Genomic DNA, 72,089 nt, shown 5'->3' with positions numbered 1-72,089 from the left:
AAAAAACAATAATTGATCAATAAAATGCTCAGAGGTCTTTCAGTCTTTTGTCTGCCACTGCAGTTACCACTCACTGTGGCTCAGTTGTTCCAAGAATGGTTGACACGCGAAGGACGGAGACCACACTTTCCTTTTCTGCTCCATCTCCTGGGGCTCTGAAAGGAACACATTGGCAGTCAGAGACAGCCTGGCTAATTCGGTCTTATTTGTTGCTCTGTTTACCCTTAAACAACGCGTTTGCATTCATGGCGGCGCTATCGTTCCACTGCAGCTTACTGAGGAAGGGATATGAATATTTGAACATTCGTGACAGGAAGCTCTGTCCATTTGAAATGACATTTCACTTTTATTGATTCAAAAGTAATTGTATTTCCTCACTGAATTAACCTAGCCTAGCTGTCTATCACCCGACAACAGTGTTAACCACGCAACACTGAAAACAAAGTGGAACAAAGGAACGGTTAGCTCTAATTAAAAACTGTCCACGTAATGTTTTTCAGTCTTCATTTTAAGTCCAGTTTTCTAGTAGTTGAGAATTGTTCCTGAAGATATAATACGTTTTGGTTGTTGTTGGCATTCATTCATCACCTATGTCTTTCTCTGGAGTGTACATGGATGTTTCCTGGCACAGGGGGCTGCCAAGGGGCACCTCCTGCTCGCCGTCACCGCTGCCAGAGGAACAGGAAACCACTGGATCCCCTCCACACATTTCCAGGCTGCAGTCTCCATCAGCATCATCTGAACAACAGACAAGGAACACCGTGCAGTCAGAATATATTAAACCATGTTCTCGTGTTTTTTTCTAGCATGACTGTGTGAACATAATTGTGTTGTCAATAAAGATGATTTAAAAACTGATTTTGCCTCATGGTCATTTTGTATGTATGAGCTATTCCGTATTATATAAAGCTGAGTCAAGCGTTTGCCCTAGATTCAATGATCTAACTTTACCTGACCAATGCTTTAACACAGCGTTGTATATCAAATCGAATTGCGAGAGCTGGACTTTTCCCTTCATTACATCGAAAATGTAAAGAGGAAGTGGTTCCAAGACTATGTATGACAACTTCCATTGCCCTAAAATGTTTTTCATTAGTTAAAAACTTTAAGAAAAATCCTACTTTACTTCTAAGTGCATTTCTTTTCTTAGCAGCATGGTGTAGAGATAAAGTAGTTTACACAGTTGAGATGATTAAAAGAATAGTTTTGGCATTTTGGAATACACGGTTATTCACTCTCTTGCCGAGAGTTAGGTGAGAAGATCGATACCATCTGTTTGTTAAATATGAAGCTACAGCAAGCAGCAGATTAGCATATTTTAGCATCAGCACTGGAAGCTGAGGGAAACAGCTGGACTAGGTCTGCCCAAAGTCCCCCCCAAAAAATAGCATAAAAACACCTTCACTATTAATTGTATCTTTTTTGAGTTGAACAAAAGCCAAAGTGTAACAACAAGAAGTTGTGGTTTAATGGGCGTATTTCCCGAAATGTCAAAATATTGATACAATATTTGCTCACAGATCTATTTTCAGGTTAGTATCTATTGCACTGTGAATTTGGAAATGCACACTCAGACAAATTATACTGTATAACTATACTTAAAATCATCAAACGTGTGTGTATGTATAAATGTGCAGCCTTCCTTATTTGTATATGTTTTGATAATAACAAAATAATAATAGTAAACACGGGTGTGAAGTCGTTGTGCTGCTGTGGCAGTGCATGTGTCTAGGCAATAATAATATGTGTGATTATTGTTTGCATGGTAATACAACAGTCTGCTGCACCAAGAAAAAGAATGTCCTTAGGGGTCTTATGCCTTTTGTATGATCTTTATAATTTACAGAAAGGTTTTTGTAGTGTACATACAGTGCATAATAATAACATACTGAGCAAACACATATTACAGTAACATTTGTAAATGAAACGTGGATAGCCAAATAATCTAAAATCGTTCTAATGGTATCTCTATGCCTTTTACCAATCATTTTCATATTATGAATGTATTACTCTACAGTACAAGTCGTAGTACTGTTTGTAGTTACCTGATGATGTGTCTCTATGTCGTCCTAGTTCTGGGCTGCTCAGATGTTCTTTGCAGTTGGAAGTGTCGCCCTCCAAGGCTCCAGTTACATCACTGCTCTGCTCAGGTGACGATGCTCTACTGTCACTTGCTAAATCACTTATACTGATATCGAAAAACAACTTCAGCTCCTTCAAGACCATGTCGAACTGTTTTTTCATCTCAAACTTAGGGCTGGCGTTCACGTCAGAGGCTGGACTGCCGCTCTTCGGGGGAACAGGGGAGGACATTGACTGTGGGTTAAAATCGTCCTGGAAGTACTCGGGGGAATTATAAGATGATTCACAGTTAGGCTGTTGCTCTGGCGACCCTAGAGCAATGACATCTGCTGCTGAGATAAAGGTCGGGAGGTCATTACAAATGGTAGCACTGCATGTCAATCCCTTTGCCGTGTTCTCAGTTTGACATTCAAATCTTTCCATCTCCTCCTCCTCCTCCTCCTCCTCCTCCTCCTCTTCTGGTACCTCATCATGCTCATTGCTCTCTGGCATAAAGTGGTAAAGTTGCCCAGGTAGGCTGGTGAGGAGAGGGCTGTTGCTCAGGCTAGCATCATCATCGTCGTCGTCATCATCATCTAGCGAGAGCTGGATCTTTTCGAAAGTGTCAAAACCCCCTGGCGCACGTTCGTTGAAAGTGTAGCCAGATGCCACTGGGGAGAATGTGTCGTTACAGTTTGGGGCTGTGGGGTTTTTGTCAGCGTTTTGTGAATGGGGTAATTCATGTGGACCTGGCACAACTGCATCACTTGTTGGGGGAGACGTGAAAGCCAAAGGGTCTTCTTTCTGTTCACCCATGAATGTCTCAGCCCTGTGTTGGGCATCAGAGAAACACCTGAGCTTGTTTTCGTGTTCATGTTGACTAACTAGGGTTAACCTGTGGCTGCTTTCACTCATTTTGCCCTCTGCACATTCACTGATACATTCCTCAGTCATGTCTCCGTTCTGTTGACTTTGTTGCTGATGATCATCCTCTGATTTCACTAGTGTCTCTGAATTACCATGCACATCCGTTTCTTCAACACTTGCCTCTTCTTTTCTGTCCTTTTCCTCTGTTGTCCCTTCCATTGTTGAAGCGACACTGTATAGGTGATCAGACAAGCATTCAATGTTTTTCCAATTTCCCAATTCCTCATTAATGTGTGTTAATGTACTGCCATATGTACTTATTATTTCCTCTGTCCAGTCACTGAAGCAGTCATCAGTTAACATTTCACCTAGCTCTTCTGTGTATTTTTCATGTTGTTGAGGCAGTTTTCCCTCTAAACCTGATGAGTTTTCTGACTTCACATGTTCATCGGTTCTTAATTCTTCTTCAAAACTCGTCATTCCTTCTCTTTCTTGCTTTTCAGTTTGTACGTATTCAACCTCCTGTGTCTTCAGGTGGTCAGGACTGACAGGAGTTGAGCCGGAATGATCCTGCTCTTTCAACCGATGTCTCAAAGTATCGAGGCTTTCTTGTTTTTCATCCCCTGCAGGAGGCTTTGCTGGCCTGCATGCACTGCTGCTGGGACTGGATTTCCAAAGACAGCTGCCTTCGTTGCCAGTCCTGTGTGTTTTGTTGGTAGCGATTGTACAAGCCTTTGGTTCTGTGTATGACTGCCATAAGTCATCTTTTTCATCTTCGCACTGCTGTGCTCTGCTTTGGTAATTAAACCGTCCAGTGTGTTTGGGGGCCGAAACTTCCTGTGATAGCCGGGCGTCAAAACAGAGGGAAAGAGGGGTTTCCATCTCGCTGACTTTTACTGATGGGAATAATTTTACACCTGCAGTACTCTCTGAGTTACAGGGTTTCTCCTCAGCCTTCCTGTCAGTTTCACTCCAGATTGCAGGGTCAAATATACTGAAAGGGCTAGCATCATTATCTCCTTCAGCAGGCTCTTGACTGATTCTTGGGGGCATTGGAGTCTCTGTTGTGTGATCCGCCGTTTCACTCCGAGCTTTGGCTATCATCTTGCCAGCATGCTCTCTCTCCCCACAGAGGTTGTCAGCTTCAATACTCACGCTCTCAATTGCGATATTTCTGGCTAATGCCACATCATAAGAAACAATTGATCCCTCAGCACATTCAGCAGCAGAAGGGATGGAGTTTTTGCTCATGCCATTCACATTAACTTGGCCTTTTGTTTCCCCATCACAGTCGGCAACGTTTCCATTTCCACAAATCTGCAATTCTAATATTTTTTCCTCATTTTTTACCCCTTCTGCCAAGTTTTCAGAGGGTTGCTCTTCTGGGGTTGAGTATAATGATTTACAGTCTGCATATTCATTGAAAGATATAAGTCTGTTACCCTCTTCCCCTTCCTTGCTGAAAAGGATATTCTCACTAAATCCATGCTCGTCCCTCTTCTGATTGCTCTCTTCAACTTCTGCGGATTGGCTCAGTGTATTACAGAAACCTGTGTCACGTAAAGCATCTTCATAAGAGCAATCAGACTGACATCTGATGCCCTCATCACTTGAACTGAGGGTGATTTTTTTGATTGGACTTACTCTATTTTGCACCTGTCTCCAATCTTTGTCATTTTCAGCATGAAGACTGCAACCACCAGCGGCCTCGTCTTCATGTGATTTCCCCAGCCGTTTGCAATCAGGATGACTGGATGGGTCTTTTGAAGTGTGAGACTCTGCTAATGCCCCACCTGCATCATCTGCTGGGTATGAGCTGAGTTTGTCAGTTTCAGTAACTAGAGGCTGCTCATCTCTCACCGGAGGGTTGAAGCATCTTTCAGCAGCAATCATACAGACTTTAGATGATCCTGTGTGTGCATCCTCAGTGTGTGACATTGTCAACCTAGTAATAGCGGTGACAACTAATCGGGTGTCTTCTGGTTGCTCATGAGGTTTCTCATCTTCAATATCCCCACATTCTGCTAGGCATACCTGGCCCGCACTTTCCCGCAAGGTACTTGTTGATGATGGGGAGCCAATGGTTTTCCGAAATGTGAAAAGCTCTGGGAAGTCAAACCGGATTTTGCCACTGTGGTTGTTTGTCATTGTGCAATCTGTCTTTGGTCGTTTGAGGGGGGGTGGTGAAGTAAGCTCTCCCTCAGTTTGTGGACTGACATCTTCTCGTGTGATTTCATCCATTTTCTTCTGTCTGCTAAACCTGAAATAGAAACAGCTTGAGTGTGACCACTGCATTTGAAAGCCACACTGCTCAGATCAATAAGTGTCACTCTATCGAAAGAATGCAATCAAGTCAGGAATACTTCTAATGCATAGCTTATTTTTTGGTATATAACTCTAGACAAAAAACAAGACTTAGAATACAGACTCAATCTAGTGATTAAACCTCTGCCTGTACTATCATTATAGTCCATATTTCTGTCTGTATTACCATAATAGCCCATGTGCTCTGTTGTATAAAAGCTACAGTCACTCACCATACACCAAACATGCAGTTCAAAACACAGAAGTAATCCCACAGCAAACCACAACAATTAAGCATATTCAGTAAGTGGATTTCCTATACCAGAACAGATTGTTACACAGCATGCTGTTGATTCACTGTACAACATACAGAGATGGCACGATAGCACAGTCGCTGTTCTGTTGCTTCCCTACTTTAACACCCCAATCAGGAACTGCTATGCATCAGTTTCTGACAATGCTGGCTTTGTTTCAATGCACACATAGGCTTTTATTTATTTATTTATTTTTACATCAGCAAGCACAGGTGTTAGTAATAACATTAATGACAGATCTGTTCTATTCAATTGTCCCAATAAGCAATGGCAGTGTGACAGTGAGCCAGCATGTACAATACCTGAAACCAAAGCAGCTAAATTGAATTCAGCCATCATTACTAAACTGTACTCATTGTTTCATCAATGTTACTGTGGCCAGCTACCTTTAGCTAAGGTTTGCAAAAATATATATATTTTGAACCTATAGCTAGCTAACGTCAGCTTTGTTGGTAATTGTTATATTAAATGTATAACGTTATGTAGGCTACTTTACAGCTTTGGTCAGTGAGTTAGCCAGAACAGAGTACAAATGGCTAACGTTAGCTTTTTCAAAAACGCTTGGATTTGCTCTATTAGCATTGCTAGCTAGCTAACATTAACGTTAACATTATCCATTTTTCACAACTCAAGCCAGCACCTCGCTATTTACATGTCAAACATAATGATTTTGTATTTGAAAGGTAACGTTAGCGGTTAGCTAGCTTAGTGAAATATATTCTAACAGTTTAACTGAAAAATATAGACGTTAGCACGAGCAAACCTTTCATACTCTTTAACTTAAATCTTACTTTCGGACATTGATTTTGACATTTGCTGACATGTTAAGGTAACGTTAGTAATATATTTTACTTTTTTAACCAGTTATTATTAGCTAGTTACTTCCAAGTTACTCACCTTCGAAAATTAGTTTAGCTTTAAGCCTATCACACCTAGCCAAGTTATTTGGGTTTGTTGGCTAGCTAATGGTACTTTTACTGTGTCGTGTTCTTGTTATCCTGTACGTGGCGCCAAACTAACGTTACTGCTGCTGAACGAAGCTCTCTCTCACGCTAGCCTATGGCGCTAGCTAACATGATGTAGCTAGTGTGGATTTGCGTCTCAGCTTTATTAGCTAGAGAAACCCGCAGTTTCTACTTTCTAGTGCTGGGAGGCACAGTAAGGTCAGTTAAAAAAAATAACTGAACTTTAATGTAAACATATGTCATGTAATATGAAACTTGCTTGTTTGTCATTTCCTGCTGCCTTTATTGTTTTTATTCCTCGAAGCATCACATCACGTTATATCGTTAACGTGTATTCTCAACCACACACTGGGAGCGAGAGAGACAGATACACACTGCTCTCTCTCTCTCTCTCTCTCTCTCTCTCTCTCTCTCTCTCTCTCTCTCCCAGTGTCTGTCTCCTCCTCTCAGTACATCAGAGCAGCAGTGTGTGTTTAGCAGCAGCATCCTCTGGACCCGGACCGCTTGCTTTCAGTCGAGGCTGACTTTTCTCCTGCATAAAGATAAAAACACAATAGAACACAGTAAAACGCTAATATAAGCTACTAGTGGCTCGACAGAAGAGCAGCTTCAGACCTTTGAATCGCTTCTTTGTTTTCGTCTTCGCAGGTTTTTGGACCACTCCAGACATCAGACCGGACTTCTCCTGTTGACTCCGCACTCTCGCAAGGTAGGATGGATGCTCTGTGTGATAGCCTAGTATGTTTAAGGATTAAACATTAGGTTACTCTGGCTGCCCACACACACACATATACACACACACACACACACACACAAACACACACACACACACGCGCACACACACACACACACACACACACACACACACACACACACACACACACACTAAAAGCTTTCGATCAACAAAAGTGTAAAGACGGAGACAAAATCGGCATTGGTGACAGCTGGTTTATGCAATCTTGCAGATAAATGCAGTTTGTGAATTTTTGTCGATTATAATTGTGACTTTGCGTGGGATGTCTGATGTCTGCACGACGTGGCATGATGTGTGGTGTGATTCTGGTGTAGTTTGGCACTGGTGCTGATGTTGCAAGGGTGTGTGTGTGTGTGTGCGTGCGTGCGTGTGTGTGTGTGTGTGTGCAAGAGGAAGATGGGGGTGTGGTGGTGTGTCTCCTTTAGCCCACATCATCATCCTCACAATGAGGCTACTTATTTGCAAGTCAATGCAGGCATGAGCACATCTCATCCAGAAGCCCCTATGCTTATTGTACCCCCACCTCTCCTGCACACACACACACACACACACACACACACACACACACACACACACACAGACAGACACATTTCTAGAGAATAAGGACAGCACGATTACACAGAAATTCCAGATTCCAGATTCCCTTGGATCAAACCCCTAAGCTGCATAGTTCCCATATGATGTTGCTTCCCTTGGCTGGGGCTCTGCCTGCCTCTCAAGGTCATCCCCTGTTGGCAAAAGAAGGTAAAGGGACAGTGTTATATATGAGCCTACTGCCTGGCTCAGGGGCAGGTCGGCTGGTTCTCAAAGGACTGTAAAAATGTGTCAGTCCACACCTGTCTGCTGATGTGTCACTACAGCTAAGATGTAGTCTCTGTTTGGCTCCGGTGTGGCCCCAGTGGACTAGAAGACAAAGGGTAATGACTCAGGTTTGGAGGCAGCATGGTGCTTTGCTCTGCATTGCACTGCACGCTGACCCAGAGTGTCTTGTCCCAGACTCGGTCCCTCTCATTTCTCCAGCTAAAATAAAGCACTGACATTTGCTGATTATGCACCATGCTGTGTTTTTTTTTTTTTCTGTAGATGTGAGTAACATGTGAAAACCATTAGCATGCATAGAATTAAGAGCTAACGGGGGTGAGGGGTGGGCGGGGTGTGTTCAGTGTTTTGTACTAACGAGAGTGTCATGCCTCTGAATCCGTCTCCAATCACACCCTGATATTTTTATGTAACTTTCCTTGCGTTTATCATTTTTGCTGTGACTTGTGCCTCTTTTCTTTGACTGCTACTCTTCTCCTGTCTTTATCTGTTGTACAGACAGTGAACATGTAACTGAGTGAGCTGGAGAATGTAGATGGAATTTTATGATTTTCACATATGTAGACTGCTGAGTCTGACCAGCGCTGAGAGCTTTGGTTCAGCTATCTAAACACTAGAAGACAGTTTTCATTCCATTCCTCATTTATTATTGCAGTACAAGGTTGATGGTGAACCTTGACAGGACAGATGAGAGACTCGCGAGGTTCTTACAAAGCCCTGAAAAACGACAATCACTGGAGATATTGGCCTGAGAACGGAAAGTATGGAAGCAAAAACTGACGATTCAAATAACTCAGATCTGTGAAAACAGACACAAAAGGTCTTTAATTTAAAAATGCGTAGGGTGATGATGTTTTGAAAGCACTCCACCATACCATGTTGCCACTTGCGTCACTTAAAAGGTTGTGCAGTTGCAGGTTCTATATAAAGTGAGCTGAGGGGGCGGTATAAAAGAAATGTGTTTGCCTTAATTAGTTTGCCTTTTTGTACACCTTAAATTAAACACTCAAGATCATTTTTTTCACAAGGAGTAAAAAATAATCGCATCTTATTATACAAGCTAGTTTTGATGAGACCCAGACTGAATTATTTGGAAAAATAGCTGCCATTAGGACATAAAGCTAGGCCACCAGCAACACGCTGACACAATACAGATGCTGGTTGCATGAATGAAGGAAGACTGAGTGAATGAGTAACACTTGCATTATGATGCAGTGCGAGCTATCGTGAGCACATTGTGAACATACTGTATTTGTCTTTTGTAAGTTGTAGTCAAAGTTTGGTCAGATGCATAATAATTCCCCATAGGTTCGAAGGTGTGATGTCTTCAAATGCAGCACTTGAGCTCAATTCCTAATGATTTCTGTAGTCCTGGGATGCAAAGTGCACGTGAATTAACTCAACCTGCTGTTCATACATGCTGTAGGAATACAATTTACCTTACTGTTCTATCTCACAAGCAGTCAAACGCACACACACCTACACAGTGGCATAATGGCGAAGGCTGTCACGCGTCTTGTGCTCATATCTTTCCCAGGACACATCTGTCTCGCGCTGCAGCTGCTGTCTTCAGGCTCAGCCCATCTTGTCTGACAGCATATAGTAACAGAAACCGCCGTAAACCGTTATAGCACACCGCCTTCTCACTTTCAATACACCACTGAGAGACTTTTTCCCCCGCAAGTAACGGGATGTTTCTGATAGCTAAACAAAGAAAAAGAAGAGAGGCTAGTTTCTAGCTGTCATTTGTCGGACCCTATTGTTTAATCGTCAAAATCGTCATCTTCTAATATACCAACCACATTCAAAACAAAACACATTCACATTGCAACTGCAGTTGAAGGGTCACGTGGTCAGTTATGAATGAGAAAATTGTACAACTTCCTCTCCTTGTCAGAAGCAAGTGAATGCACTTAGGATGCCCAGCGGGTGACATAAACAGAAAGCAGCTTTGGCAATGCGCTTGAAAAGCTCCAACTTAAAAGATGCAAGGTTTTTATCTGAACACTTCTGTGTGCTCACATTGCGTGTGCTGTGTCGTACCTAATTGACGGAGTATTGCCTCCTCACAAGTGTCCTCCTCCTGTAGTGTCAGTTTTGTTATCAATGCTTCCTAAGCTGGGACGTTGTTATTTTCTTGTATTTGGGAAGGCAAAAAGAGTATGGCCACGATTTGCACAAAATGTTGCCTATCCCTGAGAAATTCATCAAGGACGTGCCAGAAGAGACAATTTTCGGTGAAAGTGTGGATTCTCATCTCCACCTGTCATAAGCCATTCAACTTAATGGGATTCTTTATTCTTTTAATGAGGCAAAATTGTTTCACTGATTTCACTTTCTTTTCACCGTTATCCATTAAATAACTGTATGCCCTATTACCATACGAACAATGTAGCCTTTGTCATACCTGCAGTGATTTAAAGGCGCAGTAGGTAAGACTTATAAAACTAACTGTCTGTCATATTTGCTGAAACTGACCCTATGTTCCAGTAGAACTACATGAAGGCGGTCATTTAAAATAAATCCGGCTCCTCTGGCACCACCTACAGCCTGTAGTGTGATTTGCAAAAATCCACCGCTCCCTGTTCAGATGCACCAATCATGGCCGGGGGGGGGTTGTCTAACTGCGTGTCAATCACTGCTCATGCACACGCATTCATTCTCTCTTGTAGGGGGAGGGGCTTAGGAGAGCATTTTGGGCTTTAGCAGAAAGGGGGGGGAGGGACTGAGAAGTTGTCGATGTTCAAATTGTTTGGCTAAGTCCTGGATCTTCACAATCCTACCTACGGCACCTTTAATTTGTAATACATTCATTTCTTTGTATTGTCCCTTTAGTTCACAGGCAGTGTGGAAGCACGATTTGTCATAACTTGAATTTCAGTTTTGTAAATGATAAATCCTGAGTTCCTTCAGGGTTTCCCCCAGGGCAGTTGTTAAGCACGGTGGCAAGTGTCTTTTTTCGACGAGTGCACTAGTGGGCTCTACACGCGTTGATGTAGAGCCCACTAGTTTCTGTGATACCAAATAACGGAGGGAATCTCTAAATAGAGAATTAAAAAACAATGTCATAGGGCCGTACATTAAGTCAGTGCTAAAAGCCAACTGGAGATTTGAAAATATGACAAACGTTACATCTAATTTTCCAGCTTTCCTGTAACTGTAGTCTTAAAAAATAAATAAAATAAATAATTCCCAGTGGCTTCGGCCGGGTGGGCGGAAATTTAGGCCCGGTGGACCACCAAGCTTGCGGTACACTGGGGTGGGGGGAACCCTGTCCTTGGTGGACTTGGGTCATGCTATGGCTGGCTTAAAAGCAATTTTCAGAATTGGATTTCAGGGCAAAGTACTGCATATCTATCTTCCTTGGACAAATGGTTTCCAAATTGTGGCGCAGGGACTGTCTGAACTGCTTGGGAAGTTTCTGAGGGGTCTTCATGAAATGAGGAATTTATTTTCATTCTCAATTCACCAAGGATAACTTTTCTGATTGATGTGTCACTCTCTCCACGGTTTTTCCCTCGACACCAACAATGTAGCCATCTAAATTATACCTACAGATGCACACAGAGCTCTTCCTCACACTCCATTTCACTTCCTAAAATAATTTGACCCCTGTGTATATTGAGGTCTGTATGAAAAAAGACATACACAGAGAGAGAGAGAGAGAGAGAGAGAGAGAGAGAGAGAGAGAGATCTCCGTCATAATAAAACAATACAAACCCTATCTCTGGCCAATTCCATCCTGATAGAAGCTCAAACAAATAGGTCTGGATTTTGATGGGAAATACATTTATTTGGGTTCTTGCCAAGATTTAGATGAGAAGAGAAGATTGATTAGACTCTCACGAGAGTGCTATCGATTTTCTCATCTAACCTTCATCAAGAAAGCAAATAAGGGTATTTGCCAAAATGGTGAACTGTTCCCTCAAAGCACCATTACATTGGCATGGCATGTTTTAGCTAGTAAATGACAAATCGTCATCACTTATGAGTGTGCCAAGTAGACTTTACGTTTGATTTTGATATTCTACCTTCCATTCAACTATTGCTTTCCATTTATTTAACTACAGCATACACGTCAACTTCAGAGACTCTCTTCAGATAATCTATCACAGATAACATCTGTACTGTATTTGTATGGCCTAGTTGAACTGTAGTAATGGAATTCAGAGCAGGGAGCATTTAGGGAAACCTATCTTGATGGTGTGTTCAGGACAGTTTGACATCTAGAGTAGGCGTGGGCTATAGGACACAAAGATCATGATTTTTTTTCACGATCCATGATCTTATCCCAATTCTTTTCCCAATGTATGCTTTTAAGACTATTTTGCAAGTTACTGAACAGTACAAAGAAACAAATGTCCATATTTAAAGAAATATAGCCCTAACAAGGTAACAAAACAGCACACCAAATTCGGTTCTCAAATTAAACACTTTAAAGGTTCTTTCCACCCTCCTGTTGTTCTCGGCTCATATTTGAAACCATATTCAAAGTTTCTATATTAGAATTTTGGGTTTCTTTCAACCAAATTGTCAAAGAACAATCACGTGGATGGTTCCATTCAACGCTCTTCACAAGTAAAATAAATGATCAGTCCACTACTTTCATTGAATGTGGGTGTTTTATAATATAATACAATAATAATAATAATAATAATAATTGGTAAAAGAACATTGAAAAAATGGTCAAAAATGTCCTAAAAAGTTCAAAAACGTCAGAAAAAGAATGAGAAAAACGTCAAAAAGTGTCGAAAAAGACGACCAAAAACGTAAAAAAAAAAAAAAAAAAGGTTTTAATTTTAAATTTTGACCTAGAAAAAAAAAAAAGTTGCATGGTCGACGGGAAGACAACACAAAGGTTAATACTATCAGCGGTGGGTAACCCTAACCCTGCTATCAGTTACTTTTCCAGATATTTATCGTGATATTTTGGGAGATTTGTACTGTTTAACCCTTGTGTTGTCTTCCATTCCACCATGCGTCGTCCTCAAAAAATGAAAACCTTCCTAGGTCTCTTTTTTCGACACTTTTGGCGCTTTTGTCAATGTTTTTTGCACTTTTTGTTGTTGTTGCGTTTAATGCTTCTTTTCACTACCAAGTATAAACACCACTAACACCAACTTATTACCACTACTTTTACAATTGTTTTTGGAATTCATGGTCAATAATAATCTTGATTTATAGGAAATCATATCTAATTCTTGAGTTAAAAAAGCAGAAATTATGAATTATTTAGACTAATATTACAGGAAGGATAATCACAGAAGCGTATATGTCACCGTTCAGTGAGGATACTGTTTCGAAACATTAAAAAATGATTAAAACACCCAAAATGCAATGAAAGTAGAGATCCGATCTTTTGTTGTACTTGCGAAGCGCTTTGTATGGAATCATCTGTGTTATTTTTGGGCAATCAAAATTAGGTAGTTAAAAAGAAACCCGTGTTTCTGATATAGACATTTAGAAAATGGGTCAAATTTGACCCGAAGACAACACAAGGGATATAGCAGCCGAGCTAATCGTGTAGCAGGGGAAACACTGCTGAATGTGCACTGTGGCACGATATAGCCATCTCTCTGTAAAGGCAAATCGTGGAGACATTTTAATTGTCATAATATCGTCACATGACATCACACACCCCTAACCTAGTGTATGACACTTGGCTGCCGAAATGCGGTGCACTCCTGAACTATGTTGTGACACAATCAAGCAATGAAAATGAAGAATTGGCAAACTGGAAAGCTTTTAAAAATGTGACTACAGTAATGTATTGCGGTAGAAAAGGTTGCCGTTTGGCAGCAAGCTTCAGAGTTGGATGTTGGAGCTTCTTTGAAAGCATCGCAGGGAACGTTTTGATGACAGTCCCTGCATACCACACAGCAACATTGTACCAGTGGCATTCAAAAAAAAGGTAGCAAAGTGATGCAGCGTCTGAGCGTCCTTAGATGGAGCTCTGCAAAAACCAATGCAGCATGGCGGGCCTCAGTATACCACTGCAGCACCTTTTGGATGCTTGCCTGGGTCTCCTTTCCCCGAGACAGATTGGCACCACACACACTGTTGCTACCCTGTATCTCCCTTGGTCTTTATAAAGCTTAAGAGGTCTAATAAAACATCTCAGCAGAGAGTAATAGTAGTAATGCTCCAGAACTCTAACCCATCTTTTGAAAATTATGATGATTACGGGTTGGTTAACGAACTAATCAAGGCCATAAAGTGGCAACATCAGCACTGTGCAGATGCATCAGCTTTTCACAGAGGCAGCTGGGTGCAAACAGCTGCAGTGGAGAAATGAAGACACAACACCAAAACACACTTCAGTATTTCTACAACGTCACAGAGGGCCAACTACTTTAAGATGTCATCATTGCCCTTTCCAGATTCCAAAGACTTTTATTTGAAAGTGAGGTACTCACCATTTGGAAAGTCAATAGCTAGAACAAGAAAAAGCTTAAAAAGCTTATTGAAAAAAATAACATTTTATAAGGTGGGGCTAAGGAAGACCAGGGCATGATTTCTTTTTTAATTCATTTTTTTTTACACTATTTTTTTAGAGAAAGGCTCAAATGAAAACCTAGTACAATAGTTGACACCAGTCCCACAATCCACATTTCTATAAAATAAAGATTATTATTGTAGTGCAAAAACACAGGAATGATTTTAATGATGAGTTCCTTTCAAATTTAAACCACAGCAAACAAACAAAACGGGGACAAGCAGCTGATCAAAGAAGACTGAAAAGAAAAGTTGCATGTGTTACAAACTGACCCTATTACTATTATAAGAATAAATAACAGTAGAGGACTGATTTTCTGTCCCTCATAATACACTGTTTTAAAGCGTATTTTTTGATCGAGCATAAATCTCTGTTTTCAGCCTTTACAAATCACTTTTCCAAACGCCCTCCCTACTTTTAGGTTTATAAGATGTACTTTATAAAGGTAATACAACTTCTTTGTATTCAGTATTAACTCAAATGTGCCTAAAATCCTTTATTTTGTATGTGTGTGTGTGTGTGTGTGTGTGTGTGTGTGTGCCCTTTTTGTAGGCAAAATGGGGAAACAGAACAGCAAGCTGACCCCTGAAGTGATGGAGGATCTGGTGAAGAACACAGAGTTTAACGAGCATGAGCTGAAGCAGTGGTACAAGGGTTTCCTGAAGGACTGTCCCACGGGCCGCCTCAACCTGGAGGAGTTCCAGCAGCTGTATGTCAAGGTGAGACTGTGAGGTGTACTTTCAGTTGATGAATCACACACCTACTGTATGCTTCAGCACTCATTTGTACATGCCCGCCACACACACACACAGCCACAGACACACACAAACTCAGAGCCCGCACATAGACTGTAAAAATACTGGACTTAGCAGCAGTAACATCACCCATTGGTTTGTAGACGTTTTTAAAGCCTTGAGTTTGTCAATTTGGCCTTCGCCATCTTGGTTTTTTGAAACGGGACATGACCTTTTTTGGATGAGAGAGTGGATGAGGATGACGCGGCTAAGCCAGTGTTGTCTATGGTTGCAATGGCGCTGCGCTAAGCTAAACGCCAAAGAGGGAAAGTTGCCAACCAGCTAAAGCATGGGGGAGTTTGGCCGGCAGGTAAACGGCACCGGCGCAGTACACAGTAAATCGGCAAACTTTCCCTTAAGTTACCAGCTAACGCTAGCGTTAGCTAGCTAGTCTTGGTTCGCTAGGTGCTACCTAACGCGGAACAAGACATGTTTTAGGCTACCAAAATGTTCCAATTAACTTTGATGAAGTGAAAACACAGAGTGAGAGGGTCAAAGTTACAGAAGGCTTTTACACTTCTTCATGAAACCAGTGGAGTCGCCCCCTGCGGGAAATGAGATAGAATGCAGGTTTAAGCCACTTCTGCATCGTCTTCACTTTTCAGGCCCGGAAGCTCAGTCCATTATTTTTTACAGTCTATGGGCACACAGATCATGTACCTCTGGGTTGATCTGACTGGAGGTCAATAAGGAAGTAGATGTTTAGCAACTAACATTGGGGTTGGATAGAATAAAGTTCAGAAGAGAACAAGAGAAAGTGTTCCTAGAACAGAAAAGATGATTTTTCATAAAACGCTGCTGGACTTGTTATAGTAGTTAACATATTCTGATGGTGGTTAAAAATGTTCTACCAAAAGCTCACATTTTCAAGACATTACTTTGAAATTATACATTTATACAAATGTAGTTGAATAATTACAAAATACACATTTTATATGTACATAATTTTAATATACAAAAACTATTGTACAGTAGTAGACTGAAATTTGTTTAAAGCTGCATTAATTGAATTTATTTGGCCATGTGGGGGCCTGGGGACATGTTATCACTGTATTGTTAGCGTGTTAGCAAACAGTTGCTCATTTTACGCATCCAGCAGAGAAACAGATAATTGTTAGAATTAATATAAAGTGTCATGGCTTCTGGCCCTGACAAATATACGGTAAGTCCAATATTCACTCTCCCTTTAGCTCTGTTTTGGTCTCCACCAACTCCTGAGGGAAACATCTGGCTCTTCAGCGGCTAAATGCTCCACTATGTACCCGTAACTAGTTGCTAACTTTGTCCGTCTGCTGTTTGGTGCTGGACGGGTAGCGTAGGATAGATGTATCAAACCTCCTTCACTTAAAACAAAACAATGTTGATGAGTGCGGTGAGAGTGAACTAAAACAGTAGAGTTGTGGTGCGGAAAACCAAAACAATAAGCTAAAAGATAGTAAAACACTGTAGAGCTGAGGGGAACTGCAGAACTGTTTTTAGTAGTGCTGTCAGTTAAACGCGTTATTAACGCCGTTAACGCAAACCCATTTTAACGGCGTCAATCTTTTTATCGCGAGATTAACGTTCTTTTTGGCATAGCAAACTTTGTAGTTTTTTTCACATGCTGTTACAACAACTAGTAACGTTAGAAAAACTACAACACCACACCAGATCTAGCTAGACCGGAAACAAAACAACAGGCACCCCGCACACACTTGTTTGGGCTTGCGAGCCGGCCAAAGAGTAGTAGGCTAACGTTACGTTTTGAGTGGATGGCGAGCACGAGATGCCAAAATGGATGCCAATAAGATTCCATTGAATGGAAAGTTTACTTTTAAAGTTTACTGTGTGTTTTGTCGTTGTGAACTGAGCTATCATCGCAGCACGTCCAGTCTGAAATACCACTTGATGGCCACACACAGCTGATGCGAACACAAAGCAAGCCAATCCACTTTCCCATGTTGATAAGAGGATTAAAATGAGAAAAAAGAATTGGACAAAAAGAATTCTAGGGACATTTAGAATAGATAAAAATGTGCGATTAATTGCGAGTTAACTATGACATTAATGCGATTAATCGCGATTAAATATTTTAATCGTTTGACAGCACTAGTTTTTAGTGATGGTGTAGTTTAACTGAATGTAACAAAAGTGGCAAGGTCGAGTCCGTAGTAGTATTTGAAACCAGAGTAATAGTCCTAATGGTAGTAGTAGCACTGATAGTACTTGTAGAAGTAACAGAGAAAATGCAAAACAGTAGTATTAGTAATAGTATCGCAGCATCAGTGTCAATTATTTGCAATTTAACAAAAGGCATTCTCAGTGGGTTTTCCCACAATGCATATTAACAGGGTTGGTTAGGGTCACATGAATACATTCTGAATCACCACAGAAACCACTGAGGGGAATTGCAATCCCATTAGAAACCCTGCAAGATTTGAGCAGGCATCCTGCCATGTTCCCATTCGCCATGCCTGTATCTGGGCAGAAAACCAACAGAGAGGCAGATATCGGAGGCACTCAGATGATTATCTTCTCATACTAATATGTAGCATACCGTTTCTCATTACCTCTGATGGGGGTAGTGTGAATTTATTCCATAATCTGCTCATTTAGTCTTATAAAACAGGCAGGGACACTTTCATGGAAACAGTGATGATCTCGTAATGAAAGGGAAATTGTGATAAAAAGCTCAATAAGTGGCTATGAATATAGTGAATATATTCACTACTACCGAGTGCTTCTACTACTAACTAATACTCTCTGCTGCTAATTCTAAAACATGCATAAAGAGGGCTTTTTCCTGATTCAAAATCAGGCAAATGTTTAACCTCAGCTGTGACCTACTGAACTTTAAAGGGGTGATAGAATGCAAAACCGATTTTACCTTGTCATAGTTGAATAACGACAGTTTGGAGGGTAAATAGGACCTACATAGAAGCTCAAAATCCCATTTATACCCCTCTCCCCTGCAAATCTCACATTTTGAAACTGCCGCTGAAAACAGGCGAATCTGAACAAAGCTAAAAGTTGACGTAAGCATCCCAACTCCTAGTCTTTGTCACTCCCCAACATTTGCATAGGCTACACCACTGACCTGAGGTCAGCTTAGTCTTCTGAATCTAGCTAGGTCATGCAGATCTCCAGAGGTCCGCTATTGAATTACTAAATTCACTTCTGAGACTTTTTTATGCGAGAAATCAACTATGTAGAGGTCAAATATGGGCCGTTTTACCAAAATTGCTGGCTAATTGCAAATTTTGTCCGACTGTGTGTCGGAGTTCAGCAGGAGCTCAGCAGGCTACGTGACAGCGGCCGGTGCTGCCTCGCTGCCCGGCGTGTCCTACTTAGACTCCGGCTCGCTGTGAGCTAGCTGGATCTCCGTCACGAAGGGAAGCCCGCAGCGCTCCATACCCGCACAAAGTCACCGTTTCTGGGTTACTGGACTACAAAATGCCGAGGCCCTGATGGAGCTCCAGGGCCTGCAGCTAGCCGCGATCTTTACCCATAGGATTGAAGGGACAGTAGCAGCTAACGAAATCCCTAATGTTCACAAAAATGCATTAAATTGAAATCGGACACCATAGTTAGCTTTATAAGACCTTGGGGTACATGTTATATAAGTGGCGTGACGAAATTCAAACTGTAAATATACTTTAATTATGCCGAAAGTTAAGTTAACTAGCCGCAATCTTTACCCATAGGATTGAAATATGAGACCTGCTGTCTCGCCTCCAATGTGTTTCTATGGGGTTCGATCAAACCAATCAGCGCGCAGCTCATCTAAATATTCATGAGCATACCATATTTGGAATAAAAGCTCTTGTTCCAAATAGAGCCATATTCACAGGGTAGTTAAGGGCCTAATAAAATAGCATTCAGGCAATTTTCAGCCCAACCAATGTTACATACCCTCTTAGGAGACCTTAAGGAACAGTGTGAAATACCCTATATAATCATTCTATCACCCCTTTAATTAATAAAATAAAACCATCTATCTATAGGAAGCCCTGACTGTGACTTTGATACTCTAAAAATTTGACATACTTATTTTACTTTATTAAATGAGTATAAAACCTGACCTGGTTTTGGTGAAAGGGGAATGGAATTTGAGGCAGCCACCTCTTACATAAAGCATAATACAAAGGACTTAACAGTACATAAAGTGTATTTATATTATCATATAGTGCAATTAATAAGCTTGCAAAACAAAGTTAAACCCATGTATTATCTGTGCTGGTGTGAACCGATTCTGATTCATAATACTGTATATATAATAACACTGTCTGTCCCTATTTGGTCTTACATCAGGCTGATGACAGCATCTTGTGTCCTCTTGTACTGTATGCTGTACTGTATGCTTTAACTTCCCAAGAGTTCTCATGGAAGAAAGCGCTGTGAGTAGTGTAAGAATAGGCCTTCATCTTTTATCACTGGTGCCAGGAAATGCCTCATAACCAGAGGGGGCTGCCGTTACATAAGACGCGCCTGGGCACTGAGGTCATGGTTGCACTTCCTCTAAATGCCATCGGCGCTCATGCATCAGCTGAGGCCAGAAGGGAAAGTAAAAAAAAAAAAAAAGGTGAAATCATCAGAAATAAGTGAAAGTATCGCTGCCATGATTACAAACCTAAACCTTAAAACCATAACCAAGGCATCAAAATCCAAATACAAAAACAACTTGGACTCCTGGGAAATAAGATAATACTAGAGGGATTGAAACACACACTTTACAGCACAATACCACAGCATTTGAGCAACAGAAAATCTGCAGACGCACAAAGAGGGGCAACACAGCTCAGATCTAAAGGGGTCTTGTAGGCTTCGGGGTTAAATCCCATTATTGATGCATCCTATTGTGTTTCTAGGCAACAGTGTATCAGCGATGGGGCTTTATTTAAATCCAGAGAGCTGATAAGTGGAAAAACGGTCAGCTCACATTAACGGGACAGATTGTTCCTGTGAAGAGTGACTCTGTTTGTGTGTGTGTCTGTAAGTATGTGTGTTTGTGTGTGTGTGTGTGTGTGTGTGTGTGTGTGTGCGGGAGTGGGGACAGAACAGTTTGTTTGCGTCGGTTGAAAGCGAGAAACACAGAGGGTTGAGGATGGGAAAAAGTAAGCGAAGTGAATTAAAGTGTGTATACATTATTTATTAGTCATTAAAGAGTCAGGGGAAATCTACGAGAAGAGTTGTGTGTGAACGTGCGTGTGTGAGAGTCTGTGTCCTCGCTGTGCATGCATGCATGACATAGGCAGGGTTCGACTTACACCTGTGCACCCAGACCTTTATTTTTTCTACACGCCGCCGCTCATCCCAAAGCTGTCAGATCTCCCCACGATTGCACAGATCTGCACCTGCGACAGTTCAGTCCAAAAGCCTCTCCCGGCCAGGGTGCTAAATACAGTGTTACCTCCACTCGGCTGCCTGCCTGGACTTAATGTACTGCTTTGGCTGGAGCCTGTGTTCTCTCGCGTCGCCTTTTTTTTTTCTCCTTTAATGCCCACTGCCTCTGTGGAGGTAATCATCTCTTCGGCTGTGAAAAGGGGAGACGGAGGAAGAGAAAGTGATAAAGAAGGAGAGCTGAGAGGGAGATGCATCAAAGAACAGGAAGAGAGGAAGAAACAGACAAAAGGGAGAGGGAGTTACTTGGTATATCATTAGAAAAGAACTCATTAAAAGTAATAAATCTCAGCTCTTTCAAACAGTCAGATTGCTTATACATAATTGAAGAATTACTCTTAATCAATGGCTGGATTCAAAATTATGCCTAAATGGATATAGAAATCAAAATGGTGTCCGGATGATAATAACGCAATATAAATGCCCATCAGTAATGTCAATTTAAATTAAACAGCTTATTTAAATGCACATTTTACATTTAAATGATCAGTAATCTCTCACTGTGGCTGAATAGATTGATGTATTAAGTTTGATTTTGTAGAGTAGGAAAAAGTCATCTACCAAGGCTTTTCATTTAATTGAATTTGTATTGTTTGTGTGAAAAAAAAAAACTGCACATCTTTTGCGAATAGTAATGTGTACAGGTCCGGTCACACTGCAAAATTCATCCGCAAGTCTGCCCAAAATAGACGGTGCTAGAGGCTTGGGGACATAGGGACTAGTTATTCACAATAGCTCTCAGAGATTCTTTCTAAAAAAAAAAAAAAAAAAGTACTTTAGATGTTCCACTGACAGGGAATTGGTAGCTGAGTTTCCAGACTCGCTGTGTTTGTTTTAGTTTTTTACACAGGCCCAATTTCGTTGTCGTACCAAGTTAAGAGCAAGACAATGTTCACGTAGCTGTTAAAAATCACTTGACCCTTCATATTTACCTGCACGTTCAGTGTAATGACGCTGTGTCTGTCTTGATTTTGGCTTTTCGAGCGGAGCGCCACTATTCATAAATCCTTGTCAATCTATGCAGGATTATTAATATGACCTCCTGGTCGGTTTTTCATTTTCCGTGGCATTCCCAATGCCAGACAGGGATGTAAAAACGGACGAGAGGCCTCCGTGACAAGTCACACTGTAGTGCTTGCATGCCACAGCGTGTGAAATGTCTCATCCCTGACACGCCAGCCGCTCTGGGAGCCATTTGTAACAGGATAATGACACTCCCTAAGATGAGTTAAGGTGATAGATTTTGTCACTAGATTTGTTTAGTAAGCTTGATGCATGCAGAGACAGCAGCCATACCCGCATATAGCCATGAACACATTCAACAGTGATCCACACACATCCACAAAACATCATTCATTCCTTTGTTTAGAACATGATGTTATAATTGAATAACCCTGTAAGATAGTATACATGAAATGAGCACCAATAATGTTGGTCTCCTGTCAGTTGGTGTTCTGTTGTTATTAGTGTGATGAGTTAGCACTTGGACTTCATTATGGTTTCTGCTACATACAGCAGCCTTCTGTGTCTTCTACTCATATATAACTATGGAGAAATACAGAAAAAGAGAAACAGCGAGAAACCAGTTTGACATTGCCACTTTAAATTCACAGGTGCTGTCATGATTTCTGTGCAGGTCTGGAAGAAAATGTATTTTTGTATTCCTTACAATTCAGTTGTCATTGGTTGGTTCATATCATCAGACATAAGGTTGGGAAAGGAATGTGACATTTTGAAATGAAAAATATGAACATTTTAACTTCTGGCTTGTCGCTTTAGATGAGAAGCGAAATGAAATGGAGAGAGGGTGGACTTGCTCTAGATTGGAAGCATTGTCGTGACACTGGCACACACACACACACACACACACACACAGATGCTGACCTGAATGTAGATATATGGATGGATTCCGCTCTGTTGCATCTCGCTTGCATAGCCTCTAGGCTTTTTGCTGTTGACGGGGGTGTGTGTGTGTGTGTGTGTGTGTGTGTGGGTGTGTGCGCATGTGCGCGCCTATCGCCCCAGACAGAATGATAGGAAGGTAAATGAGCGACAGACTGACACTGACATCATCTGGCCAACAGCCTGTTTCTGTGAGGAAACGTATGTCGCCTGATCACAGGACACAAAAGACTGACAAGAAGAGAAATATAGAGATGCAGCATATAGACATGGAAATTGAGTTTTAATTATTTGAAAAATACTTTTGTAATGATTTAGATAGATGTGCCAAACAATGGATCTAGGCCTCTGCAGTGGCTGCCACAAAGAATAGAGATGACAAAGAAGGTTTGGTAAGCATGCTTAAATTCCCTGCTGCTGTGTTACATAATGACTCCCATACAACGACAGTTAAATTAAATCAACTGTGTTCCATTGTTATTCATTAAATTAGGCAAAACTCTGATACTCAATATCAGAGGATTGAAAAAACAAACAATATGCTTTTTTTCTTTTCTTTTCTTTTGGCTCTGCGCCAGCGACAGCCTGGGGCAGAGGCATTATATTTTCAGGTTGGCCGTCCGTCCCATTCTTGTAAACCTGATACCTTTCTTCAAATTTTGCACAAATATCTACTGGAACTCAAGGATGAACTCATTAGATGTTGGTGATCAAAGGTCAACCTTCAAACGTACTTTTCTTACCAGTGTATCGCCATGTGTACTTCGTCCACAGCAATCCCACCAATCGGTCCCAAAACCTCCCAGTTAAAGAGTTAATGCCGTAAATATATTCTTCAAAGAACCAATCAGGCCTGCCTTATTGCACGATCCAAACTTTCTTCATAACTTGCCATTTTCGGTGTCAAGCTTGCTAACTCGAAGGTTGTTGTCGTTTTCCATAGCAAAGGGATTTTGAGAACAGCAACACACCAATCCAATACGTACCTACCATTTCCTGTTTAAGTCTCACCAAACGCTGTTGCGACACTTTTGCTATTGTGTTTTGTGAAATGTGTGTTGTGTGACATTTTGTGTATTTTGAAAAGTTGTCTTAGGCAGTGTCCCTGTTTAGGATCCTAGTGGTCTGAGGGTAGAAGCTCCTCCTGAGCCTCTCTTTGTTCTGAATGTCAAGCGCATAATGTCCCTTAAAGAGGCTTTGAAGTGTAAGATTTGAGAACAAAATTTGGTGTGGTGTTACCCTGTAGGGCTATACCTTTTTTAAATTAGTTTGGTCTCACTGTTCAGTAACTTGCAAAATAGTCTTAAAGCCAACATGAAAAAGAATCGTGATAAGATCGTGGATCATGATATTGAGATATGATATTTCTGCCATATCACCCACCCTTACTCTGGGGTACAAACTATATAATGGAAGACAGTAAACACTGTTTCTAAATATGTGATAAGCTTACGCCGGCTGATAGCTTTTGGCCTGGCCAGTGTATTTCATGGGCTCTGCTTAAAATATGTAAAACAAATATTTCATTAACTCATTTTGTACATTTTGAAATACAATGTGCTTGAAATGACTAATTTGTACAACAGGATTTTATGAAACAATACTCTATGATGATATACTCTATGATTAATATAACCATATTTTCAATATTAAGGCATGGAAAAAGGCAGAATGAGGGCTTTATTTAAAGATTCAGATCTCAAAATCATGGCAGGCAGTTCATTTCATCCCATCCTAGAGCTATATAGGCATTATCAGGCAAGTCCATTACTAACTTGATGTTTCAATCCCATTAACAGTACACAATATAAAATAGTCTAAACTTGTTTCGATCCAAATTTGCAAATTTGCTCTCTACAAGCCACACACATTGTAAATACAGATACATGTATATGTACATGTATACTAGCAATTAAAGAAAGAGTACTATATAATATAAACATAAGCTTAGTCCACCCATAATTTACCCTTTAAAACATACATACAACTATTCTAGAACTACTTCTATGATATCAGAACATATATAACATGTAAACACAAACAATGTAGCAAGCACAAATATGTGCTGAGCTGGCTCTTATAATCATGATTTGATTTGACTGAAAGTCAATGAACTATGTTACAGTCTGAGAAAGGACACCAGTTAGATATTTGTGCTACTTTAATTCCAACAACTTGATTAAAAGCTTTATCTGGAAAAATGGATCAAAACTAAAGTGGTGTCCCTTCACACTGGAAAGTAGCCTAATAATGCGGAAAACTCACTCTCACTACCGTACTCTTTCTCTTTCCAACCTCCTTTTTCATCTCTCGCTTTTATTCTCCCATCTCGCTTTACCCACTTCCCGTCTAACCTCCCTTCCTCTCTGCCCAAGTGGGCTTGTGGCTGCCATACACTAAAAATAGCTTTTGTCATCTCAGAAGCAGAGTTATAATGTGATCAAATATAGAAACATTCCCAACAAAAGTTGAGTCAGACAAATGATAAACTCTGGACAAAATGACTCACTCATAATGATAGTGACTAGTTTACAATGTTTAGAAAGCATAAAGGGAGGGGAATCTGACACTGAATAAGCAGCCTATAATTTTCACAAATACAAACAGTGGTTTTTCCACTGTGAATTTTCTCCCGTATTTCAGAACAGAAAATTGGTGTTAATTGCTGAGAGTGTTGTGAGAAGCATTCATCATCTGTAGCAGAGTAACAGACACATACATTCACTCAGAGGAAAGAAATAGACACAAAGAGAAGGAAACAAATGGATGGTTGCATTTATAATAATGGTCTCTGACAATGGCAATGTCTCACTTCGGACCTTCAAACAATCAATTTTATTTGTCAGGTATAATTCCAGTAAAATGTTATCCCTTGAAGTTGTTGTCAATTATTCAGCAACTTATAGCGAGTCACTGCTGCTGCTGCTGCTGCTGCTGCTGCTGCAGTGTGAGAAGAGAACAAGGGAAGTTAGTGAAGTCAGTAAATGACTCTGTGTTACCTTATTTGACAGAAATCTATGCATTAACCTGTTATTTCTGAAAATTTAAATAAACAAAAATGTATATTATGCTTGAGTAAATAAAGCCCCAATTAACAAAACTGGTTATGTTCTGCTCGTTAAACAGTTGTTTGGTAAATTGCTCTTAAACATAGTTAGAGAGGATTTTAATTGCTACTTTTATTCTCAATTCTTATCAATTTGGTGCTGGTGATTTTCTTTTGGGGCTGGCCAAAACCTTTTTGGGGGGCGCCAAAAATTCCTCTATGCAGGAAAAACCCTGCCTTAAGGTGCCCAACATAAGATAACAGGGCCTGTTCTGGGGGTAAATCATATTCAGATTGAGCTGTGTATAACCATTAGCACATCCTCTGTAATTATTCAGTTATCATGGTTCGATTATAAAAGGCAACAGGCCACAAAGCTATTAGTCTCATGTTGCAGGTTTAAATCCTGCTGTGCATTAGGGTGGTAGTGAGAATGACCCTTAAAGGACAATTCCGGCGCAAAACGAACCTAGGGGTTAATAACAGATGTGTACCCACTCGATCGCTCTCTGGGACATGTTTTCATGCTAATCAAATGTGTTTGTAGTTTGAAACAAGCTTTAGAAAGACAGTAGCTCCCAAGACGGCGGCCGCCTGTATACGAGAACGCGACTGTCTTTATAATCTATCTTTTTAATAAACTGTCTGTACACTTACAAAGTTCTCAATGCTTCAGTTAACATTTAGGGACCCTCATTATGCTACCGTTGAAGTGTGGTGATATTTTGAGCCTTTTTAGTGGTATAAATAGCGATTTGTTTTTACTTTCCCTGTGCTCTGAATACTAGCATTGTAAGCTAATCAGCGGTCCGCGCTAGCTTGTTTCAAGGTTAAGTTTCAAGATGGTTAAAAAAATGCAATCAATATCTTGGCATCGTCCGAAATTCCATACTAACATGCTATGTGAGATTTTTGAGTAAGTCCAAAATCTTAGCATGAAACCAATAGTACGTGAATTGCATACTATTTCCAGTTAAATTTACATTATGCAAACACTGGACTCTGCGCCGGCATAAGTATTCCACAATGCAATTGTATGTTGAACGATAGTATACATATTGAGTATGTAGTGCAGGGTTTGCGATTTTGGACGCAATCATTGTTGTGTTTTCAAATATGCACTCAAGGTTAAATCAGATCATCTTATATTTGTCAAAGTACTCTATAAATAGAATAGGCATTGTTAATCAATGGTGTGGCCTTCTTCCCAGCTTGTAGTGCATTGGAGTAGAACAACATTAGGTTAGGAGCCTGGCTTTCCCTTTCTTTCTCTCCTGCTCTCCTTATCTCGTGTCTCATATTTGCTCTCTTGGTTTGTCTCTCTGTGTCTTGCCATTTGTATTCATTCTCATTTGTTGCTGCCAGCTTTTGAGTTGTCTGTTAGCTTCCCGTCTCTGTGTATTTCTCTCTATCTAATATCCTGTTGTATTTAAAAAATAATACAAAAATACTGTTTGCTTATTCACTTTTTTGCAAAGAGTCAGATGAGACTATCAAAACCACTCTAATGTCTGTACACTAAATATGAATCTACAGCCAGGAGACAGTTGGATTAAGTTAGCATAAAGAGTGCAAACAGTTGTCAAAAACTAGCCTGGCTCTCTCCAAAGTAAAAAAGAAAAAAAAACACCTCTCAGCACCTCTAAACATATTAGAGATTAAATATTACTAATTCATAAATTAAATTGTGTTTGTTTATTCTGTACAGAAACAGAAATGTAAAAATGAGTTTGGGATGAGCTATAGTTTTACACAGAGTTATGAGCAGTTTCTTGGCCAGCCTGCCAAATAATGTAGTTAAATGTAAAACAAATTACACTATCAATGTGTTCCTCAGGGTTCAACACTGGGTCCACTTTCATTTTGACTGTTTTGTCCCTGTGCTTCTGCCGTTCTGATCTTGCCTCATACGTAAAGTTAAGTTTCAGTTCTCTCAGCATAATCGGTCTCATTAGCTTTCCCATTCATATGCTCTCTTGAGTTTAAGCATCAGGCCTGTTTGCCAAAGCCAAGTAACATTTATGTTTTGACACATTCAGAGAAACAGCTGTGAAACAGTCTGAAAAAGTTTAGACACTGCTATCTTCAGATGTGCACAATATTAACAATACTGAAGTCACAGCAATAGACCACTTATTAAAATAATTGTCTGCCTATTAACATTCTGAAAGTCAGTGCAGAGAGACAGATTTTGTTCTTTTCAGTCTTGTCATTTGTCCTCACTGACCCAGCTGTTCGATCAGCATAACTTAATGACTTAACTGCCTGACGGATTGAAGCAATTCTCAAAACTGAAGGCCAGAAAAACAGGACAGTTATGGAATGGAAACCATTAGTGCGATTAGAGCCAAAGGCTTGTTTCGCCACAAAATAATACAAGCAACATTACACCTCTTGTCACAGTTCACATGGTGTCATAACTGCATCTGTATGATTTGAACAGTTCAAGTTTCAAGTGTCAAGTTATTTGTATTATCAAATGCACAACAATTATAGAAGCAATCGTTATCACTGAAAATCTTGGGTCTCAGGCTCCCTCCAACAATGTTAATTCAATTTGTATGAAACAGGAGATCAAGTAAAAAAAACTAAATAAGAATCTAAGACATAAAATAGTGTAAGTTAAAATCTAGGTATATATAATAAAATGTGAAATAAGGTAATATAACACGTTGAAGACAGTAATATTAGTGTATATATATATTTATATATAGGGCTGGGCAATATATCGATTTTATATCGATATTGTGATATGAGACTAGATATTGTCTTAGATTTTGGATATCGTAATATCGTGACATGACATAAGTGTTGTCTTTTACTGGTTTTAAAGGCTGCATTACAGTAAAGCGATGTACTTTTACCAGACTGTTGTAGCTGTTCTATTATTTGCCTTTTCCCCACTTAGACATTATGTCCACATTACTGATGATTATTTATCTAAAATCTAAGTGTGAAGATATTTTGTTGGCGCACCAGTTGTCAACCCTACAGTATCGCCGCAATATCGATATCGAGGTATTTGGTCAAGAATATCGTAATATCTGATTTTCTCCCTATCGCCCAGCCCTATATATATATATATAGAGAGAGAGAGAGAGAGAGAGAGAGAGAGAGAGAGAGAGAGAGGAGGTCAGAGCCTGTCCTATTGCCGTCGATGATCAGGCAGATGCCGGTCGTGTCGTCAGCAAACTTTATGATGGTGTTGGAGCTGTGTGTAAACAGGGAGTGCAGAAGAGGGCTGAGCATGCAGCCCTGGGGGGCGCCGATGTTGGGGGTCAAGGTGGAGGGTGTGGTGGAGCCAATCCGCACTGCCTGGGGTCTGCCCGTCAGGAAGCTTAGGATCCAATCACAGAGTGCGGTGTTGAGTCCCAGGTCTCTGAGCTTGGTGACGAGCTTGATGGGCACACTGGTGTTGAATGCTGAACTATAGTCTGTGAACAGCATTCTTACATACGTGTTCCTCTGGTCTAGGTGGGGGAGGGCGAGGGAGATGGTGTCGTTGGTTGATCTATTAGGCCTGTATGCAAATTGTAGTGGGTCCAGTGAGTCAGGGAGGGAGCTGGTGAAGATTTTTACCCCATTTACACGTACATGGTTATTTTGAAAAACTGAGACATTTCCCTTCGTTTGTGCCCTTCGTTTACACGCATGTAAACTGAGAAAAACTGAGGTTTAGGCAGCCGACACGATGCCTGGCGCCATCTTTGTTCAAAAGAGAAAGAGGAAGTGATTCGTTACTGTTGTTGCTATTTTCGGGATTCTGATTGGCTAACGTGGGCTTGAGCTTCCTGTTATACTGCCAACTACAGGTTTGGCATGCACTTGATGGCATATAGGTGTGCACAATGTCATTTTTGAAAACGGAGAGGGTGAAATGTCCGTTTATGAAAATAGCCGGCCACGTGTAAACGTAGCATTTGACTAAACGCTCAAAGCACTACATGATGGTGAAGGTAAGTGCTTCTGGGCTGTAGTCATACAGAGTGTTTTGGTATTTTGTTACAGGGACAATGGTGGATTTCTTAAAACCCATTAGTAGATAAACACATTAGTAAAGTTGTGTATATCCGTTTGTGGTTATGTAAAGGGTCTCTAAGCAACTCTCAGCAACATTTGAATTCCACTCTCCGTGGGTACAGTGTGTCAGATAATAATGGCTTCCAGATTCCCAAATAAGGTTATACAGGGAGCTTGTTTTTCCAAATACAGTTGATCAAAAGCATTTGATTATAGAATCAAATCTGAACACAACCACAAAAAACAGAAGCAGTTGGTAATATTATGTACTGCATTGAAATCATTGTTGTTTTTTACTTTGGTGGTGATGAATATTATAGAATTAATGTATAGTTATAGGTAAGGTTGCAAGTTGTGACGGTGACTAACCCGAGGCCCTTTGCTGTATGTATGTTGTCATCCCCCCTCTCTTTCCCATTTCCTGTCTATCTTCAGCTGTCTAAATAAAGGGAAAAGCCCTAAAAAAATATCTTAAAAAAAAATTCTCACTAAGGTATGCTGTGTTCAAGTGGAGTTGTTTTAAATGCACCAGTAAACCCAATTTATTGAATTAATTTAGCTTATGGCCTTAACTGTTTTCATGAAGAATGACCAATTTTTCCAATCGTGCTATCTTGGGATTTAATTTTGTAATAGTAGAATGGTGGAATTTGCATTAACGTCACAGAAAATGAGCCATCTGGCGAGAGCAATGTGCTTTCATCCTGCGCTGTAACAAGAGTGTGTGGATGAAGTTAGTTAGCTAGCTAGCTCATGCTTCCATGTCGGAAAGCCGCATTAGCAGCATAGCTACGTCATTACCATGGAAACCCATGCTGATAGGTTGACGATGTCTGGACACACAAATCCGATAGGATCACTTAGCAAATAGCAGTGCGGACTGTCTTAAAGATCTGATTTGAGAAACATATCAGATTTGCCTGCAGTCTGAACGTAGCCTATGTTGTTTCTCACTGTTAAATGGATCACCAACTGAGCATTAAAGATGTTCAAGGCGATAGATGGGACTCATTTTCTTTCATGAAAAAGCATTTGACTTGACCTTCAAGCCCACACATTTGCATGCACATTTTTTTTCATACACACGCACACACGTAGAAAGTCAGACTTGACTGAGCTGCCATGAATGATGAGTTTATGCTCGAGGAAGAAAAGACAAGAAGGTTTGATGAGCCATGTAGAATGATAACGAACCATACTGTCGACATCTAACGAAAATGGGAAGGAGGTTGTTATTGTTGGTTATTCTCTCGCTACATCTCACTCTCCCCTTTTCTTCTTCCTCCCTTCCTCTCTGGCGCTGTCTTTTGGCCCGGCTGAGCGGGAGAGGCTCGCGGGCCAATTATGAGCTTTTCAAAAAGGTGGCTTCAAACTGCACAAGCTGCTGTGGATTTATCTTGCCAAGCACTTTGACGGCCGGCCATTCTGGACACACCACTGGCAAGTGAAGATAAAGCGAGCGAGTCCTCCCTTTCTCTTTGTTATTGTGTCTCGCTCACTTTGAGTTGCGTCACAAGAAGCAGAGGGTAGCCCTCAGGTCTACCTGCCAAACCTGGCAGCCAGCAGTGAGTCACACTCTGCCCCCTGCCCTGCTTGGCTGCTTTTCTGTATCTGATTTAGACCAGAGTCGGTACGCTACATATGACATTTCTTTTGTACTTAAAGGTTGACAATAACTGGTTTTTTTTAGCCTGTTTTAGCACCATAATGGATAGTTACTGATCAGGGGTATTGATAGGAATACTGCTATGTATGTAGTCTGATGTATTTACCTCTCATTGCAGCCTTTTCTCGCTCTTTTTCTCCTTTGGTCATTCTTTCCTCAATGCCAATAACTATTCTCCTCACCTTCCCCTGAGGCATGGAATACGTTTCCACACTCAATAGTGCCATCTGCTGTTGTGCTGTCATTTACACTCCTCATGCAGAGTTAGTGCTGCTAGATGGGTGTTTTGTAACCACAGTTAAATCAGGGTCAAATTCCTCTTAAATGACAAGCTAAATGATGATGATGAAGAAGATGACGATGATGATGATGATGTTGATGATTTTGTGCACTCCAGGAATCAGCCGCACACAATCAGTCATGGTAGACAGCAGGGATTTCCAGTCAGCCTTCCAAAGCAGATTGAATATCCTTTTAGTCGATCTACTATATGCTTTGCATGTGTCAAACACACACACACATAACCAGTACTTGTTACACTTATCATTCGTGGTTTATGTTTTAATCAAGTGGCCCCTCTTCTTAAAAGCATGTTGTCTCACTGAATCGAAGGCTCATTTCTCCAAACCGAAGCAATCTTACAGACCTTGACCATAAACAAAGGTCAGACGTGTTTTAATGCAGTCTGATTGCACCGCATTAGCCAGAGAGACAGATGCCTGCCACTATCTCATTGTAGCATCTTTGAGTCTACTTTCACATCATATTGTTTAAACCAAATTACAAATGAAGTAGTCGAGTGGGGAACGACGTTAAGGAGACCGGGAATTTAAGGTGGGGATATCTCCCACTGGGTGAAAAGAACTAGACACATGTCAACAAACTGTTGGCAGAATGGCTGCAAAAGGCATCGCCGCTGGCAGTTACATGAAAATAACATCCAATATTAAACCTAATCCAATCGATCCAGCTAACTTATTAATAATATATACACGGTTTGTTTTTATCTGGTTTCACTTGGCATCGAACTGCTACAAATAGGTAACACAACAAAAGTAGCTAATTTAGGCTATTTATCAGGTGTCGACACCTTGGAATAATGCGTGAACACACCCAAGTCGGAATAAGGGGTGTGTTTTCTGTTCGTCCCATTCTGCTGGAGCCTTAAGTTAAGGTAATAGGAACCACATATTGCCAAGAGAATTCAATGAGCAACTGAACATATCCCGTTTTAGCTTCAACACGCCCCCACCACAAATTCAACGTGACATTGCGTCGTAGTTGAGGGGCGGAGTGTCCCGGGATATGTTGTGATTTTTCATAGATTTTTGTCTAGGAAAGAGGAAAATAACTTCTGTTGTTCTGTTTAGAATCAACTGATAGTGTAATAGTGATTGTACATGTAAGCTACTAACTCAAAAAGTAGATTTAGTGTCAAGTTACTCTTTAAGATATTCCTGGTTGATTTGGTGCACCCAGGACTACTGTGGTAACAGTGCGGTTTAATACTACAGCAAATACTGTACTTCTTGAGCAGCTACTTTGTCAGAAATACAACAACTGGTGTATCTGTTTAAAGTACAGCCAAACAAACTTAGAGGAACAGGACACTTCAGTTGGTTACCTTGCTGAGAAGTTGGATATGTAGAGCCTGTCGCTTGGCTGCTCCCGACTGTTCCATTAGTCCTTTGCAAAAATTTAAAAATGATCTGCTGTAATAAGTTTAGAACAATTAGCGGCTGTTGTTAGAAATATTCTCAGGGATAAAATACTGCTAACTTGTTTACCTTTGGTGACACAGATATCACAGCAGACACCCACCTGAGAATAACAATGGGGATGATTAAAAATGCATTTTACAGTGCAGAGGAGATTGAGAGAACGTGTGTGTGTGTGTGTGTGCGTGCGTGCGTGTGTGCGTGTGTGTTTTCTAATTGTGCAGACCCTGGAGTAGAGCTGGGCGATGTGGAGAAAATAAAATATCACGATATTTTGGACCAAACACCTCGATATTGTAGGGTTGACTATTGGTGCTTTCACAAAATATTTACACAATGATATTTTTTGACAAATAATCATCAGTAATGTGGCTATAATGACTAAGTGGGTAAAGGCAAATAATAGAACAGCTAGAACAGTCTGGTAAATTCAGATAATTACATCACTTTACTGTAATGCAGCCTTTAAAAACAGGAAAAGACAACACTTGTGTCATATTAGGATATAATGATATCCAACATCTAAGACGGTATCTAATCTTGTATCACGAATATTGATCTAATATTGATATATTGCCCAGCCCTACCCTGGAGGCTTGGAAGCAGTAGCAGCTACAGCAGTGCGCTGGCTAAGTTTCTGTTGCTGCTTGGTATGTCACTGAGGGTTTATGTAAGAGCACATGCAGGCTCCGACACACACACACACACACACACACACACACACACACACACACTGTAAATACCCCAGCCATGGATTATGCTTGTATTTTCTCTCTCTGTCCCGCTCAAGCTGTTTGCGTTCTGCTCAGTGAAGTAGCATCTAAGTGATGCTTTGATGAAGCAATGTAAACAGCCATATGCAGCGACAGCCAGTGCTGTCACGCCAAGGTCCTGCTAGTGTGTACCTCCAAACAGGCTTGACTGCATGTGACAATGTTAGCAAAGAGATGCATGAAACATAAGACATTATTTACACAGCCCTCTGGTGCCACAGTGGAAAGACGGGAAATCTTCAAGAAACAAGTCAACATTTTTTGAGTAGCGCTGTAACAATTCCAAATGTTGCTGTGCAATGAATTGTCTCAGAAATAATTGTGATTGACAATATAATTGTCTGTGGCCGGGTTAGTTCAGTTGGTAGAGCAGGCGCACATTTATTGAGGTTTACTCCTCGACACAGCGGCCTCGGGTTCGACTCTGAACTGCGGCCCTTCGCTGCATGTCATTCCCCCTCTCTCTCCCCTTTCATGTCTTCAGCTGTCCTGTGGAAATAAAGGCCTAAAAATGCCCCAAAAAATAACCTTTAAAAAAACAATATAATTGTCTCTTTCAGTCAAAAAAAAAAAATGTATTACTTTTTTAAAACAGATTCAAGTTTTCAATGAATCCCAGGATACATCTTTTGGTGATATCTCACTATCTTTATGTGACCCAGATAATGTAACGTTTTGGCCAACGAGGCGACACCAGCATGTTCAATTTCTCTGGCTTGAGACCAGCTTGAGACGGCTACAGCCCAGGATGTTTGGAGTTGCTTTGGCAACAAGTGACAGCCGCCGCTAGCATAGCTTTAGCTCAACGGCCCGACCAATAATCACCTGTATGACCACAGTTTGGCACATCGAAACAAAATCAGCAATGACCATCAACAGTCTGAACACTAAAACCTGTGCTTGCATGCTGGGAAGATGAATATGAAAATGACCTTGTGTGCTTCATGAGTGGGAATATTAATAGGCTTTAGACCATGAATGTTTATGTTAGCTGTGCAGCTCAGATGTGTGTTATTCTTTTTTATTCCATTTCTTCGATGAGCAACTTGAGTCTGTTCAGTCATCTCTGAGCAGTTACAGTGAGGTATTTGTTTTTTTCTTTCGGCACTACTGCAGGTAATGATAACATTTATCCATGGGGGGGAAATGATATTGAGCCATCCATATTGTTTAGCGAGAGGGATCCTGAGTACAAATGAGCTCTGAGGCTCCCAAAAGTGTGTATATGAGTGTGTGTGTGTGTGTGTGTGTGTGTGTGTGTGTGTGTGTGTGTGTGTGTGTGTGTGTGTGTGTGTGTGTGTGTCGTGTTCTAGCATGTGTCTCTGGACTACGGTAGCAGCGGGAAGAGATAGATTTGGAATCAGACACTATCAGTGGAAAGTAGAGGTACACGCCACAGAGCATGACAGCGGTCCAGGTCAGGCATTATAGGAGAGTGAGTGCATGAATGAGCCATTGGGTCATCTTTTGGGAGATAGGTGGACAATGAGAGGTCTGTTTTGGCACGTCTGCAGCTTGTCAGTTTTCCTGTCTATTGGCTTTGTCAGGTGTGATTAATTAGAGCAGGCATAAACGGAGAAAATTCATTATAGTATTTAATCAAGATAGAATCAGTGGATCAAACCTTTTGTTATAAGTTATAAAACAGGACCTATTTCAAACCCCATTTGTTACACTATTTTATACTATTTATGCATGCCATTTTTTCAGCAATAACCATTAAATGTATTTTCATTTTACAATTGCCTCTCTGTATAGGGGTTTTAACGTTACCGGCAGAGTCCGCTGATCCCGTGTGGTAACAGAATTGTGTGCCCCACGCACACGGGATTTACAGGAAATGATGTAGAAGACAGCATTCACATCAAATGTTCAGTAGTACCATTTCATGTTTTTTGATACAACTTTCTACAAACATGATAAAAACATAATTTTGTGTGTTGATAAACAAGATTAGCTGCTTAAAATATAAATGTAAGGGTATAATATACAGCAATATATGCAATGTATAGACAAAAATAATGCCTCTCAGTCCGCACTTATGCACCAATGCACACGTATAATCGACACACACACACACACACACACACACACACACACACACACACCTCTCAGGACTTAATATATAACTTAGTCTATATCCTTGACGTTCCACTTCCGCCGGATGCATGTATTTTCGCCGATGTCCGTTTCCTTCCTCTTTCTTTGTGTTGGAGTTCTAAACTCCGGTGGATTTCTGAGGACTATGGTGAACTGCTCCTCAGATCTCTGCAGGGTAAATCCAGACAGCTAGCTAGACTATCTGTCCAATCTGAGTTTTCTCTCCAGAGCACGTTTTTCTCACATCCCGGAATGCTGTTTGGACCAGCCAGACCCTCCTCCGCTCCGCAGCGTGTAGATGGTCTGGCAAAGCGAGATTATATATAACTAAACAGCAAATGAATAAACTCATAAAACAATCAACAGATGAAATGAGTGAAAGTAAATGTTAGTTAATGGTCCAGAGAGTATATAAATCTGATTCATACACAGCAGGGGAGATGCACTAAAACTCAATCAGGGTGCTCCCCAGAGCCAGAAAAGATCCCAACACTGCTAACTGTAGGCGGCCTCAGATCAGTTACACTTTCAACGGCTTATAGTTAGCATTTTTTATTTTTTTTTATTTAGTACATACAGTAGATACAGTGATCCAGTTACATGCAATCTGCAGCTCCCTAAACTGCAACAGAATGTGCATACAGTAAACAAATCTTCATCGCATTCCAATCCTGACCCTTGCGACTTCATCACTGGAGCTTTTAAGCTCCAAGATGTCTGTCCAGCTTAGCTGTTATCTGAAGAGCTGTCAGCGCCGGCGGGGCAACTTAACACAAATCTGGATCCAACATTGCTGTTACCTAACTCTGAAGTTATTTTCGCACCAAACACAAGTCATGTGTCTCTAGTTACTGATGAGCTTCTCGTTTGAGGATTGCGCTTGAATCACCACTTTGTGCTGTTTTCGCAGTGTTTTGGAGCCTTATTATTCATCTGTTCCATGATCTTTGCAGTCAGTCACTGCTCTGTAGTGTGAAATGGCCTTCATTTAAGTGTGACTTTCTATTTCACGCTATTTCTCTCACTCTTTCCTCCCACTTCCTGTTTTTCTATCCCCCTCCCTCTCTGGCTTTCCCTCCTTTAGTTTTTGGATCAGCACCAGTGCCAGCTTACAGTCTGATTATGAAGGCTTTAATGTTCCATTTAACAGCAGCATGTTTTGGGTCGTGTGTGTGTGTGTGTGTGTGTGTGTGTGTGGAGGTCGGGTGTTGGGCATCTGTTTGACAGAATAGGCCTCGCCACACACTCACTGACACACACACTGTGACATTAGCCTTTATTAAGCCAGCTGTGCCTGTCTGCCTTGCTCTTTCCCAAGTGGACAGAAACAGTCTGGCATTCAGCCTGTCCTTTGATGGCCGACTCCAAACAGCCATATCAAACAGCCATAACGGCAAATGGGAGCCAAATCAGGACAGAAATAAGAGTTAATGGAAATGTTAACAGCATATTCGTAGCTGTAAAGGCAAGGAAACAGTCACTTCGAGTCCAGACCGGCTCATTTGGGTTGGGATGGTAATTGTGTGCCATACATTGAAGTTTTTGTTTTTTTGTCCTCCTATTTATCTGTCTGACAATGCTTTTGCTGTAGAATAGAATAGAATATCTTTATTGTCATTGTCACAGATACAAAGAAATGAAGTGTAGTCCTTGTCAAGTGCCAAACATCTATGAGGTAAAATATGCCTAAATAAATACATAAATAAAGAATGCTACTACTGCATACATATTAATGCTAAAAACACATAGGAGACACACCCATACAGGCATCCACGTTTAAAAAATGGCACATAGCCCTATTGACATAGATCAGTGTTGGGAACTATAGTTTAGCAGCATTATTCAATGCAGACTTTGTAGTCTGTTTGTTCTCGTTTTCATTGACCTGTATCTCCTGGCTGACGGCAGTAGTTTGAACAGTGTGTGACCGGGGTGTGATGAGTCCTTTAGGATGGTTTGGGCCTTTTTGAGGCAGCGGGAGCTGTGACGTTCTTGACCGAGACATATAAGATGAACCAAAGAAACTCAGATGAAGGAATCTCACAGTCTCATCTCCGTGTCCCATTTTTTCCTTCCCTCCGCTTTTACATAACAAAGTGTTTCATAACTTGCCAGATTGTCGAGGAGCCGCAGTGGCTTTCTCTCCCCCTCCCTCCCGTTGTCAACATCTCTCCTGCATCACTTCCCTGACACCTTTCCCCCCACCCCCACCCCCCCACTCCCTCAACTTTTTCTCTACCACGTCGTTGCGTCCGTCTGTCCACGCGCTTCCTCCTGTTCCTCCCGGCCCTGGGTAGATGAGCTGAGGCAGGGCCATACGGGGGGGGGGGGCAGGAGGAGAGAAAGCCACGTCGCATTTGTGCAGAGAGCGACAGGCGCCGTCCTGTTCAATCCTGGCAGCCTCACGCCATCTCCCCCTGTCCCGAGGGGGGCTTCCTGCCTCACATTAGTCTGGCTCCTCCTGAGCAGAAGGCCAGATAGGGACCTGGGGATCGGGGGGGGTTTGGCGAGCTCTATCGCTGTCACACTCCCTCCAACACTTTTCTCTGTCACACTCAGTTTACTTTTCACTCTTCTGTCCCTCCTCATCTCTTTGCTCGTTTCCTCTCTCTGTCTGTCTGTCTCTCTCCCCTTCCTCTTCTGTCTGTCAACTCCTCACGGGAGTCTGATCGGTTTGCTACTGCAGCAGAATTTACATGGGTGGGACCTTATTGCAGACCTTATCCTGAGTTCCTAACCCATTTTTATCTTTGCTACCTTATTTTTGTTTTTATCTTATTTATTATTTTGAATACATGATCTTGTATTTTCTTTATGTGTGTATGTCCTTGTAACTTGCTGCTTGCAACAGAGTAATTTCCCAATTTATTTATTTATTTTATCTGTCTATCTATCTATCTATCTATCTATTATTGTTGTTATGTTGTTATGTTATTTTCTCTACCTTCTTTCTCTTTTTTTCTCTCCCATCAACTGCACCCTCTCCTCTCCCATTAGGATTCATGGCTTCGGCTCCCCCCTCCCCCCCTCCCCCGTCGACTTCCAGACAGTTTATGCGTGTCGGGGCGGTTACTCTCAAGCGAGGTTCGGGCAGCGTCCTCATGTTTTTTCTTCGCCTGTATGACGAGACGAGCCTGCTGCGCACACGGACAGGGACACGGTGTAGAACAGTCTCGTAGCGCCTGAAACAAAAGGACACGTGCCTCTGATTGCTCGCCGCGTGAAACTGCAAGCAGTGGAGTTTAAAGCTGCTATAATCCATCTTTTTGTATTAATTATGGATATGATGGCTATGTGTTTTTGTGATAAGGGGTCTCTCCTCGTGATGACACCACAGATAGCAATCAAGTGACTGCAGTTGCCCTGAGCTTTAGAGAGGTTTTCGGCGCATTCAACCACATGCATTTTACTCTAAAATGAATGCTAATGTTGCTTCAGAACCGCTGGGTGTGTAAATAAGAAACTGTTTGCCATATCAACCTAAAAGGTGATATGTGTTCACAACTTTCTGCTGCCCCGAAGTGGCAACAAAAACCTTTTAAACCTTTTTAAAGCTAGTCTTACTCATAAAACTTGACTTCCTCCTGGAAATGTGCACTACTTGTCGTTATTTAGTCCTGCATTTGTCAGTTCAAGCAGTCTGTGTATTCAATCGTAGATCAAAAATGTGACTGCTGCTCACGGCGGGAAAGAAACAGGAAGGTGAAATATAAGAAAAACATTATAACAATGAGGAAGGAAATATTAAAAAGTCTTCATTGTAGTGGCTACATTGTAATATGATAAACAAGAAGGACAGTTGAAGAGTGCAGCCCTTTGTAAAGACATGCCCTATCTCATAATGTTAACAGGAGCGGTTTTTGGCACTGGCGAAGCGGGCAGACGCCCAGGGCGGCATTTTTTTCATGAGACATGGGGGGCAGCACGAGCACTTCTACAAATCCTCGAAGAGGTTTTCTACTGTATTATCTATCATTTCACCGTGAGGGGAATTGGCAAATTGGCGCCCCTGCTTGCTGAGAAGGTACCGTGCACAGAGAAGCTGTGTGAGAAGGGGAAAGGGGAGGGGGGAGCGGGGGACAGTTCACCTCTGGGTGGAAAGGGTTGCTGGGCATAGGCACCGATACCGATAATACTGAGCACCCACGAAGCTGGTCGCGGTTATGTGTCAGTTAAACTTTTCATCTCCAATCCTATCCTGCGTTTAAAGATAGCCTACTTTACGGCTTTATTATCGAGTTGATAGGCGCGTGTATTCCGTCTGAAATGCAAAAAAAAATTTTGTTATATATATTATAACAGCGTAAGTGAAAGAGAAAATTATATTTCTCAATTGCACAAATCCTTCATTAGACCATTTGAAAAAAACACACTTGAGAGAATCCAGTTATTTAACTATTGCAATTACAACAGGAAACACACTTTTTAAGGTGCACAATCTCCACCTCCAACATTTTCAAAAGACAATGAACACAATTCTGCACAAAATATGACAGTATAATATAGCAATTTTGTGTGGTTCGAAAGGGGGTCTCGCCCTGGGTGTAATTCAGTGTAGAACCGCCACTGAATGTTAATGCAGTGTCTATTTCCCAAGTCTGGAACATGTTTCCGATTATTCCAACACCTCATGAATGCAGCACAAACGCCCTATCTCGCAATGTTAACGGAAGTGAAATATATTATATATATATATATATATATATATATATATATATATATATATATATATATATTTCGGTCCCGTGACTCGGATCCACTCCAAAATGTGAGGGGTTAACCCTCGGCCCATGCTACACCCTTCCACCAAGTCTCATGAAAATGGTGCCAGTAGATTTTCCGTTATCCTGCTGACAGACAGACAAACCAACAAACTGAACCGAACACATAATCTCCTTGGCGGAGGTACAAAAAAAGCCAACATGTTTCGACAACTGAAGGTCTTTGTCAGGGCTTTTAACACACAAAAAAAAAGCAAGCAGGATCTGTTGACATTTGCTGGCAGATGAAATAATCAACTGAGCTGGTTCACCTTGACTTTCTACATTCATGCTTGCAGCATTCACTGAATATGAGGTAACACAAAGTTCAAGAGCGTCTCTCTTTTTTCAGGGACTCCTCTTGCTTCTGTCTTACATAAAAGATGTTGAATTTATAGTTTATATAGATGTAAGTCTCGCATTGCCGGACCTTCCTCCACAGCGCTGTGGAGGAGGGTTGGAAGCTGTCTGGATTTACCCTGCAGAGATCTGAGGAGCAGTTAACCATAGTCCTCATAAATCCACCGGAGTTTAGAATTCCAACACAAAGAAAGCGGAAGGTGACGGACATGCGGCCGAAATGAGGGACATCCGGCGGAATTCCCGGGCGGCACCGGAGCGATCCCGGAAATGAAACGTCGTTGATATAGACTAATATACATGCAACCGTGAGTTTTTGTGAGATCAGCAACAAAACGGCACACAATAAACTACAAGACATTCCCTTTAAATGATAAAACAGAACAGAATATCTCTCCCAGTTTGTTCCAATTCCCTGATAAAAGCTGTTACTGCAAACCACAGGTCCTCAGAGAGCAGCCTCGCTCAGCTTAGATTACCCATCGGCTAAGAGTTTTTACCAAAGAGGTCAAGTGGAAGGTTATAACTAATGAATCACTCGGCTTTTTGCGGCCACCCACAGGTCTCACGGTGTGCAGTAGCTGAGGAGCTAAAGCAGGGGCTCGGTGGTCGTCCACATAGTTACTGCATTAGCCTTTGACCCTGTGTACATGCAGCGATGACAGGGATGGCTTGGACTGCCAGCACGCAGAGGGGCTTTAAGTTTGAGCCGATGCTGAGGTCAGAGCTGATCCATAGTATTTAAATTAATGATATAGAGTAGAGTCGTAGGGGTGTAGACTTTGATCGCACAAAAACAGATTAAGGTCGAGAACAATCTATTTTTGCAACATCCTTTTACATGTGCAAAAGGGCCAACAATATATTGTTTTATCTATCTATCTAGCTGTCTATCTACCTACGTATCTATCTACCTACCTACCTATCTATCTATCTACCTACGTATCTATCTACCTATCTATCTATCTCCTATCCATCCATCTATCTATCTATCTATATCTCTCTCTCTCTCTCTATATATATATATATATATATATATATATATATATATATTTATATATATATCTACCTATCTATCTACCTATCCATCCATCTATCTATCTATCTATCTATCTATCTACCTATCCATCCATCTATCTATCTATCTATATCTCTCTCTCTCTCTCTCTCTCTCTCTCTACCTACTCTATATATATATATATATATATATATATATCTACCTATCTATCTTCTATCTCTATCCATCCATCTATCTATCTATCTATATCTCTCTCTCTCTCTCTCTCTCTATATATATATATATATATATATATATATATATATATATATATATATATATCTACCTATCTATCTATCTATCTCCTATCCATCTCATCTATCTATCTATCTATCTATCTCTCTCTCTCTCTTTCTCTATATATATATATATATATATATCTACTCTATCTATCTATCTACCTATCCATCCATCTATCTATCTATCTATCTACCTATCTATCTATCTATCTATCTATCTATCTATCTACCTATCCATCATCTATCTATCTATCTATATCTCTATCTCTCTCTCTCTCTACTCTATATATATATATATATATATATATATATATATATATCTATATACCTATCTATCTATCTATCTATCTCTATCCATCCATCTATCTATCTATATCTCATCTCTCTATCTCTATATATATATATATATATCTACCTATCTATCTACCTACCTACCTATCTATCTACCTACCTACCTATCTATCTACCTACCTACCTATCTATCTACCTACCTACCTATCTATCTATCTACCTATCCATCCATTTATCTATCTACCTATCTATCTATCTACCTACATATCTATCTATCTACCTACCTACCTATCTATCTATCTACCCATCCATCCATCCATCCATCCATCTATTGGCAATAAATACGCAATGCCTCATTTTTGGAGTGAATACTTAAACAAGCCAACTTTGGAACTTGACGTGAGCGTGGAAAACAACTTAACTTATGTTTATATTGTCTTCCTCCTTTCTTTTTCCCATCCCAGTTCTTCCCGTACGGCGACGCGTCCAAGTTTGCCCAGCACGCCTTCAGGACCTTCGACAAGAACAGCGATGGCACCATTGACTTCAGAGAGTTCATCTGCGCGCTGTCCATCACGTCACGAGGCAGCTTCGAGCAGAAGCTCAACTGGGCCTTCAACATGTACGACCTGGACGGAGACGGCAAGATCACGCGGGTGGAGATGCTGGAGATCATCGAGGTATCACAGCGGCCAAGAATGTTGGATTCTCAAAATCATTGCAGTCGAGTGATGAACTGCTTCAATTTAGTGGCACCAGGGCATTTACTGGCAATACTGCTTTCATTTAGATATCTTTTTTTTAAAGGAATCGTTGGCATACTGGGAAATAAGCAGTTGGGCAAATGATAGATTGCCACATGCCTTGTGTGCTTTTTAACCTGCTGAGTCACAGGATGATTTATTTTTATTTTTGTGCTTAGTAAAAGGTCATACAGCAGAGGGCTGAGCCTGCAGGGCAAGACACAAATCATCCATAAACACCAATATAATACGAAACAAGCATCAAAAGGCAGAAGTGCATGTTTACAGCACTAGACTAATCTGGAATTAAGGGCACTTTGTCTCCGTCTCGTTGATAATGTTATAATCAGGCAGGTTCCATTTTAGGGTTGGGAATCACCAGAGGCCTCACGATACGATATCATCACGGTACGATATTGCAATTTGAAACATATTGCAATATTCTGCGATATATTGCAACTTATTACCTTTTTTCCAACTTCAAATTGTACCCCATTTCAAATGATGTCCCCAAAAGGAAACTTTGTCAACATCTGTTTTATCTAAAAAGAGAAATGGCGCTGTCTGTTCGTCTCAGTTCAATTTTACAGCTGCAAAATGGGATTGTCAAGCTGACAAACTGACCAACACATATAATAAACGGTAGATACTTGGCGTCTGTGTATCGATACAGTGTTGCCACGGAAAATACTCTGCTGTACCGATTTTTTTCCACCACCCCTATTTAATTGTCTATCGCCATCGTTTCTATTCACTCACACGTGGCGCTAAAATCCCTATATTTTTTACGTGAGATGTGTGAACGTAGGCTACCAAGTTATAACTACAAATTATTTAATAGATTACATTTTAATCAAAAACCTTGGTTCTTAATAATGATTTTACAGACAGAACATCCATACAGTACATGCAGATGTAAATAAACAGCAGAAATGGCATTCAGCATCTGAGCAGTGAAGTCCACTAACAAACTGTGCTCCGACTAGGGCTGGGCGATATGGTGAAAACCAGATATCACGGTATTCTTGACCAAATACCTCGATATCGATATTGCGGCGATATTCTAGGGTTGACAATTGGTGCTTTAACAAAATATCTTCACACTTAGATTTTAGATAAATAATCATCAGTAATGTGGACATAATGTCTAAGTGGGGAAAAGGCAAATAATAGAACAGCTACAACAGTCTGGTAAAAGTACATCACTTTACTGTAATGCAGCCTTTAAAACCAGGAAAAGACAACACTTATTTCATATCACGATATTACGATATCCAAAATCTAGCTCCGACTGATCCGTACATAGTATAAATATAGAAATATGTTCTTCATGCATGTGTGGATGCGTGCAGAGACTAATCTTTCACATTCTGTTCTGTCGTGTGGGAGGACACATCAATAAAAAAAAATTAAAAAAAACAACAGCTAATAGCCCAGGCTGTGGTGACGGTGCGTCTCTGATATTATTTGGACAGTACATCACATTATCTGTGCAAATACAAAAAACCAAGGCATCGAAAGACGCTACAGAGCAGTTGACAGGTGATCCAGCTGTGCTCCATCTGTGCTGCCGACATCAGACGGCATTTTAGACACATCATTTCAACACAGGAACATGTTTTCTCTCTGTATCTCTCAGGAATAGATCAAGTGAAGGGAACATGGATGCGCTGAGGCAGGTGTTTTTCAAACTTATTTCAGACAAAGGACCACTTACCCAATTAAAAAAAATTAAAAAAACTCACGGACCACCTAACTGCTAAAATATCCTCAACAACAAAACCAATCGGCCCTCATACGTCAACGGTATATTACAAATTACAGCCAGATTAAATGGCAGTTTTTTTTTACAAATAGCTTACTCGCTCATTGTCTCTGTTGCCATCTTAATGAGGAAGAATGGTGCTGCTTATGGTCAGACATCGGGGAAGCAATGTCAGTCTCAAGCCATCGATCCAACCCGTCAGTTGACAGGAACCGTAAACTTTATCCCTCCGTATTTCCTTCACACGGCACGCTGAGCATTTGTAACATAAAATTGGAGGCGTCAGTGTGCTGAAGTACGACAACACAGAAATAACAGCCGATTCAAATAATAATCAGGGTTTCCTCCAGAAAAGTTGTTCCTCCCGTTGGCAAGTGTCTTTTTTTTTTTTTTGGACGCGTGCCCGGCTGGGGCCAGTCAGCGTTAACGTAGAGCACTATAGTTTCTGTGAGAGCAGAATCATGGATGGAATCGCGAAATTGAGGATTTCAAAAAGATATAAGACAGACTCCATTAAGTCAGTGCTAAAAGCTAACTGGAGATTTGAAATATGACTATGTGTTCATTTTCAAACCAAGCCGCCCCACCGGAACTGTAGTTTTAAAAAAAAAACAAAAAAAAAAAACGTCTTAATACATTAAAAGGAGTTCCTAGTGGCTTAGGCCTTGTGGGCCCCCAGGCTTGCGAGACCCTGATAATATTTGAATTTCCATATGAGTTTATTTAATATTGAAAACAACACTAATATGCTCCTCACTGTTAGGCTTTGGAGTGGCTTGCAGACAGTTTGAGAAACGCTGTTTTAAATTTGAAACTAAAAACATGATATTTTACCAAATCTACTCGCGGACCACTCTTTGAGGTTCTGCATTAAGAGACTTGAGATGTACTTCATCTCTGCTTAAAGTGCTCATATTCTTCCCCTTTCCTTTATTGTGTTATATATCTTTTTTGTGCACGTTATAGGTTTACAAAGTGAAAAAGCCCAAAGTCCACCCCAAAGGGACTTACCATCTCCAACAGAAAACACTGTTCACAAACTGCTCCAAACAGCTCTGTTGTAGTCCAGCCTTTACTTCAGAGACAAACGTGCGTCACTTTGTAACACACGTTATAATGCTCGCCTAGCTGCTAGCGTGGCACGCCCTCATACTCTGCTTCTGACTGGCTAGTAGTCCTTACCTAGCTACTGAGCATGTGCGACTCCCAACAAAGATGGAAGTGAATCACACAGAAGTGAGATGTCTCACTCTGTAGCTAAAACAGAGAGCTCAACACACAGGGTGAAAAGAGGAGCTGCAGCAATGTGCAGTACAACCAAATATGGTGTTTTTTTTTAAAATGAAACCATGTAAACCTGTTCTGGTACAACCTCTAAATACAATTATGAACCTGAAAATGAGCATAATATGAGCACTTTAAAGAAAACAACTCCGCTGCGCTCTCTCTCTCTCTCTCTCTCTCTCTCTCTCTCTCTCTCTCTCTCTCTCCCTCTCCCCTGCAGGCGATCTACAAGATGGTGGGCACGGTGATCATGATGAAAATGAACGAGGACGGCCTGACGCCCGAGCAGAGGGTGGACAAGATCTTCTCCAAGATGGACAAGAACAACGACGACCAGATCTCGCTGGACGAGTTCAAAGAGGCGGCCAAGAGCGACCCGTCCATCGTACTACTGCTGCAGTGTGATCTCCAGAAATAGGCTCGGCCAGCCGCCACGGACTGCACACAAAGAATTTCATGTTCCATTCAGTTTGCAGCTATTTCCACTGAAAAAATACATATATATATATGCTTGGGACTACCTTTCAATGGATCTGCTTCTTGTGTTTGAAACACTCGTGTGCATGAGAATGTTATTTGCTATAAAAAAAGATCTATACACAACATACAGTACATACACACATACATACATACATACATACACACAGTGTATGTACAATACAAACACACTCACAATACACACACACACCTCTCACTACACAACACCTCGCACAAATAATATATTATAGATATATAAATATGAATATATATTTAAATTATTTAAAGATCAACTGTCAAAATGTGAAGTGTCCAAAGTATTTTCCATACAGTTTCATTCTACTGGAGCTTGCGCATCCATCGGTGATGTGCTACGTTGAATTTGCCGCTACTCTATTTATTGTTACGAGTTTCCTGACGCTAGCTGCACGTGTTTCTGAGTAATGTCAACGGAACCAAACTCCTACGATAATGTATCTGCCTCCAATGAGACACTCCATCCATCGTCTCCAACATTAGCTCTAGAAGAGATGGATTAGCGTTGGTCCAACTTTTCCCTCCTGAAACATGCTTGTACTGTCAGTAAAATAGAAAATAAAAAATAAATAAAAAGGAATTTAGTTAATTTGCATGCCTTTAGGTTCTGCCTTAAAAAGAAAAAAAAATCTCATTTTGCATCCTGTAATCGAAGACAGAAAGCCTTATCAAAGCAGCGCGGTGACGCTTGAGAGAAGCCGCGAGAAGAGATTTTTACTGAATAGGGAGTGAAATCACTCGGCAGTAGGTCCTTCTGCAAGTATTGTCGTATGGGATGTCTTTTCTGTGATCTGTCGAGGCGTTCTCTTTTGACTGCTATAACTGTGGGAGCATGTTTTCTTGTAGATTAGCTGTTCTATATGTTGCTAAGAGCTAAGAGCTAAGAGCCTGCCCCTGTGCATTTAAACACACTATCTCATTACGAATTAGCAGATGTTGAATGTGAAGGAATCTCACATTCTGAACCAGGATCAGAGAGTTCAAATAAATAAAAAAATTTAAAAAAAAGAGCTAAATTGATAAGATTGGTGAAGCAAATGGACCGGAGGAATCAAACATTTACGTCAGGATTCCCTGGAGACGGAGTGACGCTTCCCTCAGATGGAGTTAAATTAGATAAGAAGTATTAATCTATAGTTGGAGAGCATTGTTATCAAACTTACTTATAACCTCTGTGTCACCATCACATCCACATTTTATTTATTTTTTTCCTCCCAATTAGCCTGCAGGTTGCATATCAATACGATGAATTCAGAGGGGTTTTTTGGATTTGTTTTTATAGCATTTAAGTAGAGAAGAAACATGGCCCATGCAGCATTTGAACTTCCTGTAGTAGTTTGTCTTTTTCAGTGGAAGTAAATGAGTGCTGAAGTAGTGAGAGGAGCAGTGAATGGTTTTTCATTATACACTGTAACTAGTAGAGGACAGCCCTTACTATAAAGCCATGCGTTTTAGTAAATTGGACAAATTTGCCCTCCCTAACCCTCAAAGTATTTCTCTCTTACCAATCAGTCAATCTTTTTGTACTTTTTTACTCCCTCCTCTCACACATTGTACACGTACTGATGCATTCTAAATGTAGAGAAGTTCAGTGAAGTGCGGTGCCTCCTACAAATGATTTGGAAAATAAACCTGCAAGCCCACTTAAACAAGTTTACCTGGCCCGGTCTGACAGCGCCGCAGACCCGTGTTAACCTGCGTTAATGCTACCAGTGGTTTAAAGGGAGGCTAAAGGAGATGCGATACGTCACGATATCGCAATAATGATCTCACATCCATCGTCATCTCTCAGCAGTGTGGCTCGTCCCCCCCCCGGCAACTTTGTAATCTGAACTTCTTTACACCAACATCTTTGGCCAAGACAATGTTTCTAATTCCAACTCTGTTATTACTATTATTGCTATGGAGACACCAAATGTAAGCAACGGCATACGTGTACAAGGATTCTTTTGTAGCATGTATTGTGTCCCTGACGACATGGCTGCACTACTCCCTGTGTTGTGATTTAATCTAATAAAAGGAACTCTATGGGCTCTTGTCTGGACTGTTCACTCTTGTCAAGCATATCATGTCACATTGTCACATGTAGATGTGTTAGTCTGACGTCATAGGTGTAATTTATGTGGGGAGGGTTTGTAACCCCCCCAATAATCAAAACCTGGGCTTTTTTCATAGTGTTTGTACCTTATTTTAAGGTTTTAGTTGCTTTTTTCCTTTTGTTTTGCTGTTTTTTTTCAGCGTTTTAGTTGCCGTTTTTGCATTGGCCAAAGATTACTTTTTGGGTCCTGCAGCGGCCTGGGATTGAATCCAACCTGCGGCCCTTTGCTGTGTGTCATCCCCCATCCCCCCCTTTCATGTCTATCTACTGTCACTACAATAAAGGGAAAAGCCCCAAAAAATAATCTTAAAAAAAAAAAAAAGATTATTTTTTTGGGCATTTTAGGCCTTTATTATATAGGGCAGCTGAAGATGTGAAAGGAGAGAGAGGGAATGACATGCAGCACAGGGCTGCAGGTCGGAGTCGAACCTGCGGCCTCTGCGACAAGGACTGTGCCTTTGTACATAGGGCGCACACTCTACCAGGTGAGCTATCCAGGCTCCCTGGTTTGTCACCTTTTTTGAGTTTATTTTCCAAAGTTTTTGGTGCTTTTTGGAGAAGGTTGCACTGCTGCACTGCTTACTGGAGGTAATATTTCTAAAAATGTCCCTGTACCAACCACCAGATGTCACTGGTAGGCCTAAATAAACAGGGTTTTTTTTTAATTTTTCTATGGAAACCTTTGATTTTTGTTTTTCAGTGGATTAACATTTCAAGTAGGAGTACATTAAGTCTATACTCGACAGAGAATCCTTCGAGTGGAAAAGACTTGAGAAAGCCTGCAGTGTTTTACCCATGATTCTTTGGCACAATACCACTGATGATTACACAGGGTTCACTTGGAGGCTTGTGTCACCACTAACAGGCACAGCAAACTCCCAAATTAAAACCCCAGGGATTACATTATCACAAGCTGTTGATCTGAAAGGGTTCACACAGAGGACAGCACATCCACTATATTACATCTACAGTATGTACATAAGGGAGGCGACGGGAACTTTAAGAAAAAGGGACATTTATTTTACAGAAACCATACACTTTAGACAGTGTGTACTGATCAACTCAACTTGATATCACACACTGCATGACCATGGTTGGCTTTAAATTAAAAAGGTAAGATTGTAGAAGTATGAAAAGAGTAACAAAAACGGCAAAAAGTGACATGCTGAGAGATTTCACCATCTTACCCAGGGTGAGTACTTTGACCATACACCACCTAAATCTACTTTTTCGTTGCTGCAGAGTTTGTCCCGCTGGTCAATCACTCTGACAGGATCATCAACCAAACAGATGAGTGAACAACAGTTCCCTACCCTGATGTTAACTCACATACTGCAGGTCTAAACAGTGTTCAATTTCACACATATTTGCTGATGGAAACAAAAATCCAACTCCTAAATTTCATTTCTTTTAAAAAGAATATATTTCAACGACTGTATCCGTGACACCAGCGTAAAACCAAGGAACCTGGGAGGTTTGTACGGACAGAGAAAAAAAAAAAAAAAAAAGACTTTGAACGTGGAGGCGAAAGGTGGATGAACGCTACTTTGGAGGGTCTGTGTTGATGCCGTATTTCTCCTTTAGAAGCTTCAGCTGTTCCTCTTTCTTCTTTGTGTCCATCTTCTGGAAAGCCTGCAAAGAGAGTTGACAAACAAGCATGAAGATTTATGTTCATATTTTCTAAAAGATTCCAAATCTAAACCATGTTTTTGTTTGACTATCACAAAAGCGTATCCCACGACAACAGCCCTCTGATCTGACGATGCCCACAGACACCGTAACGCTCGTACGTACTCTGTTTGCGTTGTAGTAGAGGACCACCAGGTAACGGTTGCAGACGTTGAAGCCTGACAGGTGGTCACAGGCGTTCTTGGCGTCAAAGATGTCTTCATAAACCACATAGGCGGTTCCTCTTGATTCAGGTGTGTTCCCTCTGAGAAGTGACAAAGAGCAAAATACACCAGAAGTGACTACAAGACCAACATATGCAGAGTCCCACGGGTGTTCAGGTTAAGGGGAAGGTGTACATGCCACACAAAAGACGACTGCTCTTTAATACTACTAGGAGGCGGGTTTTTTTTAAAAGAAAATAATAATAATAATAATCTCATTTATTATGTATCCTACATGCTTTTTTTTATAATATTTTTTTCTCAAGAATAATCAAACTGAAAATTGTTTCTTCATTATTGTAGCCGATTGTCAGAAACCACTATAGACGTAATAAGTGAATACGCAAGATAAATTGTGTATTTTTCTTACTCTTTATTTCAAAAACGGCAAAACCATAATAACCTCCTTGGCAGGAGTAAAATAAAAAAGTAAAGCTCAACAAAAAAAAAAAAAAAATCCTAAAACCTACTAACAGCAGCTGATCTGTCACGACAACTAACCACGCACCCTTCTCTCCTGTGGGTTCCCCCTGGAAATTGGGCCCCACCCATAGTTGAGGGCGAATCGAGGCCGCTGCAACCCTTCACTGCCAACAGGTTGCGCCGGTGGTGCCAGGCCAGGTCTCCACGGTTACCAGATGAGTGCCGCTCGCCACTGTCTGACACCTGCCACAGGCTCGCCACTGCGGTGCCATTCGACTGCCAGTAATCACACTCGCCGTCTCTCCCAAATGTGAGTAGTAGTGTGCGTCACTATATAATGTCACATGTCATAATAAGTCTAAACTGACCACACATTTCATATGTGGAAATCTCGATCTGATGCAGTGTCTACAATAATAATTAAGTACTTCCTTTGGCCCATTTGGTCTATATAAAACCTGCAGAAAGCTACAGTGTATTTACCACTTACGTTCTGATTTGACGTATTGGTCCATATTTCCCAAAGATATCATACATTTCCTCCGCTGTGATCTTGTAAGGAAGGTTCCTAACGTACAGGATTCTGTTCACCTCAGGAGGTAATCGGATCTGCAATGCACAGCAAGAAAAACAGAGTTAAACAACTGTTAGATGATAAGTTCACTGTAAGAACATTTTACTGCAGTGGATTAGCGAAAAAGGGACCAACTGTTAAGGGTTGGCATGAAGTGCTGTTTGGGTTAGTACCACTGGAGTACTTTACACGTATGTTACATTCAAAGTCAAATCAATTCTTCAGAGTTTGGGAGCCATATATGAATTATTTGGAGTCGGATGTTTCTGCCATCTTGCTACAGGGATTCCCTGAAAGATCTTGATAAGAGAGCTAATTTCCCATTATTTGTATAACTTTTTGTTGTATGTATTTAACTGAGCCAGTGTTGTTTTTGGTTTATTTGTTTGTAATCCTTGTTGCAAATGTGAAAACTAATAAAAAAATATATATTTAAAAAAAAAAAAAAAAAAGTATGCTTAATGAGGATGGAATATAGTAAACATTAAAAAAACAGACAAATTACACAGCTACTGCTGTGCCACACATACAGCACACTTTCAGCGTTCCTTAATCTAGCTAATGAAAACTAACTTCAGGGATCATTTTACCTGCACTGCGGTAAAGGCTAGTACACTTTTCAAAAGCTAGCTAGCTAAATGGCTCGTTTCTATGTGAAATGGCCATTAATTAAGTTCATATTAATAATGATTTTTGTTTCACAGAGGCCACCACCCACCCCTACTTTAGACATGCGTCAAGTTAGTGTTACTGTGTTTAAGGACCATTCTCGTTACCAAACCTAGCTAGCTAACGTTAGCACACTGTCAATTTCGAGGCACTGCTATTAAAATGTTTACAGCGTTCGTGTTGCCACATTTCCAAAACTAAATTTCAAACCGCAAATGTCCCGAGCAAGTAACTTCAAGACGGTAGCTAGTTAGCATATGTGTAGAAAAGCAAGAATGCGGCAACATTCAGGTTTCAACATAGGTAGTGTGATTGTTTTCAATTCGTTAGCATGCTAACCATTTGCTAGCACTGGGTGACGCTAGTTTCTAGCATTACCAAGCTAATAAGATTAGTTATAATCATTTTACAGAATATACCAGCTGACTCGCTCAAACTTACATTAGCGCGTTTCGCTGCTTGCATAGCCATGGTGAAATAGTTGTACGTGTAAATAAGACCGCTGAACAACAAACACGCAGTTTCCCAGCTAGCTAACTCTCCACTGTTCCCGTTAAAATGGCAGCGGTAGTCAGGTCAGTTGGTGGTGACGGAATTCCGGTTTCCGACTTAGCGAATGGGTGCAAAAACAGCGCAGTGCTGCCGCCCACAGGATGGCTGTACTTCAATTATCCACCAGGAATCCTCACCGGTGCAGATGAGGATGTTATAAACAGCATAACTGCAGTGTTTACAAAGACAACAACTTAGTTTGACACACAATTGTTTAATTATCATCTTTCACAAACATCAGATAGGCTACCTCCACAAGACACTTGATTGGAACAGAGCAATTGTGACTGCTTTCAGTAACACCTGTGCTTTTCCTACTAAAAAAAATGGCTTCTGTGAAAAAGGCCTAATATAGGCCTATAGACCTTTTTCACGGCAGACATGTTGACATGTCATAGTAGGAAAAGCACAGGTGTGTTCAAAACCATTAATGATGGCTGCATTCCACTTAGAAGAGGCCCTGGTGTTGTGCATGCTGACTCACTGAAAACAGCTCACTGGGACACTTGATGGAATTGAGCCATCGTTAAGGTTATCAATTTCAGCTGTGCTTTTCCTACTATGACAAGTAAAAAAAAAAAATGTCTGCTGTGAAAAAGGTCTATGTCACTCCAAACAAACTGTGCAAGAAGAAATAGGGAGGGATACTGGCAAGTTCCATTACCTCCGCCAAGCTGCTAGTAGGCTTATGACTGAAGTCATATTACAGGATATGTTACATCAAAATGAAAAAAAGAAGTAATACATTTTTGTCTGCTTTCACTTTTACCTCAGTGTGATGACTTCAAATCTCAGACAACTCCCTGCAATGTATGAACAGATTTTTTCTGCCTAGACCTACTAACATGTTTTATTTGTCACATTTGTTAAGGTATGCCTATTCATTCAGTAGTGATTTTGTGCTGATAAATGCTTTCAAGGGAATTATTAATGAATCAATTAGAGAAAAAAACACAAATAACTTGCGATCAACTAAATCACAATTTGTCCTACTGGCATGATTTTTTAATCATACTCGAATTAGCAGGTGTTTTTCTTTGAGGGGTGGTCCATGGAAAGCCATTTTTTTTAGAAGCAGTGGCAGCAAAAACTGTCCTGTCCTGTTAGTAGTGTCCTGAGGAGTGACAGTCAGACACTGTCCCCGGACAGTCAGACACTGTCCTGTGACTCCCATGACTGTCCCGGGACAGTGTACAGGACAGTGTCTGACTGTACCCGGAACAGTCATGGAGTCACAGGACAGTGTACAGGACAGTGTCTGACTGTCCCGGGACACTCCTCAGGACACTACTAACAGGGCAGGACAGTTTTTGCTGCCACTGTTGCTGCATTTTTTTTTTTTTTCTATGCAGTTCTTGGTTTCCACAAGCAACAAGTGCATTATGGCACATTGGCTCCCCCTAGTGATGTAATTTAGACGAGGAAATGTTGAATGGATTGGGCAGGAAGGAAGCCTATGTATTTGTATTTTTACTTTCTTGAGCCACTTCTTTATTGATTGGACAGTGTTCAGTCTTATTGATTCATGTTACTGAATAGTTGCCATGACCATTAGTTTAAGCATTAAAATGTTAGACCATTCATCCAGTTATTTGACTTTACTTTTTACTGAATTGCACGGTTGCAGTGTTGGATGTTGATTGTCCTAATGCAGGGACTCATTTGGTTGAGTTTTAATATACAAAGTTGACGGAACTTTAATACATTAATAGTGTATTTCATATCAATCTTTGGTACTTGGAGATTTAGAGCACATTTGTTTTGCTCCAAGGATCCAGATTAATCTGCGACCAAAGCCTATAGGCAAAGGCACTCTGATCTTCCAAATCAAACGCCATAAGCCTTTCCACACTCTTGGACATGGCGGTTTCGGGAGATTTTTTATTCGTTATTATTATAGTACTCCTTCAGTAGGACAGGAGACTGAAATCTAAAGAGACAAGCTGATTCTTGTGGCTTGGGACACATTGCAGAACAACCTGTGTGGCAACACTCAAGCACATGATGAAACAGTCAAGGCCAGCTTATCTTTTGTAGGTTTAGTGGTTATGCAAGTCAGAAGCCTAGTTCTGTACTGTTTAGGCAAGAATCCGCTTGTGTTCAAATAAAACTTTTACGACACAAAACGTTCCGTGGGGACGATAAATCCTGCCGCTGCTGCTGTCTACGAATGTTGCATGACTCAACAGAAGGCTATGCATACTTTGTGATAGTGATGTTTCTCACAGTCACCACTTTTCCTTGCTTTCATCCTGTCTGTGTAGGGGAAGGTGATGGTGAAATAACTGAGGCAACACTTTCCTCATCATCCCTTCAAAAGTGTTTCTTTGAACCAAAACATGTACTTGAGCAATGCATTTGACATTCATTCATTTCAAGACATTAAAGAGTTACACCAATCAGATGAAGAATTCACTTTTACAGCTTGGCATTCACAAGCACCCACATATCTGTCCTAGATATGGGACTCATTTGTCGGTTTACTAAGTGATGTAAAAAAACCCGAAAAAAAACCGTTTAGGCTAATTCACACGTGCATGTGTGTGACAGAGAGAAAGACACTTCTTCGGCCATTTGTAACTCAGTTTGTATTTTGATATGCATTTTATACTGCATCATGTGTCCATGCGTCTTCCATACATTAAAAAAAGACCTATTCAAAATGAGGTGTATATGTGTGTGTGTGTGTGTGTGTGTGTGTGTGATTAAATTGAGTCTACCCTACATTTGCTATTCTGAATGACATTTTTCAGCCTATGTGAATGTATCCTAATAGCAGCACATTTACAGTGCAGGAAATAGTCGAGAGGACAGTTTTGATAGACATATTCATTAGCTGCAGTGTGAAAGAATCTTATGACAAGTTGAAATGAAGATCTCATATTTAACGTGATGTTAAGAAGCTTTAATCTGCTACTGGTAAACGAAAATAAGATCTGGACAGCAGGATCAGCCAGGCTTTCATGTATCAAGACCTCTGGCTTGGTGGCATACATGTTTTTTTTGTCAGCTTGGGCTTTGGAGGATTGGGAATTTAACGTTTTCATTATTATCTTACACATTCAGTAGGCTATCCATATGGTAATTTACAGGCCTACACCTGTTTCTTTTCTTGTCTTTAATACATCTATGAACAATAGGCTACTATTGTTATGTTTTGTATATCATTTTTTAATGCAGCATTAACTGAACTGAGTAGATTGTAAGAAAAAAATGAAGTTAAATGTAATGTGTGCGTTTTCTTGTGTGAGACATGGATGCATTATAGGCTATTTACTTGAGAGGGTAACAGTTACAAGACAGTTCCGGGTCAAGGTTACAAAAAGGGGGGGAAAAACGTTCGATTTTTTGACTGCACAAGCGTGGTGTTGAACTAAGCTAGTTGAGGTTAGCTATTGACTAACCGTCACTAACGTCGGTTTTTGAGTTTGTTTAAATTGTGTCTCATCAGTGACAACAGTGTACATACTTTAGAACAAAACCACTAGACATTAACCAACATTGGCTAGCTGACGTTACGTTGAATGTGAAAAGTTTAGGCGGTTGGGATAACGTCAGCCCCGCCTCGGCTGTGTGGACGCGGTAAACCTGTGCTACTAGCTACCATCGTCGGGAGTGTAAGAAGAATCGGCAAGATATAGCTACTGAAGTAAAACGGGTGAGTTTTTTTGTGCCAACTCCTATCGAGTTAACGCTATTTGTAGCTAAATGACTCGTCGTGCTAATCAAAGTTAGTTAGTACTCCTCCACTGTATCCAATGACGGAGTTGCGAAAGAGTCCTCGCTAGCTAGCTAGTTTAGCCCTGGCAACTCAACCCATATAGCTAGCTAGCTACCTATTACCATTTCAAAGATTGCGGTGCTGAAGTAGCTAGCTAGCTATTCTAATGGTGGATCGCTGACGTTAGTTATCGTCCGTCAATGTTATCGTCTAGCTAAAGGTAACGTCAGCTAGCTTACGTTAACCGTAAACAAAACCATGCCCTTGTTCTGACAATGTTAATTTAGTTAACTGTGTTTTGAGTTGTTGCTATATTGTTATGGAAAAAAACAAACAAAAAAAAAACAGTTTGAATGTAATAAATTAAACTGATTCATGAGCCGAGTATATTCGAAAAAAATGTTACCCTCGATTAACATTAAAAGCTCAAACCAAAATTGTTGTGCTAGCTAGCTGTGTGACTTTTCACTTATTGTAAGGCTTTGTCGTAAATTGGTGTCATCTATTTAACGTAACACTAACGTTACCTCTGGCTGGTGTTTAGAGACACCAGACCACATTGATGTTAACATCACACCCCTAGCTAGGTCTAATTAATTGTAGCCTATTCAATTAGCGTAGTTAAGGTTTGGTCTATCAAGTCCCTAATATTCCTCCAACTTACGCTAATGTTAGCTACTTGTTTTTAACAAATGAAAAGGTCAAAGTGCAACTTACTTTGAAAATCGCTGATTTTCTAATGTTTTTCTCTCTGTATAAAACATATGGTCCTTTTCTAATTTAGCCAAAGGATATCCTCTGGAGACCTGGCATTACATATTTGTCCTCTGTGGAGGACATAACACTGAGGCCTTTATTTCAAACACCATGCATGCCCTCTAAAGTTTTTTGAGTCCTAATGTAATGTACTGTGACAAGCTTTCTAGTGACGTAATACACATGTGGGTGTTTCCAAAAGGATCTTTTCATGGCAGTAAGGCAAATAATTGATTTTATTGATATAGAGTTTCTGTTCTTCATAGGGATGTTTTTTTTTTTTTATTCATGAGTCTCAACTATATTAAGATTTTAGAAGTGTATGTTAATGTTAAGCCTTCCAAAATACACATTTTAACCTGTGTCCTTTTTGAGGGGGACGGTGTGACTTGCTTCTTCTCATTTCAACCATTTCACACTCCAGGAAACAGCCCTGACAGAGGGGCTGAAAAGATGTTGTTACATTATTGAGCAAGAGTCAGACATAGATTATTTGTCATGTAGTGATCGACCGATATTGGTTTCTCAAGGCCGTTACCGATTAGTAGTTAATGAAACCGATATTTCGAGCCGATACGCATTTACAGTGAAAATGGAAAATCTTTAAGTCGAAATTAAGATTTTGGAATGTTACAAACGGCAACACAAAACTTTAAGATACACAGTAAAAGATAGTGTTGTGGGCGTGACTAGGCCTGTAACAATTTTGCTGGACAATTGATTGTCTCAGAAATAATTGCGATTAACAATATCATTGTCTCTCTTAGTGAAATCATATTTTTTATTGATTACTTTTTCAAACAAATGAAAGTTTAAATGAATGCCAGTATACATCTTTTGTTATAAATCACTGTTATGTGACCCAGATACGCAGGTTCACAGCCTACGAAGTAAACCTCCCTCTTTATTATCATAAAACATTTTTTGCCTATATGAACAAAAAAATCTTGGCTGGCTTTAGACGGCTACAGCCCAGGATGTTTGGAGTTGCTATGGCAACAAGTGACAGCTGCCACTAGCATAGCTTTAGCTAAACAGTCCGACCAATAATCACTTATATAATTACAACTTGGCACATCTAAACAAAATCGACCATTACCATCAACAGGCCTGCATGATTCGGGGAAAAATGAGTCACGATTTTTTTTACTTAGAATTGATATCATGATTCTCTGCCACCATTTTTTTCTCACGAAGTGTAATGGTTACTGCACACATGAACCAAGACAAGACAAATTGGCAGTACCAAACATATATTTTTTTTTGGCACCTGTAGCACATTGCGCATCACCGCAAGCCTGTAAACATAGAGGCTTCAATGAATAAAGAAAATAAAGTGCATACTGGCCATTTAAGTACAGAAGGCTACCAAAAATAGTGTCATATAACACATTGAACTAAATATGGCCCTGATACAGGCTCTATCTGAACTCCTTGAACATGTCTTTACATAATTTAGACATGTCAATCAACATGCTACAGCTTCAGTCTCTAGAGAAATGGAGTTTGTCAATTGCCAGTTTAAGTACAGTATCGAAAACAGAATGATTTCTTAGCACACTCTTTTTAACTGCTTGCCTTTTATAGAATTAACATTCAACTGGCCATTCACATAGGTTACCAAAAATAGAAGTTTAACGCATTGCCCTGAATATGGCCCTGAATATGGCCCTGAACATGGCTCTAAATAGGCTAATTGAAACGTCTTTCGGACCTCTGTCCTTGTACGGCTGTGGTTGGCTGATTCTCGTCACTAGTACCTGGGTTTTCATCAATATCCATTTGGCTCGCTCGACGACATGACTAAAAGGCTTTGGCATTGGCTGAGGGTGAAGCCCTGAACTTTGTGAGAGCTGTCCTACCAAAATAAAGGCTGAAAATGCTGAAAATACCAAAAATAAATAATAATAATAAAATATATATATATATATATATATATATATATATATATATATATATATATATATATATATATATATATATATATATATATATTAGGGCTGTCAATCGATTAAAAAATGTAATCTAATTAATTACATACTCTGTGATTAATTAATCACATATATAATTAATGGTGCCTGAACCGATACTTTTTAAGAAGGTAAAAAAAGAAAAGAGGGAAAAAAAAGGGTACTAAACAACGTCGGTGACATTAAAGAATGGCTTGTTTATTGCTAAGGCCATATGGTCAAAATTAAATGTTTAATAATAATGTATAACAATAACTTATTTCACTAGTAAATTGCTGTTGAACGACAAAAACAACCACCAGATGGTAAAGGACATTTACAGTAACTTCAAATGCACCACGAGGCTGTAGTTTACCAGTTTCATTGAACGCACCGTCTGTGTTGTTTTTCCGACGGCAGCTACAGATTGTTACATCCCGGCGTTGAATCCTCTACAGTAAAACACAGTCAAACTTTACACCGTTTAGCGTTAGCTGTCAGCATTTTAACTGTGTTTAAGCCAGCTACTAGCTAGCAGTAGGCTAATGTTAGCTGCTGTCGAGTATAGTGTTAACTAGCGTCATATGCAGTGGTGTTTGTGTTTCAGAGCATCAGAGAGAAGCGCAGACATATCAGTGGCACCAGATTTCGGTAGCCAGGTTGGCAGGAAGATTTTTACAAGTAAATGTTCCAATTACTAATCCAGGCAGCACATTCTCATCTCCCTCCTTCATTTTACAGTCCAATGGTGGCTAGAACGGCTCCGGGTCAAACGTCAATATGGAATGCATTAATCTGCGTTATATAAGATTATTATTTTATACCCCTAAATTATTATTTTTACTCAGATTAATTAATTAATTAATTGAAATGAACGTTATTTTGACAGCTCTAATGTATATGAATATATAAATCAAAGTCATTTAAAAGTTCACCAAATCGAGATCGCAATTTTGCAACGATTTATCGGACGAATAAAACGCCGATACGGATAATCTGCAAACTGCCAAGAAAACGGTCGGCCAGAGCCGATAATAGGTGTATCCTTATTGTCTTGTACACACACCCCCCCACACACGGTCTTTGGTGTTTTTTGCCCCCAACATCTCCTCCCCAGGCAGCGCGGCAATGGTTATGTTTAGGGTTAGCTGCCTGGAAGGCAAAGAAACACCACACACACACACACACACACACACACACACACACACACACACACACACACACACACACACACACACACACAATGTAACCAGGTAAAAGCTCAATACTTATATTACATTTCTTAAAAGTGAATTTAATCCTATAATGTCAATGTACTGAAATTGACTTTTTGTGGGAAAGATTAAGATTGCTGCAGTGTGTTGGCTTCTGGCTGAACTTTGTTTTATACTATTGCATTTCTTCGTCATTGCTTCTCAGTATTTAATTGCGTGCAGTGATTAACCGTGTCAATGTGAGTTTCTGTACATGTGCTTTGGGCCTGTTTTTAGATTTCCCACTGCATCTGCTCTCAGCAAGATCTGGGTAGGCTCTGTCATCGTCCATGAACATCGAATGCTGTGAGTATTTTGTGAATTTGCAATGGCCAACAATGTAATAGTTTTTGCATCTTATGAGCTTAATTCTCATTGAGTTACAGTAAGGTATTCGCGGAAACATGTATGATTGTTTTTTATTTTATTTATGACATCATTTTTATACTTAATTTAATTATATTTAAATTAATTATTATGGTTTATTGACTTCAAACCTTTTCGCTTAGGTTGTAGGGCTGCAGCTATTGATTATTTTAGTAATCGAGTGTTCTACCGATTATTCCATCGATGTAATCGGATAAGAAATACTTTTGTTTTATTTGTTATACAACAGTTAGATTTAATTTTCGGGAAAAGCTACATTTTTATTGCCTACATTGCTTACAATATAATCTCTCAGAAAACTAAACATTAAGTGCATTTAGTGCCATATTACATCGTTTTTAAAGAAAACATTTTCTGAAATGCAATAACAACCTCAAACTAAGGCCTACATTAAACATACATAAACATTACCTTAAGTTGTGCAACTTTCAGAACTACAAGTTTCATCGTGAGACTGATATGTATATAGGCCTATATGTAAATATTAGTCATACGCGACCTATTTTCATTTATGCATTTGATTACAATGTCACACAGCTCTGTTACACTTAATGCTAGTAGATCGTTGATCAGCTGTTTCTCTGTGACGAGAGAGTGAGAGAAAATGGTGCCAACAATCAGCTGTTTTTCTGAAGGGATAGTCAACAAGTCGGCTCTTTAGATCAGATTGGGGTCACCACTACGTATTTTCTTGTCTTTGTTTTTGGCAGTTGTTGTGTTTGGTGCAGTTTCATCGTCCAGACGACTCTGTGATTTACTTTTGTCGGGTCCCCTTCGTGGAATGGATTATTAAGTTAGACTCAATGTTTTCTGTTGAGATGCTGAAGCATTGACGTTGTGCTGTTATTGTGGTGAGCTAGTTCCATTTTGCAGTAGTTTTAATTACGTTTGAACTGATTCCAAACTTTGGACACTTTCTGTCGTTTTCTCCGGCCTGTCTCTTCTCTTAGCCCCTCACTATTAACGCTCTTCATTTGGTAATCTGCGCCGTCAGTCTTCACGGCATGTGTCGCCAGCAGCGTCAGCCCAGTGTGTGACAGTAATAATCATTCGTGCGGAAACGCCGTGAGCGATACAACGTTGGTAACATTGGTTTAACAAAGCTTCGAGGCAACTCATTTTACATCGAGGTTTTTTAGTAATCAAATTATTCGAGTTACTCGAGGAATCGTTTCAGCCTATTGGGTTGTACTGATTTTAGGGGTATAAAGCATTTGATGATACTCGAAGAAATAACATCGCAATAAGCAAACCAAAATACTAAAGTAGGCACTGGCCGACCAATTCTATTGCAGAGTTCAAAGGGTTAAGGCTGTTTGACTCCCTGTGGTCTGTACATAAAGAATCATACAGATGTTTGTAGCGGTGAACCTGCTCGGCCAGTCTTCCTAGCTGACCATGTTGAACTGAAAGCGACCATGTGCCGCGACAACTTGCGGAGCTCTTTCTACCGTCAAAACCCGCCGTTAAAGGCTTCCAAATCAAATGCTACACAACCGGACATGTTCCAGCAGGAATGTGACTCATAATTTGGGAGCAAATTGGCAACATTTGCAGCCAAGATTAGAGCTTTCTCTACCATGAGCATGTGGCTACATGTATCGGTGTATGTAACGTAAACACTGCAGTAGCGGGCCTGCCTGGAGCAGATTATCATATAGAGAAAACCCAGCTCGGTATAACATGATGCAGAGCCGAGAGTAGAAAAAAAACACTTGAAACCAAAGCTTTAAAAACAGTTGGAAATCTGAGGTTTAAGCTCACAGGAATTTCTTTTAAATGCGGTTACCTCATTATTTGAAGCTTCGGCCACGTTTAACGTTAACATCCAAGATTGTAACATTATAGATATGACAGGAAATGCAGAAAAGCATAAAGAGGCTTCTTTTTTTTGTAACTTACATTTTTGAGTTTTCACATGCATATAGACAAAACAATACAGCAAATAAGGAACACATTAAAATAACAATAGTAATAACTCTGTCGATGATCCACTATTCCATTCGGCATTTGTTCAGTTGGTGTCACGTCTCATATAAATGTTCCATTTTTCCCAGTTCTTTTCAAATACATTCTCTTTGACTCTCAAAGGGTATGTCAATTTTTCCATAACAAAGATTTCCTTGACAATTTCCAACCACTGGTTCTGTTTTGGGATATTTACATTGAGGCAGTTTCTTGTGACCACTTTCTTACTGGCTGCAAGTAATACTTTAGTCAAGTACAGATCTTTCATTACAACCTTCTCAATGTTCCCAAGGTACATCACTGGACAAGTATTTGGGATTTCATATCCCAAAACATTTTTTACAACTAAATTAACATTTTGCCCTTTCAGTATGCCCTCATTTTTGTACAGTTCCAGATGATGTGTGCATGGTCTGCTTCCACACTCCCACACAGTCTCCAGCAGTTTTGTTGTATAGCGAGTTGCCCTATATTTTATGTTTGGTGTTATAAAATAGCGAGTCAGGTTTTTCCAGCAGAACTCCCTCCATATTAATGAATTTGTAGATGTACATTGTGTCTCGCCCGTGATACCATTCCTCCTCTTGTATTTGGATCTTTAGTTCTGTTTCCCATTTTGCTTTTATAGTGTTGATTCCCCCCTGCTCTCACCCAAAGCTTGATAGAAAGCAGAGATGGACCGAGACCCCTTCTGTTTGTATGAATCCATAATGACGCCGATCATCGATTTTATTTATAGTTTCAACTGGCCTTATCTCTTTTGTGAAATAATCTCTTAACTGCATGTACCTATAGAAATCTTTGTTTTCGAGGCCGTATTTGTCTTTAGATCTTGGAAGCTTAGAAATTCTCCACCTGCTGAAACTGTACATATTGCTGTCATACCTTTTTGTGCCCATTCTTTGAATACTGGATCATACGTCCCTGGGTTAAACTTTTAATCGTTCACGAACCACCTCAGAGTGCACATATCCCTCTTAAGTTTGTATTGTCTTACTACAACGCTCCATATTTCTAGTGTAAATGCTACTATTGGGTTCATAGCATGTCTCAAGGCACCTATCAAATGTTTATCCCCCACCAATATCTGGGTCTGATAGCCCTGTATTTCCCTCTCCATTTCTTTCCATTTAGACTCATAGTCAGGTCTACACCAACAGGCCAGAGGTCTAAGTTGAGCTGCATAAAAATATTCTGTAAGGTTAGGCAAAGCCATTCCCCCTTTACTTTTAGGCAGTTGAAGTGTCTTAAATTTGATTCTTGTTTTTTTACTATTCCAAATGAATCTAGAAATCATCTTGTCCCAGGATATAAATTTGTTTTGGGGGATATTAATTGGAAGAGCTTGAAATAAATATTATAAATAACAATTTAGGTAGAATATTCATTTTGACCGTCTGTATTCTAGCACTGAAGTCTAATGGAAGGGTATAAAGAGGCTTTTTTAAGGAGATAGTCTGCAGACATTTCTTGTGTAAAAAAAAAAAAAAAAAAAACATGTATAGGGTCTTTTAATTGAATATCATCTTGACAGAGAAACAGTTATGTAACGATCTCTAACATTTATGGTAAGATTCTTACTATATGTGTAACTGTATAATTTACATTTGGTACGCGTCTTTGCAGAAATATTTTAAGAATACCAAGAAGGCAAAAATGTATATATGGTAATAGAATTGCACATCCAATGATTACATCTAAATAAATGGTATCCAAGTACCTGCATTCAGACTGTTGTAATGCTTTAAGCATATAACCCATTGAAACATTAACCATCATAAAACATTATTTCCAGTGTTATCTTTTTGCATTTATGAATTACACTGCAAGTTGACACCAAGGTGTAGACTAAACTGCCCTAAGCATTTTAATGTCTCTTAACACAGTAGAATACACTAATCACTACAATAAGTACGACTTGACAAAGTAGGCTAACTATTTAAAAGTCAGTTTATGGCCTTTAGGCTCTTTCATTACAGATCAAAAACGCACACAAACACACAGGCTGCTCTGTGTGTGCTCCCAGTTGTAGACAGTTCCGTCCCTTATTGGTTGAGCCGATACTAAAGAATATAAATGTATAATTACTTTAGCTTACTAGTGCAGTTAGCAAACGCAGACAGCTCCTCCAACGGACGACGGCACGGAACACACCGAACAGACTCGAGTCGCTGACCTCGCCAGACTGTCCAACGGCCGATTATCGGCCCGGTGTGTAACTGCCATAACTAGGATGTGTAACGTCGCTTGACTGTGACTGAGGCACCTGTCACGTCAGCGTCTGAGGGCTGTTGCGCTGCAATGAATGGGGGCGAGCTGGGCGCTCCTTGGCCTCCAGATGAAGATTCCTCATCTGATGAAAATGACGAGTCATTGATCTCTCCCTGATCCGATTCACCCTCACTCATGTCCAAATCTAGCTTGTGATATGGTAGCCGCCTTGTCAAAAGACGTTTTAAACAATACGCGTTGCTAGGCGACCGGCCGTGTTGTGAATGCTGAGCGCAGCGGTATACAGTGGGGGTAAAGAATTACCCGCTGGCAGTTTTAGCTATAAATGATCATCTTTTTATTTTCTTTTTAAACCACACCCCCCATAACTCACTAAATGATTAATGAACCCATTTGAGGAAAAGTAATGGACTGAGCAATAAAGGGGTTATATAATAACAGTAACATGCATTTAAAAATGCCTTTCTAGTGTTAAAATAGCTATTGTGGGAAGAGCTGAACAATAAATTGATTAATCGATAGTTGATTCTTAATATTTGTTATAGCAAAAATATCAAACATTTCTTTCTGACACTTATCTAATGTGTTGCTTTTTTTGTCCCATGTGATGGTAAACTAAGTATCTTTTGGAATGTTGGTTAGATAAAACAATTAATTGTTGTCATTTTGTGTTTATGAAATTGTAATCATTTTATTGATCCAATGATTTTATTGTGGGGAAGTTAGCAGATTAATAAGGAAAATGTTTTGCATCCCTAATTGTTATGTCTTTTTAAAATGCAGGTGAACAATAATTCTGTGTGTGTGTGTTTTTCCAGATAACCTTCAGTGCTCAAACGTCTGTTGATGAGAGGTGACAAATCATGGGAAGCTGCAATTCATGAAACTGCCAAAATGTCTTCAATCCAAGGACTCCCTACACGTGGGTCAGATGTAACAATTCTCATAACCAGTACTCCCTTGCATCCCCAATGTGTGCTTGTGGAGTTTTGGGGAACATTTTGCCAGGAGAGGACAGCAGATTATGAGTGCCTTTCCGAAGACATTCAATCGCCTGGAAACGCATTTCAAGAGTTTGAAGGAAATCCTGGTGACCAGTGCTTGGTTCAGATCGATGGTACTTGGTACAGGTCCCGCATAGTCTCAACAAATGGCTCGAAATACAGTGTGTTCCTTATCGACAAAGGAAAGACGTGTAGCACCACCACAAGTAAGCTTGCCTGGGGTAAGAAGAAGCACTTCCACCTGCCACCTGAAGTTGAATTCTGTGTGCTAGCTAACGTGTTGCCAGTCTCGCCTGACAACAGATGGTCTCCTGTGGCTCTCGAATTTCTGAAATCTCTCTCCGGGAAGTCTGTGAAGGCACGTGTGCAAGATGTACTGGTGGCGCACAGAACAGTTCTCCTGCACATCCCTTGCATATCCAAACAATTGTATGAGATGGGAATTGCCAAGAAGCTGTCTCCAGATGCGTTTCATGACTTTGTTCTTAGGTCACTGCAGTCCAACAGTGGGGCCGAAGTGGCTCCAGAGACTCGGATCTCCGTTGGAGCAGGCGAGCGACTTCACAAGAAAGAGGTCTTCATGTACCCTGAGCTGCCAACAGGAACTGTGGAGACCGTCATAGTCACAGAAGTGACAAATCCGCAGCGGATCTTTTGTCAGTTGAAGGTCTTTTCGCTGGAGTTGAAGAAACTCTCAGGGCTAATCACACAGTGCTGTGAGGGCAGAATAACCAATTGTGTCGTAAGTCCAGAAATGATTGGGTTTCCGTGTGCTGCAAGAGGAAGTGATGGCAGGTGGTACCGCTCTGTTCTACAGCAGGTATTCCCAACCAACAATGTGGTGGAAGTGTTGCACGTTGACTATGGAACAAAAGCGCTTGTTCAAGTGGAGAGTGTAAGACCACTGGCTGCAGAGTTCTTCAGGATGCCCGTTGTGACTTACGTCTGTTCCCTCCATGGAATCCTTGACAAAGGGGTTGGATGGACTACCAGCCAGATTGACCATCTCAGGGCCCTTCTCCTTCAAAAGACAGTGATTGCCAAATTTGAGTACCAAAGCATCTTTGAGGGCGTTCACTATGTCACCCTTTATGGGGATGAAAACACAAACATTAACCGCTTGTTTGGTTCCAAGGAGAGCTGTTTCCTGGAGAGTGAAAAAACACATGGAGATTATGCCATCTGTAACACTGCATACAGCCAACAGCGTTCGGCTCAGCTGGAGAGTGAAAAAACACTTGAAGATTATGCCATCCATCGCACTGCATACAGGCATCAGCGTCCAGCTCAGCAAGAAGGAAATCAAAGAAAGGTGTTAACTCCTGGAAAGGATGCAGAGGAAAAAGAAGGGAAAGGAATAGTAGGGAAGTTGCCAGCTGAAGACCTTGCTCTCAGTTCATCGCATGTGGCAGTTGTTCAGCACGCATCTGACCCATCACAGTTTTGGATCCAGACACAGAACTATGCAAATGAGTTGGATCAACTGATGGATAGTATGTACCATCTATACAAAGATTCAGTTACCACAAATCTGGTGAGAAATCCAACTGTTGGGCTCTACTGTGCTGCCAAGGCAGCCGATGGGGAGTTCTATAGAGCAACTGTGGCTGAAGTTGGTGAGACAAAAGTCAAGGTGTTCTTTGTTGATTATGGAAACACTGAAGTGGTTGACAGGAGTAACGTCTATACCCTCTTTGATGAGTTCAGAAAGCTGCCATGTCTTGCACTGAAATGCAGCCTGGCTGGTGTCAGGCCGAAAGATGGAAAATGGAGTCAAAGTGCATGCAAGTTTTTCATCAAAGCGGTTACAGATAAAGAACTAACTGTACATGTGATGGCAAAATACAACAAAGGCTATGTTGTCCAACTAACAGACCCTCAAGCTCAGGGAGAAAAAGATCTTAGTACACTGATGTGTAGTTCTAGCCTTGCTGAAAAGGCTGAAACACAGAGACAACCCATAGCTCAAATGACCACGCAACCTGCTATTCCACCACAACTCCCAGATGCCAGGCTCTTAGGTATATACAGGAACAAAATAATGCCTTCACAAGCCCTAAACATAGTTGGCCCTGCCAGTACTGAAAGAATTACTATATTCAAGGAGCACATGTTTCCCATCGGAAGTGTCCTTGATGTCTGTGTGTCCTACATCGAAAGCCCAAATGACTTCTGGTGCCAACTAGTACAAAATGCAGGGCACTTGAAATTGCTCATGCAAGACATACAGGCTTATTATGCAGGCAGTGAGTTTCAGCCCCTTTTGGAAACCGCTTGTGTTGCTCGCCACCCTGATAATGGAATGTGGTACAGGGCCATGGTAATTCAGAAACATAAAACACCTGACGTGGATGTGTTGTTTGTTGACTACGGCCAGACGGAGACAGTGGCCCTCTCTGACCTGAGGAGAATCGGCCCACAATTCCTTGCTCTGCATGGCCAAGCTTTTCGTTGCAGTCTCTTAAACCCTGTTGATCCCACGTCTGCCATAAATGAGTGGAATGAAGAAGCAATAGCAAAGTTCCACAGCTTTGTAGAAACAGCGGCATCCAACTTAGTGAGTTTAAAGGGCACCATATATGCGGTCATGTACAATGAGCAGAAGATTGTTTTCAACATTGTGGATCTAGAAACTCCATTCGAGAGTGTCTGCACCACTATGGCCAATCTAGTCAAAAGTGCTCCTCCCAAGAAAGCTGCTGGGCCATCTTTCCGTCTGGACACATACTATTTCTCAACCCACAACGTCAAAGTTGGAACCGAGGAACCGGTTACAGTGACATGCGTGAACAATGTTAGTCAGTTCTACTGCCAGCTCGAGAGGAACGCTGATGTGATAAAAGATCTAAATGTCAAAGTGAGCAATCTCTGTCATCAGCTTGAAAATGTAAAGCTCCCGACAGTCTTTGGAACTTTGTGCTTTGCAAAGTACACTGATGGGCAGTGGTACAGGGGACAGATCAAGGCCACAAAGCCAGCGATTCTGGTTCACTTTGTGGATTATGGTGACACCATTGAGGTGCAAAAATCTGACTTGCTTCCAGTTCCCAGAGAAGCTAATGACATCATGTCTGTGCCTGTGCAAGCAGTTGTGTGTAGTCTCGCTGATGTCCCTGCCGATGTTCCCAGGGAGGCGAACAGCTGGTTTGAGACAAGTTCTACGGAATGTACATTTCGAGCACTAATAGTGGCCCGAGAACCTGATGGGAAACTGCTGGTTGAACTGTATCAGGGAAATACTCAGGTTAATTCAAAGATCAAAAAGTTGTTTCGGATCGAGATGCACACAGAAGACAAGGTTGTCCACCATGGTAGGAGAGCACTTGAGGCTCCAGCAAATCGTACACAACAGACTCCAAAAGTTGTCCCACAGCAAACTAAAGAAATGGAAGATCACACTCAAACTATCAAGAAAAACGTCTCCGCCACAAAAGCAACGCGTCAAATGAGGGATGCCGACATGAATCTGCAGTCAGCCCCAAAGCCTTTACGCAACGCTCCGTTAGAGCTGTACAGACCTCCACACCAAAGGCAGTCAGGTAGAGCGACACCAATTAACACAGGAAATGGTTCTGAGCCGGCCGGTGCCTTTATCACACCAGGAAAAGAGTGTCTTTCTACAGAAACGAAACTACTCAAGTCCAAATCACCTGGCACAGAATGCCAGACGGAAAGCAATGCTGAAAAATTCCCTAAACTTGCAGACCTGCCATCAAAATCTATCGCATCAGATATGGAAGCAGAGGTTTATGTCTCGCACTGCAACAGCCCTTTGAGTTTTTATGTGCAACTTGTCAGAGAGGAGGATGAAATATTCTCCCTTGTGGAAACTCTAAATGATCCTCAATCCACCCCACAAACCAACGACGTCAAAGACTTGCGACCGGGTGACCTTGTTCAAGCAGAGTTTGCAGATGATTCCTCGTGGTATCGAGCAGTTGTCAAAGAGATCCACGGCAAAACGATGGTTCTTGTCGAGTTTGTGGATTTCGGAAATACGGCAAAGATGTCAATTTCCAAGATAGGCCGACTCCGAAAGACTTTCTTGCAACTTCCAATGTACAGCACACACTGTATGCTGAGCGAGGCTGCGGGTCTTGGAAAAGAGCAATTGCTTGACCCAGAAGTGGTGTCGGCTTTCAAAGAAGACATCGGCGATGGGGGAGAAAAGGTGCTCAAATGCCAGTTTATCAGGCAGTCAGGATCTGTGTGGGAAGTCAGTCTTGAAGACAGTGGCGAGACTGTCAAGTGTAGAGCACCCACTAAATGCTCAACTAATGGTTTTGAAACTGCCCCAGAAAAATTTGAACAAGTCGAGAAAAAACCTGGCCAGAACTCTGACACCAGGAACGCGCCAGAGAACTCCGAGAAATTGTTGCATAACCCTTGCTCTGTGCGTTACCACCAACAAGAGTTTTTGGAGGGACGGAAGTTGGAGGTCTACATCACCGCTATAAATGATGATCAGACCTTTTGGTGTCAGCCTGCGGACTCGGAAGAGCTTGATAAGATAACTTCAAGTGTCTCAGAAGTGGGAGATGCAGCCGATCGCAAACCTGTTGACCCAGGCTCTCTCTCCCCTGGCAGCCCATGCATTGCTCTCTTTTCAGACGACGATTTTTGGTACCGTGCAGAGGTCGTCGACAAAGATGGAGATGAGCTGTCCGTTCTCTTTGTAGACTATGGAAACAAGTCCCAAGTCAACGTTACAAATGTGAGAGAAATGCCCCCTGACCTGATGGAAAGTCCTCAACAGGCATTTTTGTGCGAGCTTGAAGGCTTTGATGCGTCACGTGGATCCTGGGACAGTGGAGCAGTAGATGAGTTGTCAGCGCTCACAGCAGACGGAGTGTTACAGCTGACTGTCACCAGAGTAACAAGAGCAGAAGGACGCATCAAATGCCTTGTGCTGATGGAATGTGAGGGCCAGGTTCTAAATGAAGCACTGAAAACCTGGTGGAGGAGCTCCACGAGGGAAAACGAACCTGGTGCAGTTGGACCCCCCGAGGATCACCTTGAGTGTCCCAAAGGCCAAGACCTCGATACCGCTGATGCTTGCATTCACCCCTCGGAGAGACCACGGTGAAGAGCAGAGCACCGCCGAGTTTGCTGACGCCCACGCAGATGTTTTGCCATGTGATAGTGGCATAGATGAAACCATGTTTCCTCCACTTACTGACAAAGGTGACCAAAGTATTTTGATCGTGAGCTGTGACAAGAGTGCAGTGGAAACGGAACGAGGCACTGAAGAGGAGGGCTTTTCGCTGATGGACATTATAGGGCCAGATGACTTGAGTTCTCCATTGGACGAGTCTCTGCTTGGAGAGGTTAATGCCTACAGCATGGAAAGCAGCTTTGACATCATTCATTTTTCTGGTAAGCAACACATTAATTCCTTCTTTTACCTTTTTGTTTGATTAAATAAGTAGCTAAAAGTAAATTGGTAAATGGAAAGCATGTTAATATGGGTAAAGTAATATTGTAATTCAATTGGGTCACCTCACCACTGACGGTCACCTGTTAAACCGTGGTCAGGGATTGTGTTAATCATTTTTAAAAGAATTATCTTTGCCTTTCCAGATCCGACTGAGGAAAGAGATGTCAGCGAGAATACATATTTT

The 72,089-nt window shown here is 40.8% G+C and overlaps 3 protein-coding genes across 3 annotated transcripts in view; 2 read left to right on the top strand and 1 right to left on the bottom strand.

The window, feature by feature from the left end:
- Positions 1-15,137: 15,137 nt before the first annotated feature.
- vsnl1a (visinin-like 1a) lies at positions 15,138-49,017 on the top strand. The gene is made up of 3 exons (XM_078275310.1): positions 15,138-15,299; positions 43,150-43,365; positions 46,698-49,017. The coding sequence occupies exons 1-3, from the start codon at positions 15,138-15,140 to the stop codon at positions 46,893-46,895; spliced, it is 576 nt and encodes a 191-aa protein (XP_078131436.1). The 3' UTR covers positions 46,896-49,017.
- Positions 49,018-50,083: 1,066 nt separating this feature from the next.
- sf3b6 (splicing factor 3b, subunit 6) lies at positions 50,084-53,232 on the bottom strand. Its single transcript, XM_078275175.1, has 4 exons — positions 53,088-53,232; positions 51,894-52,012; positions 50,883-51,021; positions 50,084-50,720 (listed from the first exon to the last, which is right to left on the bottom strand). The coding sequence occupies exons 1-4, from the start codon at positions 53,115-53,117 to the stop codon at positions 50,631-50,633; spliced, it is 378 nt and encodes a 125-aa protein (XP_078131301.1). The 5' UTR covers positions 53,118-53,232; the 3' UTR covers positions 50,084-50,630.
- A 13,111-nt stretch (positions 53,233-66,343) lies between these two features.
- tdrd6a (tudor domain containing 6a) overlaps positions 66,344-72,089 on the top strand; it is a 17,059-nt gene continuing 11,313 nt past the window's right edge. Inside the window, 3 exon segments of the mRNA XM_078275421.1 lie at positions 66,344-71,533; positions 71,535-71,844; positions 72,049-72,089. The exon segment at positions 72,049-72,089 is cut by the window's right edge and continues 15 nt beyond it. Coding sequence (XP_078131547.1) covers positions 66,359-71,533; positions 71,535-71,844; positions 72,049-72,089 — 5,526 coding nt within the window. The 5' untranslated portion in view covers positions 66,344-66,358.

This window comes from Sander vitreus, chromosome 18 (genome assembly GCF_031162955.1).
Source record: "Sander vitreus isolate 19-12246 chromosome 18, sanVit1, whole genome shotgun sequence".
Lineage (NCBI taxonomy): Eukaryota > Metazoa > Chordata > Actinopteri > Perciformes > Percidae > Sander > Sander vitreus.
This window is presented reverse-complemented; position numbering and strand designations above follow the sequence as displayed.

What these genes read in the sequence shown, in the direction of transcription:
- vsnl1a (XM_078275310.1), top strand. Translation starts at nt 15,138, where the DNA reads ATGGGGAAACAGAACAGCAAGCTGACCCCTGAAGTGATGGAGGATCTG. An exon ending in TCCAGCAGCTGTATGTCAAG is followed by an intron (nt 15,300 to 43,149) that starts GTGAGACTGTGA and finishes TTCCCATCCCAG; the next exon opens with TTCTTCCCGTACGGCGACGC. An exon ending in AGATGCTGGAGATCATCGAG is followed by an intron (nt 43,366 to 46,697) that starts GTATCACAGCGG and finishes TCTCCCCTGCAG; the next exon opens with GCGATCTACAAGATGGTGGG.
- sf3b6 (XM_078275175.1), bottom strand. Translation starts at nt 53,117, where the DNA reads ATGGCTATGCAAGCAGCGAAACGCGCTAAT. An exon ending in CCAATACGTCAAATCAGAAC is followed by an intron (nt 51,022 to 51,893) that starts GTAAGTGGTAAA and finishes GTCACTTCTCAG; the next exon opens with AGGGAACACACCTGAATCAA. An exon ending in TCTACTACAACGCAAACAGA is followed by an intron (nt 50,721 to 50,882) that starts GTACGTACGAGC and finishes CTCTCTTTGCAG; the next exon opens with GCTTTCCAGAAGATGGACAC.